This window comes from Thermobia domestica, chromosome 7 (genome assembly GCF_964235325.1).
Source record: "Thermobia domestica chromosome 7, izTheDome1.hap1.1, whole genome shotgun sequence".
Lineage (NCBI taxonomy): Eukaryota > Metazoa > Arthropoda > Insecta > Zygentoma > Lepismatidae > Thermobia > Thermobia domestica.
The window spans coordinates 298,361,321-298,433,409 of record NC_137460.1 but is presented as its reverse complement, the minus strand read 5'-3'; the positions used below and the strand labels follow the sequence as shown (position 1 = coordinate 298,433,409).

The 72,089-nt window shown below is 36.9% G+C and overlaps 1 protein-coding gene across 6 annotated transcripts; it reads left to right on the top strand.

Moving 5' to 3' along the window:
- Positions 1–37,263: 37,263 nt before the first annotated feature.
- Positions 37,264–64,830, top strand: LOC145691093 (uncharacterized). Of its 6 annotated transcripts, XM_081766773.1 has the most exons (5): positions 37,426–37,741; positions 45,685–46,433; positions 47,802–48,120; positions 56,693–57,339; positions 62,913–64,830. In XM_081766773.1, exons 4-5 carry the CDS (start codon positions 56,747–56,749, stop codon positions 64,129–64,131), a joined length of 1,812 nt encoding a protein of 603 aa, XP_081622899.1. In that variant the 5' UTR covers positions 37,426–37,741; positions 45,685–46,433; positions 47,802–48,120; positions 56,693–56,746; the 3' UTR covers positions 64,132–64,830. The 6 variants fall into 6 exon arrangements, with proteins under 6 accessions (XP_081622898.1, XP_081622899.1, XP_081622894.1 ...); XM_081766772.1 differs by lacking the exons at positions 37,426–37,741; positions 47,802–48,120 and adding an exon at positions 37,264–37,318; XM_081766768.1 differs by lacking the exon at positions 47,802–48,120 and having other exon boundaries at positions 37,427–37,741.
- Positions 64,831–72,089: the final 7,259 nt, after the last annotated feature.

Below are 72,089 nucleotides of genomic sequence, written 5' to 3'. Positions count from 1 at the left end.
ACTGCAGTGTTATTTTTATACCACCGTGACATTCATAAAAATCACAGAAGTACCACAGACATGATTATTCAATTACAATATCATATATCAATACTGAAAAATAAAAAAACGGTTTAAATTTTTTTAAAAAACAGAGGATTAAAACCCAAAAATGCCTCGGATTCAAACCTATTCAAGCCATCAGGCTTTGGGGCCGCTACGTTTCGACGACCCCGTTTCGGCGCCAGCTCAGTTCGGCGAAAATTTTATGTACAAGGGCACACATCCCATTTAATAATTATTTAAGTATTATTTAAGTAAAACGAAAATTTTGTAAATAATAATAATCTCTTTTAATAAAAGATAAATAAATTTAAAATAATTCGAAAATCCTCTGTAGAGAACAGTAGCTGACTGGCGAGAATCAGTCAATAGCGATATAGATGCGAGCCATGCAACTGTATATTGAAGGGCATGTATGTATGAACTGGAAACGCCTTAACTGGTAGAGTTTGTTGGAATAGACACTTCAAATTGGGTCGTTGACGACAAGCTTGGACACATTCCTGGGGTGTCCAGGTTTGTCGCGGTAGATCCCTACAAGCCTGGACACATCTAATTTTGGGTGGTTGACGACAAGGTTGGATGACGACAAACCTGGACACATTCCTGGGATGTCCAAGCTTGTCGTGGTCGATCCCGACCAGCCTGGACACATCTCATTTTGGGTCGCTGACGACAAGGTTGGCTAACGACAAGCCTGAACACATTCCTGAAGGTATCCAGGCTTGTTGGGATCGACCCCGAGATGCTTTGACATATCTCATTTTGGGTCGCTGATGACAAGGTTGGCCAACGACAAGCCTGGGCACAAAAAGTGTCCAGGCTTGTCGTCGACCAACCTTGTCGTCGTCCAACCTTGGCGTGGTCCCTTGTTGCCATACAACTACGCAAGTACCTCCCTCGAGCAGCTATTTCAGAAATCGTTCATACGAAGAATGGCATCATCTTAAAAACTCCGGATCCAACTCTGCTTCCTACAATAAAAAACAAAGTGCCTATTGACACTTTTGGTCCAAATGCGAAAATTCAGTCGCTCAATTCCTCTACATGTAAGCAGCCTCCACCTCCGAAACGATTATCATTGCTATCTGTCGTTATTCGGGGAGTTGACCCATCTTATACAGACGAAGAAGTCCAAGAGGAGCTCAAGCTCGAGGGCCACACCATTACGAAAGTAATATGCATTCGAAATGATAACGGGCCTACCTATATGATCCGTGTGCTCATAAACCATCAAGACACCATTGATGAGTTACTAGCATCAGGTGCATACATTTACAACCACAAGCTTAGAGTAGAACCATCACGAACACCAGTACCTATGCCAGTCCGCTGTGAACGTTGCTAGGTCTGCAATTCCCATCATACGTCCGATTGTAAAAGTTCAAGTAAATGTGGCTACTGTGCTGGTCCACATGACACCCGGACTTAACAACTTGCAATTGCCACCAAAATGCGCCACTTGTAACGAACAACATCCGGCCTACAGCTACAAGTGTAAGGCAAAGCCAGACTCTATTCAGGATCATCCCGAGCTCGTTGTTCCTTTGCGACCGCCGGCACCAGCTCAAACCAATCCACATCCGATAGACGCTCCAGTATCATTAGACCAGCTATTGACGTTTCTAACGCCAGCTTTCCAAAACATCCATCCCTTCATTAGGCCTCATATCTTACAACAAATCATTCCTGCAGCAAGAACCACTTTTTATGTTAATTTTACCGCAACATATTCCGTGAATACCGTCCATTTTCATAAATCCCATGCTAGTTCACTCGTTTAACGTCATGGCTCTAACTTTTCTCTTTCTGAACATCCGATCACTACCAAAACACAAAGTTTTATTTGAACAGCTTCTTCTTGAGGAACGTGTTACATGTTTCTTACTCAATGAAACCTTTCTAACAAACTCTCGTACTTGCCGTTTACCACGCTATACCATGTTACATTCTCCGAATCCCGTACCTGCACTTCGAGCGAATGGGGGAGTAGCCATAGGAATTTCCCCCCACATTCCTTATCGCCAGCATCAGTATACAGCAACAGCTCTTCCCCAACATCTCCTTGCCACAGTTTATTTCAAAAATATTGTCATCACCTTAGCAACTGTATATATCAGACCAAATCATCCTTTGCCTCAGCAGTTCGTTCAATATATTTCCAATACTTTCAATAGATACACCATTATGGCCGATTTCAATATGCACAGCCGCAGCAATGATGACCGGACAAATTTCATTAACTTCACAACGACCCACACTACAGGGATAATTCTAGATCTTCCACAAGCTACACGCCCAATTTCAAACACCAAACCTGACAGTCATTGCATCCTCAAATCTTGTTTCTCATTGCGCTATAGAAATTCTTGACCTTCTTGGTAGTGATCGTGCACCCATCAAGCTTGTCTACTCACAACGACCCAAACTACAGGGATAATTCTAGATCTTCCACAAGCTACACGCCCAATCTCAAACACCAAACCTGACATAGTCATTGCATCCTCAAATCTTGTTTCTCATTGCGCTATAGAAATTCTTGATCTTCTTGGTAGTGATCATGCACCCATCAAGCTTGTATACAAACCATGCTCAGCTACACCACGTTCCTCTTTACCAGTTCGAGTCAGCTTGCGTTATGATAAAGCTAAATGGGATCAATATCGTTCGCATATTTCAGATCTTACCAGTGATCTAACAGAACCCGCCACAAGTGACGATTTATACCAGACAGTCGATCGCATTACATCCGCAATTCAAGAAGCCAGCAACACAATCCGTTCCATATCAGCCTAAACTTCCGCCACAATATCTCTCCATGATCAAACGTTGCCGTCAGTTCTATCGAGACTATCTCCACACTCGCAACCCAGAAGCACTCCGACATCACAAACAACTACAACGTACAGTGCACAATTACATCAAAGCTTATAAGCTCCGGTGCTGGGTGAAGACATGCAATACTCTGTCTGAAGCATCGCATCCTACTAAATTCTGGGCTCGCTTCAATGCACTGTGTGGCAAATTCTCTACTACACCCTATCCCATTTTATTGGGTGACACACCTGTTAGTACCGATAGCGATAAGGCGAATGCTTTTGCAGATCACCTCCAAGAAATTTTCACACCGCCAATCGAGAATGCACCTCATCCCGCAGACAGACTCAATATTTCATCACCACAACTGCAACCACATACTACTCATATTTTACCCCCTAATATTGCTTGTCCGCCCCAATCACCACTCACGAAATATCTCAAGTTCTCCATAATAAAAGAAATACTGCACCTGGCCTAGATAACGTGACGTATCGACACATCAAGGAATGTCCTTTCTCACTATTACTTCTTCTTGCGAATATCTATACATTCATATTGCGCACTGGCTTCTTTCCTTTAGCTTGGAAAACATCAAAGACGCTAATGTTTCCTAAACCACATAAACCTCCTCAGAATGTTGCATCCTATAGGCCTATTCAACTCACTTCCACATTCAGTAAGATCTTGGAACGTATCCTGGTTAAACGACTACCACATTTTCATCTCAGATCACGGCCTACTTCCAATCACACAAGCAGGTTTTCGACCAGCTTTCTCTATCAATGATCAACTACTTCGACTTACAACCCTCATTACTCAGCACTATAATTCAACCAATCCTTCTTCCTTAGTATTATTTGATTTGGAGAAAGCATTCGATAAAGTCTGACACCATGGGCTCATATACAAACTTCTGCAATTTCAGCTTCCTATCTCCTACAGTCGTCTTATTTACCATTTCATTACAAATCGTATCACCTATATCTCAGTACGAGGCAGTTTGTCACATCCTATCTTTCTGTTCTCTGGAGTACCACAAGGGTCAGCCCTGTCTCGTTTACTTTACCTGCTGTATGTAGCTGATATGCCCCGACTGCCAGATAAGGTCCATCTTTTCCAATATGCGGATGACACGGTGCTTCTAGCACTTGGAACAACTATCCAGCAGCTTAACATTGTCTTACAAACAGCTATCGATCGCTTTTACACCTGGTGCGTTCAGTGGCGGCTTACTATTAACGCAGCCAAAACACAAGCAATCGTATTCTTACCACCTAGAAGAACTTCCAAAGTCCGCCAAAACCCACGCAATCTCTCTCTGTATGTTGATGGGGTGCCTATTCAAATCAGTAACACTGTCACATATCTGGGAATTACCTATGATCACCATCTTACTTGGTCGCAACACCTGAAAAGCATTACCATTAAAGCTTATAATAGACTCAATCTCCTGAAACGATTGACTGGTACCACCTGGGGCCTTAAAGCACACACCATCCTAAATACCTACAAGGTTTTCTTACGACCTGTCCTTACATACGGATTTACTACTTGGATAGCTGCCCCAACTAAGTTCTACAATAAACTTTTAATTCTAGAACGTCATGCTTTCCCTACAGCGTTCCGCATTAAGCTGCCTAGTCCTACACAGGATCTATACCGCAAAATCACTTTTCCGACTTTACAATATTACCTTGAAAAGCTGCGGCTAACATTCATCACCAAACGCTTCGAAACACGACATCCTTTACTACAGGATACAATGCGATATTTAGCACTTCACCCAACACCTCACCGTTATTATCATCCTCCACTTTCCCTTCTCTTCACACTATATCACTACACTCTACCACAGTTAGATCCCGCCTTACTTATCATCACAGATTACGTCATTCATGAACATCTTCCTCTCATTCATCCATCATTTCCAGCACAGTGATTATCATTATTTACTAACATGGGCCTCATTCGTCTTCATCATTGCCTAGAGCAGCCCCTAGGCTGAAGATAACCTCATTTGTCTAATTAACATCTCCCATGTGTTGTCCTGTCAATGCACCTCACCACATCTCTCACGCTCATAGCTATACTTGTACAGATCATGAATGCTATACGTAAGCACTGCTATCATTTTGTTATAATTTATTTGTTTAAAATATACCGTATTCTTTTTTCCTTTGTGTTTATACCTGCACCTAATGTTAGGGATTAATATTCCTAAAGTCTCCACCCTCAAAATTACTTATTTATGTAAATGTTGCTGCTAATAAAGATTAAAATCACTTAGCCCATCCAACATACTCATTCCATTGTTAACCGCCAATCTCGTTCCTAAAAGAGGGTGTAGCCCTCTGAAAGGCAGCTAGTCCTTCAGGCTAGCCTGTTTAATAAAAAAACTTCTACAGCACATCCATCCCCGGATGGAAATGGAATTCTTAAAGAAATTTGTTAAATATTTGTATTTTAACCATGTATTGGTATAAAGGGGGAGCAGGGGAATTCGGTGTACAGAAAATTCGGTCTACGGAAAACTCGGTGTGGGTAATATTAGGTGTAAAGAAAGATTCGTTGTAGTAGACCGTAGGATTTATTAAAACTCAACTTTGAGGATAAATATGCGTATTAGATTTAAGTTCAAACCTTGTGTAGAACGTACTTTTACTGTCTACTATAACAAATTTTTAAAATTTGTGATCGTGAAATAATTTGAATTCTAGATTTCGACTGATTTTAACATTTTATGGCCCTTACATGACAAGAAATTTGTTTTTCGATGTCCGTTCATGTGATTTAGCGAAGCGACCATCGCTACCAATCGACATTTAATTTAAAACTTAAGTTTTTATGCTGTTTTGGAGCTTGTCTCCTAGAATTTTCTACCTCCCCGCTTTCCAAAAAATGTAGGTTACTGGACGGGTAAAGTTGAAAATTGTAGATTTTTCAAAAATGTTCTGACGATTTTAAATCTAAATTCTTCAAAAACGACATAGTTTATTTATGTTACTCAAAGGTGTAAAAATAAATGCCTCACCCACAGTATCTACGCTTGATTAGAGCAGAAGTCATTAAGGAGTCAATAGGGTTGCAGTACTTGTTAACCTTAACTTGTACAATCCGCGGCAAAAAACCTGCAACATGAGGATGTAAGTTTATGGTGAAACTATGCCTAATAGCACAGGGAATGAACATAACGTCTAAGTGGAACGAATTACGCCAGGATAAACCTCGGCCTCCTCCCGTGCACACTTATTTTGGAGCAAAAGACTTCGTCATCTCACAATAAACTTATATGTTCATGTTGCAGGTTTTTTTGCCGCGAATTGTACCTAAAGTGTCTGATTGGAGGAGAAGTCAACTATTTGTACAACTATTATCTGATAAATCATCCTACTTTATATTGCCCTTTCCACTAAGAGATTTTCGATCAATATATTTTTGCATCTTACATGTGTATATACAAAGTGATTCTTTCAAAACTCATGGATTTGATTTGGCTCTAGAATTTCTAACTCAAGTCCGATTTTCATGCGGTTTGTTGCAGATCATCAATGAAGGATGGGAGATTTATGGGACTATGTTTACTGGCTTAAATTCATCCGGGGTAATATCAAGCAGGCCGCAAGAAATACAGCAAATATTCCTCATTGTACATTACAGTTCGAATGAGATATTGGATATTTGAAGCGAAATTGAAGAATACAAATTAAAAGTTAGTAAGAATACAAATTAAGTGTTAGTGGTAACACACAGAAATCACATGTTGAATAGGTGGTTTCTAGCTACAAACGACACAGAGATTTCTTGGGTGACTTAAAGTGTCGGTAACTGACATCTTCCACAACATCCGCCAGCGGGGTCCGATGCTTCCCTGTCTTACTCAGAAGCGGTCCTATTTCCTTTAATTTATTCACTAACGACCATATTATGTTCCTGCCTGGCGCAGAACATGAGGCAAAGTTGCATGTAAATGCTCTTCACAGATCCCGTTCTCCAAAAACTTTTTAACGATAAAATCACGTTGCTCCAAAGAGTACATTATTTAACTGTGTCCTGATCATATTGATACAGTAGCACAGCATAATTCTCAATACAACTGCCCAGTTTCCTGTTTCTTATTGACCGTCGCGAGGTTGCCATTTAACGAAGAAACTCAAATCTCTACACCGCACCTCACCCAATTCCAATTCGATACAGTGGCGAATATTTGCTGTTTTCCTAGAGGCGTGGCCGATAATACTCCAAATGAATTTAAACGAGTAAACATAGTTCCATAAATCTCCCAACATTCCTTGATTATTTGCCACAAATCGCATGAAAATCGGACTTCAGTTAGAAATTCTAGACCTAAATGAAATCCGTGAGTTTTAAAAGAATCACCTTGTATGATGTTCTATGATGTACTATAGCAAAGGTGTTTTTAGTTGTTCCTATAACTATTCTCTGAACTTACAGTTGTAGTTGTTTTATTTCTGACAAAATCTTTCAGCTTCATTGTGTGATGAAAAGTAGTTTATAGTAAACCCCGCAAAAGACATGCAAGAGGGATTGGACTCAAGGCAAAAAAATAAATTGTTATTACTTCTTGAAATAGGCAATAACATTTTATTTCTTACATTTTATGGTTTTCGTTTTCACAATATGAAATGTCGTAAATTATCGTAAGTGGTAATATTCAATATGTATTACACCGAATCTACCTTACCTAAATTTCCCCACACCGAGTTTTCCGTACACCGAATTTTCTGTGCACCGAATTTTCTTACACCGAATTTTCCTAGACCCAGTATAAAGGTCTCAGCTCTTAAGTGCCAATACGTTGTTGCCAAAATTGAGAGTAGATGATGAAAGGCGGCATGAAGAGAAATTTTTGGGGGCAATCCGCCGTGGTTTGCGGTAGATCCGATTACATCTTGCACATCGGGAAATACGTGGGGGGTTTCAGTAGCAGGGTATCGGCTAAAGGCGGGGGAGCAGCGGAATTATGGCGTATACCCCGCCGGTGCGACAAAGGCGTAATTAGTGTAATCGAGCAGGTGGTCCGCCAGCGGCTCGCCATTCGCACGTCGATGGGCCTACGGTGGCCAGCTGGCGGAATGCTTAATGGGTATATATTGAACAGCTATGTAACATTACAACCTTTTAACCCTTACAGGGCTGAGATTTTGTACGCCTACGGTATATTTTCGCATGGAACGTATTTTCCAGTCCCCAAAACCCCGTTCCCTTTCCAATACCTATTTAACAGTGCATATATTCTAGCACATATGTAACATAGCACAGGTATATTTGTTCTCTTTCAAGACAGTCAAATTTAGGGCTCAAAGTCCTATTTGGCAACAAGTGTCAGATATGGGACCCTCAAATTCGTGCTCGGCGTATGACATCGATATTAATTTGATGGTGCCAAATTCGAATTCTGAAAAGTCGTGACGGGAAGTGCGGTTTTATGGGTCAAGATGACCTTGTAGCGACTCGGCAGTTTCTGATACATGATCAGCGCACTGAGTATATAAAAAACGACTTTTCCAGATTTTCAAAATTTAGAAGTCAAAGGCCTATTTCGCAACGAGTTTCCGCAGCTCTCGCTCTCTCTCTCTCTCTATCAATGTCTCGCACAGCACACTCTTGGCTTACGGAGCACTTGGTGGCGCATGCGCAGTAAAATTACACGCATGAGTAAACTGTTCCGATTCATGTTCCATTTCCGGTTCCGACTACTGTTCCCACTCAAGTTCCAGCACTAGTTCCGGTTATGTATACACAACACAGGAGCCCCAGCAGACTAGAACATAGAAGAACGAGAATGACATTGGCGGCGGTGTTTTTGCATTATTATTATTATTATTATTATTATTATTATTATTATTTATTTATTTATTTATTTATTTATTTATTTATTTCTTATTTAAAATGGCGGAGTTAAGGCATTACCTTTTCTTCCACTCAACCATTTACATTTTTCTTTACAGTCGGATCTCTTTATTTTTTTTTACGACGAGAATAAAACTGACATACAGTTAGGCACGTTAAAGAGTTACCGACATACATAACAATGCAGAAAATAAAACATGAAAAATGAAAATGAAACTTATTACATATAAAATAAACACTAAAACAAACAAGAGACGTGCTTAAGACATGTTAAACCATACAAAGAGAAACAAATACGTCAATCTTGTTTATATATAACATAAAATACATTCCTATGATTCACTATCTATAGATAAAATGATGCACCTACTTAAGTGATTGTCTATAATGTATACATTCATACACATGTATCAGAAGGGAATAGAAAAGAAAATGAGAAGAAATAGAAAGGGAGAGAAGAAAAAAACGACTGCATGGTAACGCCAGGAATAGTTTCGTGTGTATCATTTTTTTTTCATTCTTACTGAAGACCTACATTAGAAAGACATTCTTTAAGCCGACGTTTAGAAGTCAACACTGAACCAGAGTTTCTGATGCTTTCAGGGGTGTCATTCCAAGCTTTGATGGCAAATAATGTGAAAGATTTGGAAAATAAATTAGATTTGTGCGTTTGAACGGCGAGTGTTGTATTTCCTTTAGAACGGGTATTTAGTGGGTGAGTATCGCCGAGAAATTTAAATTTAGAGGATAGATAAGTAGGTTTCTTACTATTAATTATTTTATATAAAAGTGTTAGAGAATGAATGCGGCGGCGGGTATTTAGATTGCACCAGCCTAGTTTCTGATAACAATGGGAGATGTGGTCGAAGTGCTTTTTATTAAATATGAATCGAACGCAGGCATTCTGAATGCGCTGCAAACGCTTTGCCAGATCTTCGGTTAAATCAACATATGCTGCATCACAATAATCTAAATGAGAGATTACCAATGACTGAACTAGGGACGATTTAATGAATTCCGGAAAAAGGTTTTTTAAGCGCTGAAGAGAATGAAGGGAGCCGTAAGCTTTCTTGCATACTCTATTAATATGGTCTGTCCAATTTAGGAATTTATCGATCTGGAGTCCTAGGCTATTGACGCTATCGCTTACAGGAATGGCTGCATAGTTTACAAGAACATTCGGTAGGCTTGTAATATTGATTGTGGAGAGTAGTTTACGAGAACCAAGCATGATATATTTTGATTTGGTTGGGTTTACTTGCAGTCCATTTTTACTTGCCCATGTGCAGATACTTTCAATGTCACTGTTTAAGTGATCAATCGCGGTGGTTGAATTTAGGGGATTAGTGGTTAAATAGCATTGTATATCATCTGCGTATAAGTGATATTTACAATGGGTGATGTGCTCAGGTAAATCGTTGATGTATAAGGAAAACAGAAGAGGTCCTAGGACGCTGCCCTGCGGGACTCCACATGGAACAAGTTTCGTATTGGTATATTATTAGTGACAACTTTTTTTTTTCTATTTGATAAATAGGAGCTAAACCAAGATAAAGTTGACTGGGAAAAGTTGTAGAAGGAAGACAGTTTGGCAATCAGTATGTCATGGTCTATAGTTTGGAAAGCTTTAGAAAAATCTAGTAGGGATAACAATGTAACTTGGCGTTCATCCATAGCGGCACGAATATCATCAGTGATATTTACTAGAGCAGTGCAAGTGCTATGCTGAGATCTGAAACCTGACTGAAACGGATTTAAGATGTTATTTTTCTCGAGGAACTTAGTTAATTGGTCATGTATTATATGCTCTAATGCTTTGGAGAGTGCAGGGAGTATACTAATAGGGCGAAGATCTTCTGCTTTTGTTGGATTTTTAGTTTTGGGCAATGGGCGAACGTGAGAAAGTTTCCAAATTGATGGAAATTCTCCGGTTGTGATGGAACTATTAAAAATATGCACAATGACATCTACAATGAACGGTAATATTTTTTTAATAAGAATGATTGGCAAGTCGTCAGCTCCTGAAGCAGGTGATTTGATTTTGTTTATTGCCTTCATGACTTCCGGAGCAGTGACGAGGTGAAGGTTAAATATATTTTTTACAGGGCTCGTTTTTTTAATATTCTTCAAAGTATTGATTTTATCTGGTGTGATATCTGGTGTATAGCATAGCTGCTCATTTATGGTGTCTATGTAAAGTTCTGGAAGTTTATCGATTTTGGCTTTGACACCAATACCAAGGAACTTCAGTTTTTGCCATAGCTCTCGTGGTTGGGTCGTATGGCTCAGGAGACTTCTAGCAAATTCGATTTTCGCCTTACGAACTTCTTGATTACAACGGTTTCGTAATTTTCTATATTCTTCCTGCATTAATGAGATGTTTGATTTTTGTTTTAAAGCCGCTCTGCAACGTCTGTGGGCAGAGTCTCGAAGAGCCATGAGCGCGAGTATATCATCGTTAATCCAAGGATTGGGGGGTCTACGCACTCTTTTCCTTCTCAAAGGGGCATGCTTATTATATAATTGCTGCACAAAACTATTAAAAAGTGTTACTTTTTGATCCAGAGTTGGAGCACAGTAAACCAAGTACCACGGCACGAGATTTGTGTCTTCGTACAAAGCATTGTCATTTATTTGTTTTAGGTTCCTTTTATGTACTACTCGCGGAACGTATTTTGGACATTTTATGTTATAAGTTAGATAAAGAAGGTCATGTCGGCTTATACCTGGCACGGATACTTGACCTACATTTGTTACTTTACAAGTATCAGAGACTATTATGTGGTCAATTAACGATTCGATCAGTATAGAAGACTATGACCTATTTTCATTCTGTAAATAACATAGTACTCGTTCACTCTGTGTGTTTGGTGGACTGCTACCAGCTGGTCAAAACATTAATACAAAACTCTGAAGCTAGTCCTCCTGTTACGGGACAACGGTCGTAAGCCTCACGTGAAAACAATATTGCATCTGCTTACTCCCTGGACATATCACCTCCTCCATTCCTTGGAATTGCCAGTTTAAATACCATCTTTGCAATGGAATACATGGTCTTCCAGAACGATGTAAACTTTATAAAAAGACTACCGGTATAACCTATTGACTTTACACAAGAAAGGTATAACACCAACCCGTAGTGAGCATTATGAACTCTTCTTGAACATAGCAGAAATTATACTCAGTCTAGAAATGCAGAAATTACACAGACTACAAAGGCTATTGCATATTTCTCAGCACATATTCCTCTAGAAAGGCTGTGACTTTGGCGGCTGCGTTGACCCTAAATAACATACAATATCTAGCCGTATTACTCGTTTTTGGTGTGGAAAAAGACTGTGCCACACTTATTTATTAAAACTAACAACATTATAAGAGTGGTTACTCAGCTCTCTCTCACACACACATGGTTTACAGAGCACTTAGTGACATATGTGCCGTTTCGATTCCTGTGCCAGTTCCGGTTCCGATTGAACACAGGAGCAGACTATGAACATATTTCACATAGCGAAAATGAGACAAATACCAAAGGCTGCTAGTACTGTTTTTTTAAACCCTTCGTAACATAACAGAGCTAATGAAAGAGAACGACTTGTTTTTAAACCTCTCCGCAAGACTATAACTAATTTTTAAAGCCCCTATGTAACACAGGAAAAACAGAACTTCAAAATTGCATTTCAGCATACACGCACACACTCACACTCGCATGGTTTACGGAACACTTCGGGCCGTATGTGCAGTTCCAATTTCGGTTCCAGTGCCAGTTCCGGCTCCGGTTATACATGAGGAGACTGCGAACATATTTAACATAACAAAAATTATAACAGACAATTAATAAAAGCTTATGTCTATATAACAGACTATTACTAAAAACTATTACGTCCCAACAACCTTACATGTAGAGATTTTTATAAGACTATTGCATATTTTTGCAATTCCTATTTAAGGTGGATCACTACCCGGAAGTCAGTATAAGCATTAGTTCTTTGCCTTAACCAACGCGTAAAGAAATGAGACATATTATAAGTATTACACTATAAATATAAGGAATTATATGTGTATATATAAAGAAGAATCCAACTCTAAGTAAAAGATCGAAAAGCCAAAGGAAGCAAAGAGAAAGGGAGAATAAATTGAAGAAACAGCTAAGCGCTTTTCAATTTTTAACTGTTTGTTTCCACATAATACAAAGATAGTTTATTTTGACGATCATTTTGAACGTTAAATATGTAGCCTAATATGTGTTCTTTCTTTTTCCTCTTCTTTCCTTTCTTTTTTTCTTTATTTTTGCTGAAAATTAATTTGCTTAGGTAAAAATATTATATCTTATTGAGAATAATCTATATATGTTTTTGAGCTTTCATACATACACGAATAGTTGCCTGAACGTGTTAGTGGAAAATAGTAATTAATTCCACTTACTAGGGAAGGTCGTGGGTATTACTCTGACTTCATATTGATACTATGCTCAGTCGACTCCTTTTTACATATGAAACAATTAGGCAACCGGAGAAATCCTCGATCGTAAGCTTGTTCAAATTATGGGCGTTAAAATTTCAAAATTGAACAGATTTTGGAAAAAGTTTGAAGAAACCATTTTTTGAAATACACGCTTCATTTTTGGTACTGGAGTGTTTTCTTGGATACTCGACGGAATGGTGAGGTCAAAACGTACGTATTTTGCAAGATAAGGGAACTTATTGGAGAAGGGCTGAAGGGTAATGGCGTCTTATAACTTACAAATTGCATCCTATTTGGCACATCGGATAAATAGGCTAATAAAATTTATTTGAAACCAACTGTATTATCATTCAAATGTCACGTTCTGTGTGGCCATCTAAACATTAAACAATGACATGTGTCTCCGAAACGCTTTGCCGCGGAACTAAGTTCAACGCGACACTCAACCCAGCCGGCCTCTGTGAATTGTGGAAAAAATAAAATATTTCAGTTTAACATCCGATGATTAAACCCTTTAGGCTAAGGAAGACGATGATTAAGGCAAGTTAATGATGATGGAAGAATTGATGGAATGAGAAGAAAGGAGGAAACTGGAGTACACCGAGTAAACCCATGGACATGATTGTATCCATTGTGAAAGACGATGTTTCAATATTTCATCGCTAGCCATTTTTTAAAATCTTCAACGGATTTTAATGGCGATTGTTTGAAAATAGTGGCCAAACTTCATACAATATTTTACGGTATTTCGCGAGAAATGTGACAAAAAAAAAAAAAAAAAAAAAAATCGGCTAGAGATGATGTATGCAAACAGCGGTTTTCTCGAGAATAAAAGTCACCTGGTTCACAACTTTGAGCGCACATTCTCGCTAACCATTTTTTCTTAAATTTTTCGGTCTATTTTCTCGTTGAATATCTTCAAATATTTCCTGGAGTTTGACCAATATTTCCCCATAATCGACATTCCAATTGCTGAAAACTAAGCACATGGCTAGCGATGATGTATTAGAACACCATATTCTACGATGCATAAGCATAGGCCGACAGGATTCGGAGTACCGTGGCAGGGCAAGCCTGTCTGGCGCTGCTCGAGCTGTTTGGACCTAGCTACAGAATGGCAACAGCCTGCCCAGTAGTCAGTCCAAAATTGCAGGGGAGCGGTAGAAGTTAGAGGGGCCGATCCAACCATATAGTTCATCACATATTAATACTTATTGTTCATTTGCAAGCTTATCGTGAACATTTTAGGGGAGCAGTAAAAATTTAGGGGGATCCCGGCCTTCTAGACCCCCCGGGGATACCGGCCTGGAAAGAACACAACAATATAGATCATTACAAGTTAAATTATGAATATCACGTCGTTCTTCATTGAATTTTGCACGCCAGGCAAAGCGTTTCCAAGACAAATGTGATTGTTCAATTTGAAGGTGGCCTCACAGGAAAGTGATATTTGAATAACAATATAGTCGAATAGGGGTATAAAAATACATTTTATTAGCCTATTGGCCTCAGGGGTAAAAGTGAAGGAGAATACGGGGACGTCCCCCCACCTCGAAAAAAATTAAGGCGTCTCCCTAGTTCCGAAAAAACTACAGTACCCTATACTGGGTATAGATAGGCAGGGGAATGGCCTGGCATCATCCCGCTACCTACCGTTCCCCCACCTTTTCAAATCCACTTTTACCACTGGTTGGCCCAATGGCATGCCAAATGGGAGGCAATTTGCATGGTGTAAGACGCCATTACCCTTCACACCATTCCAAATAATTGCCCTTATCTTGCAAAATGCATACGTTTTGATCTTACTACTGTGTTGGGTATCCAGGAGAACTCCCTGATATCAAAACTGAAGTGTCTATCTCAAGACATGGTACTTCAAACTTTCTGCAAAATCTGTTCAATTTTGAACTTTTAACGCTTATAATTCGAACACAGTTGGGATCGAGGATTTCTCCGGTTGCCTAATTGTTTCATATGTAAAAAGGCGTCGACTGAGCATAATATCGAAACGAAGTCAGAGTAATATCCCGCAACCTTCTCTAGTTAGTATTTAAAAATTCATAAAACCGTAAAGCTTGGATTTTTTTATTACTTTTTTTTTCCCTATAATATAATGAAAAGAAAGTATTCAGACCCTATTGCTTCACTTGAGAAACGCAACCAGTCATGTAGAAATGCAAATCCTTTTTCTACTCCAGAGCTGCAGTGACTCCGTGGTAGAGCACTGACATCTTGTATGCGGGGTCATTGGTTCGATCCCAGCTTAGCCAGGTGAGCTTTTTGGTGGACACTCACCATGTGTGTGTGTGTGTGAATTTTCTCAGAGTTTCTCTTTGTGCTCCTACTTTATCATTCTACCATTTAATTCATTCTTATCATCACTGTCTCGTTTGCTTATATGGCATAACCGAGAGACATGAATGTTTTTTTTTTCTGTAACGTCCTATCATTGTGCTTCGAAGGAAAGATAGAAGGTGATGATGACAACGAATGAAATGGTTGAATGAAAGAAAGGGAGGGACCCGGGGGAAACTCAACTTATGGTTTGTCCACCACAAAGCTCACTTGGCGCGAGCTGGCATCCAGCCTGCCTGACCCACTAGAAGTGAGTGATCTATGTCCAGCTCTTATTGAACCAATATTCTGACGAATATTGTCCGTGAATTCCGAATTGTAAGTGATACGTTTACCGCTTGCGGTTTCAACATAAGAATAAGGAGCGGAGATGGAACCCATGCTTGGGACGCTGAATCTATATCAACAAATAATTTCTTGTTATCTCTTACCGTTTTGCTCTATGTAAATTGAAAGTGTGATAAGGTGCAATGCAGAGTGACTGGATGAAGTAGCTACAATCAATGGCATAAGTCACTGTTCAATCTGTAGCATTATCCCCGTTCAGATTTCGGAATGTGTGTGTCAGGATATTATCACGCCAGTTGATAGACGAACTGAAGCAGCGATGTGTTGATGTGTCACGAGATTTTGCCACGCCGTAAACGAGAAGGTAGTGACTTTCAGAAGAGATTCGTTACTGGATATGAAACATGGGTGCACTATTACATTCCGGTAGTAAGAAAGCGAGCATGCAATGGCAGTATCCATTATCGGACACAACCATCTACAGGGAAGTTAGTACTTTTTTCTGGGACCAAAAAGGTGACATTTTGGAGCGTTACAACATAGGAAACGCATAGTCAATAATATCTTGGATTCCGATCTCCAAAAAGGTCCTAAACTTACTATACGAAGTAACACGGACTTCTGAAAACAAATTTCCTCTATAACATAACAATGCTCGGCCTCATACTACTGCCTGTGCAATGGCTGCGATCATTGAAAATCTTCATTTCATCCTCCTTTCGTACCGAATCTCGCCTCAGTGGTGAAAAGCACTAAATATAAAGAAGTTGCAATCTGATGAAGAGGTACAACGAATGGTGTATGACTAATTGCGTATCCAATCAAAAAAAAAAAAAATCTTTAGAGGCATTGGGACAATTGTAAGTAATGGGAAACTTATATTGAGCTTAGAGTGGATTGTGTAGAAAAATGAAATTCATTTGTTCCATACTCACTCAATATTTTCCCTTTTTTAAGTTTTAAAGTTTTTTTGACACCTCGTAACACTAGAAAATTGTTGTTTCCGTAAGTACCGGATATGGAAGTGGAGATACAATTTTAACAACCGGTTCCAAGAACCTGAGAAATTTTAATAACCGGTTCGGGAGAACTAGGTGAATGACACCATTGAGTAAAGCAATAGACCCGTATGCTCTATCAACGATCAGGCCATGAGCGTCCGCAGCGGAGGCAAGGGGACAATCGCTTTACCCTGCATTTTCGAAACACTTTTACCCAGAAACACATGAAGGAACATTATATTTGGTTACACCTACTAGAATATTTAATATAGACCTATTTAATGTAGTCCACAAATGCCTCAATATGCCTCAATAATAACTGTTTTGCATCACGCGTTATGCGCATCAATGTGTGTCGGGCTTTTGCCCCTTCCCCGACCTTGGAAAAATCCTGCGGGTGTTTCTGGATAAAAGTGTTTTTATTCGGAACTGTTATTATCTTCAGGTGTGTATAGTATCAAGTATGAACCAGTACTAAAAGATAGTGTGAAATTGTTTTGAATATATGCCACTATAAACAAGAATTACAGAATTCATACTTGAGCTTATTATTGTTGAAGATCATGTGATATATGAAGTACAGCAACCAAGGTGCAAAAGCAAGACTTGCAAAACACTTGGAAAAATGAAGCAGGTTAAATATACTAGCTAGTAGATTTTAATAAAATTAGCTGTAAATAGCATGGTAGATAAATCACTTCTGGCGCACGAGATCGCTGGTTCGATCCCACTTTTCGCCAGGAAGATTTTCTGTAGGACCCATAGTGTGCGTGGATTTTCTCGGTGTTTTCCGACTTCCTTCAGTCCACCATTTCGATAATCATCATCACTGCTCCTTTTAGATTTGGATTATAATCTTGGAATATTAAGCTAGAAAATTTGAAATAGCGCCTTCGGCACCCCAACACCCGTGCTAATCGCGTAGTTTACTCGCTGCAGGAACTTATGCAGAGTCATTCTGACGCGTGATTACTAAAGAGTTCGACTAACGTATGTTTCCTGCAGTAGTCAGGCCTTTAGTATGACTCTAATCATACGTCAAAACGACTCTGCATAAAGCCCTATCTCAGATTTCTCATTCCACCTGGATTGTGGAACAAACCTGTCTATGTAAGTAAGAAACGTAGTAAAAGTTGGTGATAGTTTATATTTAACGAAGCCATGTTTGGTCCAGAAAACGCTGGAATTTTAGCCATAATGATTACCATCCCGGTAGCCACTTCAAAATTGTAGGGGGGCCCTGCTGAAGTTAGAGGGAGCTCGATCCAACAATATTATAGTTCATCACCATATTATAGTTCATTTGCAAGCCTGAAAATTTTAGGGGGGCAGCCAAAATTTAGGGGGTCCCACGCGTAGACCCCCTGGATACAAGCCTGATGATTATGCCATCTAAAGTAAAGTTACACTAAGGCATTCAATTTACAAAATATATGCATTGGGGAAGACAACTTACAAAATACCTGCACGGGAATACAACTGACAAAATACCACGCTTTAAGGAACTAAGTCTATTTTGTTGAAAAGATCGGATTTGTGTAATAGTTTTGTATTTGTATGCTTATTCTTAATTTGCACCTTTGAGACATCTAGTTATGGATAAACGTATATCTTTGTAATTTGTAGAGAAAATTTTACCATAAAAGTATATTTCGTTACCCCTAAATGCAGTTTGAGTCGAATTTTGCCCAGATAACGCTGGAATGTTAGCCATGATATTTAAGCCCCTAAAATAAAGCTGCTCCAAGTATTGCAACTTCGCCTATAAAATAACATTTTTGAACCTACTAAGAATCTGTTTTGTCCTATCTACCTAGGTAATGATTTTGTATTTGTACACGTATCCTTCATCTGCACCGTAGAGGCATCTAATTATAAATAAATGTATAACGTTTAACTGCCGTTTTGTAAGAAACTATTACCATAGAAATGATATAATTTTCCCCTAAATGCAAATTGAGTTGCCCTTTCACCAGAAAACAATGGAATTTTAGCCATGACATATTAAATATCTAAAGTAGAGATAATTAAGTTCTACACCAAGGATTACAACTACGCTTATAAAACACCATGTTTGTGCGTACTGAGAGTCTGTTTTGTCCAAAAGATGAAATTTATATAATGATTTTGTATTAGTATAGGCATTCTTAACATGCACCGTAAAGACATCTAGTTTGAGAAATATGAATAACGTTTCATGAGTTAAAAAATCACTTTTGATCAAAGAATATAATTAATTCATATTTTAAAGCAGGCTGTATTGAGTAAAATGGAAATAAAAGCTCTCATTTCTCTTTGTTGTAAATTATGTATAAAATGCGATCGTGTCTAAACACTTTTCTATCCGTAACTCATGTGGCAACATCGCATGTATCGCAATGTGCTCTGCCATCTAGTGAGAAAGTTTTACCCTAAAGCTGACTAGCGATCCAGCTTAACATACCAGAAATTACATAACCTTGGCCGCAAACTTTTTCCAGTTAGAGGCGGGTTTTCTTCTGCAACAGGAGAACTGCAATTTGTGCTGTGTTGTAGATCTTTTTGTACTCTGTACGCAAAGACACAGGACACTCATAATTCCGATGCAATCAATTTTGTAGAGCTCAACAATATGATTTGACTCTTATGCGTAGTTTTTGAGGTACTGCGCGGAGCATACCCTCATTCTGCCGTTTAAGACTATTGTATTTTGGGACTACTGCAGCGTCCCCAACGAAGTACTACTATGAGCAAAATAAATGACGCGTCTCTTTATTTTGAAGTTTTCTCAAAATATCTCTGTTTTCTTTATATGTTCGAAATTTTGGAAGGTTTTCCCAGCAGGAAACGTTAATAACAAACTCGTTTTTAATAATTGTGTTAGATATTAGCTTAAATAAATTAGAAGCGAAAAACATTAAATCAATCGAAATTACGGGAATTACCAACTCTGCTAAAGTGGGATATTTTCACGAACGCGAGGGAATTCTGCAGTTCAACACGAAGCAGCGACATCTATGTCATTGAGAGAAATGTGGATTAAATCTACAAACGAAACTTTTAACGAAACATTTCTAATATGTCTTATCACGTGCCAGTGGCGTAGCACACTTTTGCGGCCCCCCCCGCAAAGTATAGAGAAGGGGCCCCACTTGTAAAGCCGACACAAGTAAGGTGGAAGTTCTACTTCTTTAAAACTTTATTCATCGCAAGCCTTCGGGGCCCCTATACATCGGGGCCCCCCCGCACTGCGGGGGTTGCGGGGGCAGCTGCTACGCCACTGTCACGTGCATTATCTGCAAACTCGAAATATATAAATCTATACTAAGCATTAACGTATAGATAGAGCATATAGTGAAAAATGCCTATTGAAAAGGACGAATTGGTAGCACGATCGTAATGAAAAATCATCTTTACCGTAGAACGTCTTCATCTTGCGTAAGAAAACAAATAGCTCACTTAGTTAAAGTAACGAGTCTGTATGCCGGAGGTAGCTGGTTCGAACCCCACAGAGGTGCAACTGTCACTTTTATTATTATGGTAATTTTATTTATTTTTTATGTGGGAAAGAATCAAATTGTAACATATGTGTAAAACTCATGACGATACCAAAAAAAATTGTTATCGCACTTGCATTAGTAACCCCAATTTTTTTTTTTTTTTTTTTTTTTGCAAACAGTTTTGTAATTATTTTCCCCGTGCTCACTGCTCACAATATGCTCGCTGGTGCATAATGAATCCCAGCAAACGCTAATTCTAATTTGGAGATTTTTATAAAGTTTCACAATGTTTATCATTAAATAGTCTTCTATCTACTTTTTTACACTTTGATACCAGATTTCCCTATTAAATGTTTAATTTTCCGTAGATGTTTCATTACGGAAAAGTTTTACAGTGTATTTGTCTTGAATTGAAATTGTTTTGAATTTACCGCATGAGGTAAGTAGCCCGGAAGAGGAGAACTGAAGTAACTGATATTCTACGTAAAAGAAACCAATTTTAGATTGATGACGCTTCTTACCCTCAGCACATAATCTTTACGTTAGAGAGTCAGAGAGAAAAATCCTTTTTTCCTCCCCTTTGTCTACTCGTCTTAAAGCTCTACATGTAATGATTGGTGTCACATAATTTCGTCTCTCCAAAGACATTCATGTAATAATAATAATAATAATAATAATAATAATAATAATAATAATAATAATAATAATAATAATAATAATAATAATAATAATAATAATAATAATAATAATAATAATTATTATTATTATTATTATTATTATTATTATTATTATTATTACAGTGAAACCTGTCTATGTTGGCCACCATCGGTTCAATCGAAAAGTGGCCAACTTATACAGGTGGCCAACTTACAGAAAGCAAGTGCGATTGGTGTATTTTAAGAATAGGATTTATAGTATTACTTGATTGTAAAATTTAGTAAGCTAAAGCTTCCCACTGATGAAAGGAGCCGACATAGCTAATGGTTTTACCAAAACAGACAGGGTAAATAAATACGTACAACCATTTCCTGAATTCCTGTACGTGCTTTTTCTTATTCACATCATCCTTCACCACCCTTTTATGAGGGTAGTGTTCTGGCCATTGGCCTCCAAGAACAAATCGTGCGAATCTATGCTTCTTTATGTAAAGTCACAAATACAGAACATCTGCCTCTCATATGGGAATTCGAAAGAGTTAAGAAAAATAACAAAACTGTATTTTTCGTGGCCAAGATACGCAGGTAAATTTATCATTATCATCATAGGGTAAACATTGCTTCAGTGTGGCCAACTTCCAAGATAGACAGGTGGTCAACTTATAGAGTAGTAAGTAACGAATGTCTTATGGGAAAATGCAGGTTCAAGACGAACTAGGCCAAGATAAGCAGGTGGCCAACTTAGAGAGTTGGCCAAGTTGACAGGTTTCACTGTATTATTATTATTGTTATTATTCCTGAATATGCCACCCTTACATACTGTAGTAATCTTAGACATCTTAGTTAAAAGTGCTTTTTTTAGTAATAATTTGAGCAACCACGTAACAAAATGTAAACTGTAGGAGGGGCACAACGTTTTATTTTGCCCCTCTATTTTCATCACACTCCCAAAAGAAAGTATTTAATTTCTGACAAGCAGGGCAGACAAAATGAATAAGAAATATATTTAGAGCATCCTTTCCTCCGTGAGTGGAATATCATGCAGCATTTTTTATTCTACCGAAGATGACTCTAGGCGGTTATGATTAGGTAACAAAAGAAATACGTAATATATTTATAGCGCCCTTTGGCTGTAATATTACCGCTTCTTTATTTGTTCGAAGGCGCCCTACACAACCAAGGGTGACAAAAGAATAGGAAAAGTGTCTAAAGATTATAAAACACTTTATATTTTGTCAGAAGCATGGCAGTGTATGCACAGCATTGCTTTCGTTAACAAGTGTTTCACCCTTGAGCCGCTTATAAAATTAGCCACAATAAATTTTTGCCGATCGTTGCTCTAGAGGGATTTGTCCAGGATGGTTTGGTGTCGGGCTAATAACGATGAGTATGTTTATTTACAACACCGTTAAAGAAATATCAAACTTTCTGAAAGGAACTTACTTAGGAAATATCAGATCCTCCTTATACTTAGCCAGAGCCCATTCTGAAATATTGCAACTGGTGTTCTGGGTGAAGGTCCTATGGGACTATTAGAAAAATATATATTCCCGTTTCCACGCTGATGGTGGAATTTCTGAAACAGTTATTGAATTACGTTCCAAACATTGGCGTAAATAGCGTCCCCACAACCCTGTGGCGTGGGGTCCGCACAAGCTGCAAAGCCAAAAAATATATAGAAAGTACGCAGGGACGGATCAGGCCAAATTTTCACCTTGGCAAAGTGACTTTATGGCGCCCTCCCCCTAGTATTTACATTTTGTCCTAGTGTTTTTAATAGTTCAAACCCATTTTTCAAAAAGACATTCATTACCTAGGAAAACTTCACAAAGAATATGGCCTGCTATAAACAATACGAACACCGTCCCCCGAGCTTGGCCTAGTGGCTAGCACGCCTAATACCATTTACACACCTAATACACAGTTAACCATTTGTGTGTGTGTGTGAGAGAGAGAGAGAGAGAGAGAGAGAGAGAGAGAGAGAGAGAGAGAGAGAGAGCTAAAATGCAATTTTAAAGTTTTACTTCCCATAGTTATTCCAAATAAGCTAAATGGTTTATCTACCGCAGCTGTAAACGAACCACTGAACCATTGCAGCTGTTTTACGGGATGACGAAGTGTTCGTAAAAAGCAACTCGTTACGTAGTCTGCTCCTGTGTTCAATCGGAATCGGAAGTGGCACAGAAATCGAAACTGTATATATACACCACGAAGTGCTCTGTAAACCATGTGTGTGTGTGAGAGTGAGCTGAATAATCACAGTTAGTATGGTGCTAGTTTTAATAAATAAGTGTGGCATAGTCTTTCTTCATACCAAAACCTAGTAATACGGCTAGACATTAAATATTATGTAGGGACAACGCAGCCGCCAGCGTCACGGCCTTGCCAGAGAAATATGTGTTGAGAAATATGCAATAGCCTTTTTAGTCTGTGTAATTTCTGCATTTCTAGACTGAGTGTAATTTCTGCTATGTTCAAGAAGAGTTCATAGCCCTCTCTAGTGGTTGCTATTATGCCTTTCTTGTGTAAAGTTAACAATAGGTCATAGTCCTTTTATAACGGTTACATCGTTCTGGAAGGCCATGTATTCCATTGTAAAGATGGTATTTGAACTGGCGATTCCAAGGAATGGAAGAGGTGAAATGTCCAGGGAATAAGCAGATGCAATATTGTTTCCACGTGAGGCTTACGACCGTTGTCCCGTAACAGGAGGACTAGCTTCAGAGTTTTGTATTAATGTTTTGACCAGCTGGTAGCAGTCCACCAAACACACAGATTGAACGAGTACTATGTTATTTAGAGAATGAAAATAGGTCATAGTCTTCTATAATGATGCTGCAAAAACACCGCTGCCAATGTCATTCTCGTTCTTCTATGTTCGTGTTCCGCTGGTGCTCCTGTGTTGTGTATACAGAACCGGAGCTAGTACTGGAACTTAAGTCGGAATAGTAGTCGGAACCGGAAATGGAACATGAACCGAAACATTTTACTGATGCGTGTAACTTTTACTGCGCATGCGTCACCAAGTGCTCCGTAAATCAAGAGTGTGCTTTGCGAGAGAGAGAGAGAGAGAGCGAAAGGTGCTGACACTCGTTGCCAAATATGCCTTTGACTTTTAAATATTGAAAATTTTGAAAAATAATTTCTTATGTAACTAACGAATATGAAACTGCCGAGTCGCTGGCAGATTATATTGACTCATAAAACCGCACTTCCGGTCACGATTTTTGAGAATTGGAATTAGACACCACCAAATTAATATAGATTACATATACGCCAAGCAGGAATTTGAGGGCCCCACATCTGTCACTCGTTGCCAAATAGGACTTTAGGCCCTAAATTTTGACTCTCTTGAAAGGGAACAAATACACCTCTGCCATGTTACATATGTGCTAGAAAATGTTCTGTTAAATAGGGATTGGAAAAGGAAACGAGGTTTTGGGGGCTGGAAAATACGGTCCATGCGAAAATATACCGTAACCTTCTAAATCTCAGCACGTAAGGGTTAGAAGTTGTAATTTTACATAGGGGTTCAAAAGTTTTTAGTTCTCCTTTATTAGCCCTTCTATGAAGAAGTGCTCCGTAAACAATATATATATATATATGTCTGTGTGTGTGTGTTCTAATCTCTGCTTCACTAATTTCGTTGTAAAAGGGGGCAGACTTTGTATGTTATTTACGAAAATGAAGAAACGACGCCACTTCTTCATTTCTGCCATTGGTTATAGCTTTTCTAGACTGGGAGTTGGAATATGTGTTGCGTAGCCTTTCTTGTGTAATCTTAAAAAAGTCTGCTATAATCTTAGTCAGCTGATTCTTCTTTTGTGTTGTGTATTCGGAACAGGAACCTGCACAGGAACCGGAGTTGGAACAGTTTGCGCATGCGCCACCAAGTGTTTCTTAAACCTAGTGTGTGTGTGTCTGTGTGTGACAGAGAAGGGGATTCCCCAAAGGAACGTAGGGAGTCCCGGATAATCTGCCAAATGAAAGTTGGTCTAAATGGATATGAATTGATAGGGTTTCTACCAGCTAACAATAATATGTTTGTATTAAGTCGATATCTTGAACAAATACAAAATTTCGGACACCTTCGTGCCTGTTGTGTGTGGTTGCATAATCGCCAGGTGCGGATGCTGGCCAACAGTGACGTTCTGAGTATTAAGTGTAGCGAATTTGTACTCAAATGCTCTAGAAAGACATCTGGTATCGGTAGAGCACAACATATGAAGGAGGGTGATTCTCATGTGTGGAAACACGTAACAAAAAATGCCTAGAAATGCACTTATTCTGTAAACGTGAGTTCAAAGCGTCGGAAATGTAAGGATTATTGTCAAGAACATGAAAGCCATTGCCAATTCACCAATAATATTCCCTAAAACCGATGCAATATGAGGATACCAATAAGGATGCAACAACTGAGGTCAAGTTGAAATTGTGCAAAGGGACTCAGTAAGAAACTGGGTAAACTAACTGAATGTCACTAGTGGGATCGCATGACCGATATTGAAATGTGGCCAATGTGTGTTGATATCAACATGTAGCTAATTGACAAATGTCAACATATCCCACTACTGCTGGGACACCGTCACACGTGTGAAAAATAGGAAAATAACTACTCGGGTCTTGAATCTGAGACCGTGGGCTCCCAGTAGGATTGGAAACTGCGAGCACGCGAGCGAAAGCGAGTGCTCTAGCCCTGATTCTATAGGGAGCCTCACTGTCTTATGTTCATAGTCTTATGTTGTCCCTTTGTAGTCTGTGGTCATAATCTTCAATGTTGTAGTCTGCTGCTGGTGGTGGTATATTTAATCGGGATACGGATGCACGCGAGACGAGACGAGACGAGAAATGAAAAAGTCTCGTCTCGTCTCGCAGCCTCAAATGTTGGTCTCGTCTCGCGTCTCGTCTCGCAAATGTGACGTCTCGTCTCGCGTCCCTCATAAAATTTTGAGTCTCATCTCGCGTCTCGCGCGAAACTTTCTCGCATGGTCTTGCAGTCTCGAATATATTCTGGGTCAAAATTTTGCAATGTGTTATTCTATGTCTGTTAATGAATGATGATGTGATATTCGATCCGAAGGCAGGTATTTGACCTAAAAGTCCCTTGGCAAGGTGGTTTGCCATTGCTTTCCATGGGATGAATGTTCATAAGATCCTAAGGAAATGGAACCTAGAGCTCAACATGGTATCCGAACTTGTGTCCCCTCCGCTCCAAATTAAAAGAAAAGTTCTGCTGGAATTTGATTGCTGGAACATTAATTTTCGTCAAATTAATAGCATAATTTACAGCAAAACCAAGAAAAATTGTTGCTGGATCCAACATTGTTTTCCAGCTTAGAGGTCTTCAGCAATATTTGGCTCTTCTAAAATATCGTCGCAACTATCAACATTTACAGGTTTTGGTCGTTTCCTGGAAGGGTGATTTTCCATTATAAAGATGTTTTTATACCACCAAAAGCGCTTGTAGACAAGAAAAGAACTCCTCACTACACAATACGACCCAATTCTTTTGGTTCGTTCGCGCTTGTAGCAATGTTGCATTATCGCATTTTATCAACTTTCGCTTTCAACTTATATCGGGTTTTGCAAAATAAGTTATAACTCTTGGGAGGTGTCTCCTGCCACTAAGACAAGAAATAAAGTTCTCTTGAACTTCCGGTTATCGGACATAGTTTCGGATCTACAAGGTGCCGAAAGCGTTGGAAAATGACTTTCGGACGCCAATAGTTCGGAAATTATCCAATGTAAAGAGGGCGGGTAAAAATTCACTGAAGAAGTCACACCTGCTGTATTGAATTTTGCATGTTTCACAATCCTACCATGCACGCACAAGGGATTTCCCAAAGGAACGTAGTTAGTCCCGGATAATCTGCCAAATGAAAATTGGTCTAAATGGATATGAATTGATAGGGTTTCTACCAGCTAACAAATATATGTTTGTATTAAGTCGATATCTAGAACAAATACAAAATTTCGGACACCTTCGTGCCTGTTGTGTGTGGTTGCATAATCACCAGGTACGGATGCTGGCCAACAGTGACGTTCTGAGTATTAAGTGTAGCGAATTTGTACTCAAATGCTCTAGAAAGACATCTGGTGTCGGTAGAGCACAACATATGAAGGAGGGTGATTCTCATGTGTGGAAACACGTAACGAAAAATGCCTAGAAATGCGCTTATTCTGTAAACGTGAGTTCAAAGCGTCGGAAATGTAAGGATTAGCGTCAAGAACATGAAAGCCATTGCCAATTCACCAATAATATTCCCTAAAACCGATGCAATATGAGGATACCAATAAAGATGCAACAACTGAGGTCAAGTTGAAATTGTGCAAAGGGACTCAGTAAGAAACTGGGTAAACTAACTGAATGTCAGTAGTGGGATCGCATGACCGATATTGAAATGTGGCCAATGTGTGTTGATATCGACATGTAGCTAATTGATATCCCACTACTGCTGGGACACTGTCACACATGTGAAAAATAGGAAAATAACTACTCGGATCTTGAATCTGAGGCCGTGGGCTCCCAGTAGGATTGGAAACTGCGACCACGCGAGCGAAAGCGAGCGCTCTAGCCCTGGTTCTGCAGGTAGCCTCACTTTCTCTGTATTCATTTCTTTCAGGAATAATCACTTTGTTTGGCAAGCGCTCTTGTACAGTCTCCCGACATGATTGTGTGTTTCATTTTGTTATTTCTACTGCACAGTTGTAAACAATCAGAGCTTTAAGATGTTTCTTCCTATTTCTCATGTAGTTTTATTTTCCATATGTATGATGTTCCAGCTGTAGTGTAGTTGATTAATTTTTGTCTTTGTCTTGGCATGTGCACTGTGTGTAAGATACGAATTTCTGGAGGTATTTTCCTATATTTCGAGTACGCCTTTGTCCCAGAAAACGTGGGATATGATACAAGTTTGTTATTTTCAGGCTCTATCAGAATTTGAACCATGGATTAAGAGATTTCTTTTCATGCGTCGACTGTGGGACAATGTCCGAAACAAAGAGGAACATTGATACAATCGTGTTCTAATTACGTTCTAACAAAAAGTTCACCAGATGTAATAGTTAATTGTACAACGTTATTTTCGTAGTTTTCGCACGTGAAACGGTGTTTCTGCAGTAGTGGGACATGTTGACATTTGTTTATTAGCTACATGTTGATATCAACACGCACACTGGCCACATTACAATATCGATCATGCGATCCCACTAGTATCATTCCTTTAGTTTACCCTGTTTCTTTCTGAGTCTCCTTGCACAATTTTAACTTGACCTCAGTTGTTGCATCCTTATTTGTATACAACCGTGTACACCATATTGCATCAGATTGATGGAATATTATTGGTGAATTTTCAATGGCTTTCATATTCTTGACGCTAATCCTTACATTTCCGACACTTTGAACTCACGTTTACAGAATAAGTGCATTTCTGGGCATTTTTCGTTACGTTTTTCCACACATGTGAATCACCCTCCTTCATCTGTTGTGCTCTACTGACACTCCAGATGTCTTTGTAGAGCATTTGAGTACAAATTCGCTACACCTAATACTCAGAACGTCACTGTTGGCCAGCATCCGTACCTGGTGATTATGCAACCACACAGAACGGGCTTGAAGGTGTCCGAAATTTTGTATTTGTTCCAGATATTGACTTAATACAAACTAATTATTGTTACCTGGTAGAAACCCTATCAATTCATATCCATTAGGCCAATTTTCATTTGGCAGATTATCCGCGACTCCCTACATTCCTTTGAGGAATCCCTTGCGCGTGCATGGTAGGATTGTGAAACATGCAAAATTCAATACAGCAGGTATGACTTCTTCAGTGAATTTTTTACCCGCCCTCTTTACGTTGGATAATTTCCGAACTATTGGCGTCCGAAAGTCATTTCCCCACGCTTTCGGCACCTTGTAGATCCGAAACTATGTCCGATTGCCGAAAGTTCAAGATAACTTTTAGTCTTGTCTTAGTGGCAGGAGTCACCTCCCAAGAGTTGTAACACTTATTTTGCATACCCGATATAGTGTTGCCAGATCTAGAAAATGAAATTACTGACAGATATATGACCATTCGTACCATCTCCCACCAATCCTATAGGGCAATCCTACCAAACCAGTGTTTGAATTAAACTCCCGAACTAGAAGGGGATGTTTTGATAAATATATACAAAAAAATTCTTATTCCATGTAAAAATATCTTGTTATTTCTGCGAGCCAAGCCGGGGATGAACTTTGACGAGAGAGGATTTCCCCGCCATCCCCCAACATTAATCGCCAGTACACTCTGTAAAGAAAAAATAGCGACACCTCAATTCTCAAGGTAACTTACACAGAAAACCATAGTTGCAGCCGGCTAGAAGAGGAATAGAAGGAAATTATGAGTGTGATAATTTATTTCCATTATCTGTGACACCTATGGTGTACAATTGCGCTTACTAATTATTTATGTATCAGTAATATTCTCTCTAGATTGCACCTGAGAGCGTCTCGTAAGTTATTGGGGTGAGAATTCTGCATTGCATTTGTGATGTGTAAGCCCAGGTAATTAGCATTTTGTGATTGTTCTATGCTTTGTAGTTGTTTGAACAGTGTCAAGTGGCAATATTGTTGTTGTACAGTATTGTTTTTGTATGAAATTGTTGCTACATGTGAACTGTAAACAAGTATGATTGGTAAGAAATATGACTTGTCGTCACGTGAACAAGACATACTTCTTGCTTTGCACAGCTAAGTTACATCTCTAAGGGAGATGGCTGGAATACTCTGAATTTACCATTCGACGGCAGAAAGAGTAATTCACAAGCAAAAATAGTATCCTTAGTCAACAGTGTAATAGAAAAAAGAAAGCATCACCCAGAGCTGATCGCCAAATAAAATCAATGGCACTGCAGAATTAAGGAATGACTTCCCCCAAAATCGTTTTGATCTTGGGTCTGCAGTCAGTCGTACGACTGTATTGTCTTAACTGTATGAGGAGGATATTACGAAGAAGAAACCGCCTGGAAAGTCGAAACTAACAAAAACACTGAAGACTTCAACACGTACGTTTGTGAGGCGATATGCTACTTGGACTTATGACAACTGGAAGCATGTTCTTTTCTCCGTTGAAAAAGGTTTAGAATAGTTGGAAACGATGGTAGTGTGAAGTTGTGGATACGAATGAGCGAGAAACTTGATACGGATTTTGTTTAAGAGATGCAAATATTCAGTTACTGAGTGATGGTATTGGCTTGCTTCACTGTCAAAGACGTCAGAACAATGGATATATGTGAAGAGTCATTTGATGTACAAAAATGTCTTCAAATTCTGGTACGTAAAATTCTTCAAACAGCTAAAGATAACTTTCCTGAAGAAGATATGGACTACTTCATTTTCCAGGACGTAAATGCTTCATGTCAATGAATGAAAATCATTAATACGTGGTGCAAGAATATGACTATTCAAAGACTCATGTGGCCTCCAAACTCACTTGACATGAATCCAATTGTAAAGTTTGGGTCGATATGAGCAGAAGACTCAATAGACAACTATCTCGGATAGAATGGAACTCACGTAACAGATAATCCGGGAGTGATTCCATGAAATCAAGGTTGCATTTTGCAATAACCTTGTCACCAAAAGGCCTCGACGATTCCCCTGCAAGTCCTAAAAGCCCATGGTCCACGTATGAAATCTAGTTTGATGTATTGTACATCTCAATGTTCGTACACAATATGTCTTACTCTTAAAAAATTACGTTTTTTGTTTTGTGCTATTATTATTGATTTTTCATACTTTTATGTATAATTCTTCCCACAGCCGTTTTTGCTGAAAACATACATAGCTACTAATATATGCATATAAATTCATTATATGCATATAAAAAACCTGAAACTGCGGCGCAAGTATTAAGAATGAACTGCTCATTAAAAATATACATTGTGATATTATCAGTAATTCATGTAAAAACTCATATTGGTTAATGTATGTTGTGAAAACTATATCCGAGCGAGTGTCGCTATTTTTTCTTTACAGAGTGTAGTAATGTGAAAAAGACAGAAACAACAGAAATATCACATTTCGCAGCAATAGGGAGTGTTATTCGCTTTTTAGACCAAAAACAGAAGTTCATGTATTCGTGCGCGCCCGCGTGTATGTGTTTGTGTTGCAAAATAAAGTCCTAAATCGATGCTGTAATAAATTTCCAATTTACAAAGCTTTTCTTTTTTAGAAATTAAAGAAGGCTTTAGTTCTGAAAATCAACCTCGAATAATAATAAATTTCATAAAATGTGTATTGCCCCAATCACTTTTTTGTTCCTGGAGGCATTAACGCTCAACTTAGAAAACTCTATTAATGTAAAATCACTAAATATACAATCAAATGTAATTCATAAATGTTGCGAGACTGCGAGAAGTCTCGCGAGACTTCTCGTGCGAGACTTAACCGAGTATCGTCTAGCGTCTCGTCTCGCATGGATAGGTCTCGTCTCTCGTCTCGCAAATGCGAGAGGAGACAAGACTTCTCACGTCTCGCGTTCATCCCTAAATCGGGAACGGAAGTGGGAGTTGGAACTAATTTTTCTGCTCATGCGTGTAATTTCTACTAAATTGAAAATTTAATTTTACTGCGCATGAGCAACCAAGTTTGTGTGTGTGCGCGCGTTGTGTGTGTTTTGTGTGTAAAACCAGACTTATACTATATTACCAAATGCTGTTTTTTAAAAAAAAATCTCTGCTCTTCTATGTTGCCATAAACCTTTTCTACATCAAAAAAGTGCTCGTAAAAGAGACCGAGTACATCCCTGATGTTATAATGGTTGAAAAATTACTACCGGCAGTGTCATGGTCGTTCTACTATGTTCATAGTCTTGCTGTTGAGTGTAATTCGAATTCGCATGCGTGGTCCGGTGGTGTTCATGCTTGTGTAATCTCTGCAATAGGTCATAGTCGTAAAAGGTTAGTTGTTGCGCAGGGTTGTTTTGTTATTAAAACTTGTTTTAAACAATTGATTTTGTTTAAAATAAATTTTATATAAGTTTCAAATATTTTGTTTTAAACACGTGTATTTTTATCTTGTTTTAAACAAATGTTTATTTTTATTTTATTTATTTTTGTAAAAAAAATCTGCCAGAGAAAGAAAATCACAAAAAAAAAAAAATGATCCCGTTCAGAAGGCTATTTTCTTCCCATACAGTTGTTACACTTGTTACAATTACCAAATTCAGCCCTTTTTGTCATTCATACACTTTTTGTTGGTACCACGCTGGCATTTGCAGCCCCTTTCGTAAAAAACAGTTGGTACAATTCTATTCAGTTCAGCACCATGTAACATATGCTTGTCACATTTTCAAAAGTGTCAGTAAGACTTTCCTACATCTCATGATTGATTGATTTGTTCTTCGTTTTATATATTTTTTGATATGATGGCCATAATACCGTTTTGGTTTATTGGTCACTTTGAAATAGAGGCGCGTTTGATTTCCTTACAATACATACCGAAGATGATAACTGTTCCCCTTTTAATTTGCGGCCTCTATTATACTTCCTACGTGCGAGAAAAGTTTCATCTACTTCCACAATTTTACGCTGTCTTCCTTTTTGGATGTTTTTAAAAAGTAATTTTTAAAAGGAGCAATTTCTTGATTTGAACACTTGGAGAAAGTGGGCGGAGTGTTCTAGAACTTTACTTCTTTTAGTTTCGTGTTATAGAGTTATGTAATTATTACACTGTGATTAAATAATGAATTCAGCCCTTTTGTTTTCATTTGGCAGGGGTGCCCACAAGGGGGGCTATGACGCAAACTGCGTCATTGAAATATTTGGGGGGGGTTAAAATCTATATAAATATGTTTGAGGGGGTGTAAAAATTAACCGAAAAGATTTTTTTTTCATGGAAGAACACCTACGGATAGACAATTAAGGGGGGATGCGTCATGGATATGAGGGGGGTGGGCACCACTGTATTTGGTACTATTTTTCAGCCCATTCCAGAGCTAGGACTGTGGCAACACTGTTTCCGTGTGAATGTTTTGATTTCTCGTCGCTACAGCTGGTCGATGTGGTGATCCACAATTTATTCCATCTCTTTTTTCCTTTGCTTTTATCATCTATTGTATTGTTTAAATGCTTATCAGTTAACTTGAGAGAAAGTGTTGTAGTCGAAGGTTGGACTACTTGTAGAAATGATATAAAGCAATAAATAAAAGAATTATCATTGTATTTGTATTGTATTCAAAAAACAAAGGGCTCTTTACTAAATTGCAGTTCTGAAATTAAAATATTGCAGGCATTCGTTAATAATTACAGTACATGTTGGTTCTCAGTCTTCGTACAACTTGGAATCGTTTAACATGAGTTTTACTGGAAGAAAAAAGGACTTCATTACGAGTAAACCGAAGAAACTAATTTTAGACGTTTCGAACAAACTTGGATTGCAGGATAAATTTGGCACCAACTTAGGGTCTTTTAAAAATATTTTTAGACATGGGTCGTTCAGAGCACAAGGATCCAAGTCCATTTTCAAAAAGGTTCATTTTTGCTCAGCAATCATAGTATCTTCATAGCGAAGAGTCCGAAATAAATTAACCAAAAGCCACGTAAAAAGGTGTCGTGTGGGCTGCAGTTTCATAGGACAACCGCTAGACAAGGGCGTTTCTAGAACGGAGGAACAGGAGGGTTAATTTCTCCCTCCGTACTCATAAATTTAAGATATTGTGTACGCTGCAGCGTGGGAAAGATTAATAATTGAAGCTCCAAATGTCATAGTCAATGATGCATAATTACATTAAATAAATGCAGGGTGTGTCAAAAAGAATACAGCGACGGAAAACGTCATATATTCGCAACCACGAATCCGAAAAGAAAGAAAAAACTACGTAACAGGGCGCAATCTAGATCTTTTATAAGATTACCGCTAAAGAGGGGCGTCCGTTTCGAGGTCATCTTCCCTCCCAATGCCTACACTGAATTTCATTCTTTGGGACAGTAATGTAGATTTAGAAACCTTTTGGTGAGCAAAGTCCATCAGAACAAAATTGAAGTCCTTACACCGAATAAATACAGAGTTTGATCAGTTAAAATCCATTTCCATTGGCCGCAAGGAGCTATAGGCTTATTTCTCTTTTGTATTGTTTTTATTTCTGAACCAAGAATTCCAAAGGTGGCTCTACTTTCGAGTTTCGGGTCTGCTTGAAATTCTGGAATTTGTGCCTAAGCAACTTACCAGTTTTGATCATCTACGCTGAGAAAAATCCGTTCTCCGGACAGCCGTATATTGTACAAATATACGGAATCCTCTTGCTTACTACAGAAATCAGTACGAAGCATACGTTATCCATATGCTACATACGCACTGTCCTTAGATGTTACATCATGCCGATGTAGGATGTCTGACATTTAATAATTTTCCGCATATCACATGCACATACTTATGTTACATTCCTCAGCTATATGTTAAAATACGTCCGTTTATATGTGAGTTTCTGACCGCCTATATTGTTCCATATGGAAAGTACTTATCAGGGGTGGATCTAGGGGGGCGATTGGGGGCGATTGCCCCTCCAGAAGAGGAAACTTTATTATTTTATGTATATAAATTAAAACCCATCAAAAAATTTGGAGCCCTTAAAAGTAACAGTATGACAACCCACCGCCCCCCAGAAGTCGGTCCTGGATCCGCCCCTGGTACGTATAGATGAACACTTATACAGAAAGAATTATAAAATATTCGTTTTCAGTTATACGTCTGCTGTGCGTTAATCCAAAAACTAAGGGAATTATCCATGTAACCTACCTTTTTAAGTACGCCACCTACATTTTTTTTTCCCATTGTAAATTTCCTCCGTATTTATTCGGTGTAAGGACTTCAAACTTGTTCTGTTGGACTTTGCTTATCAAAAAGTTTCTAAATCTGCCTTACTGCCCCCAAACTCTGAAATTCAGAGTGGGGGTAGGCACGGTTGCCCTCTTACCCCCACTGACGCCCCTGTCTAGGGCCATCATATGAAACTAGCCCACGCTCTTTCACGTGATTTTAGTTTCATTTATTTCGTGCTCTTGACTGCTAAGATATTACGTTTTGAAATAGCGTTCATTTGCTGAGCAAAACTAAACACTATTGAAAATACACTTGGGTGCATTGTGCTCTGAATGTCCCAAAATTGTTTCTCTTCAATACAATTATTGATTTAAACAACAACCAATACACAGGCTAGCAGAAAAACTCTAAAGTTAGCATAACATGAAGTGTGCTTGAAACATCACTTTTCGAAAATTTATTATTTTAAAACAATTCTATTAGCATCAGTATTCCGAAATACTAATCAAATTTTTGCAACGAAAATATCACCCAGCTCCAGGTGATCAATTGAGTAAAAATTATGTACATGTGTGCAAAATTCCAATAATAATACAATTATTTGAGCCAAATACCATAAAAAAGTCATATTAAATCCAATGGTCATTCGAAAGTCACTTTGCAAACCATTGGTGTTACTTTGCGAAATATATTAGTAGCATTAGTCCCAAAATTTGTGAACGTAAAATGTATGTGCAAATTGATACTTCTACTACGTTCGAACCACATTTTCAAATTTAGTAATTCACTGGTAGTTTCTGCCACGGGCTGGACATTCAAGTTGATGTTTAATATCTTTAATGATATTATAAACAATTGTTACCCTGTAAAGATTTTTTCAACTCCAGCTTGTAGAAAAAAAATCTTGAACAGCTCGAAGTTACTACAGCCCAACATGCACAATTAGCGATGTGCAGTGGGAATATCCCCCGTAAAAAGGAAAATAAAAAAATGGGAATATTCCCGGGTTTTTCCTGGCATAAAAATTCCCGGAAGAAATTTATTTCCATTTCTTTATTTTATCTTCCAAATTATAAGAACCCTATAACTAATTACTTTATTTTCATTTATTATGATTTACCTCTAGGCTGTAAATAATTTGGAGGTTAAAAAAAATCGTTGACTGTACTTTGTGTAGCTAATCATTTGATTTATTAGTTCCATTTCCATTTGCACTAAAATGTAGCAAAGTACTAATTTACAAATTATAAAAAGGAACTAATTTGTAAAGTACTGTAGAAATTATGTAGAAATAGAGATAAAGTACAATTAATACACCTCGAACCATCGTTAGTAATAAATTTCGGTCTGACTCCTCTCTCTGACTCGGACTTCTCTTATATATGAATTACCGCATGCAATTTCGAGAAAAAAGTAGGAAGAAAGGTCCTGTGTGGCAATGTTACGTGCTAAATTATAGAGATAAGTCAGTATCTTGTAAATTTTGTAAACATAAATATGTATGCGCAAATGTTGATAAATTGGTGAGACATGTATCTTCTGGCAGTTACTCAATCTAATTTTTTTATAACATTTAAAAATTTCATATGTTTATAATATCAGTAGTAGAGTGAAGTTATGAAAATCCACTTACCGTACTTATAAATTTAAACTGTTTAGCGGTGTAAAAATATGTGGAGTTACTATACCATTTTTTCCACGTATTTACTTTCATAGAACATATTTAAGTGAATGCACATTTATACGTACTCTCTAGACATAATAAAATGTTAATAAAATAACATAATAACGTTCAGAATATACATGTTTAAGGAATCCTCTGGAGACAACTGTAATTATATAGTGTGATAGGAAACGAACTTAACTTTGAAATCATAATATAGAACGTAATTTTCTTAGTAATTGTACATAAATTCCCAGAAAAAATCCATTTTGGGAATCTTCGCGGGAATATTCCCGAAGAATATCTTCCTGGGAATTTACCTATCACTATGCACAATATAACGTAAAATGTGGTCGACAACAAGAATAAAATATTTCGTCCCAGCTGACATGTTACAAGTTCACAATTCAGACTTAAAATTTTACGTGAATTCTAAGTATAAATAACTTTTCTTTGTGAGAAAATAAATTTCGTTATATTTACTTCATATATATGTAAAAATCTATTGGTTATGACAGTTTTTGGAGATTTGGGTTCAGGCTCACTTTCGTGTGGAATGGCCAGCAAGTCCTCAGCGAATAAAATTCAACATTTAAGATTTTGCTATAACTCACTTATCCTACGCACAAGAAGGAGTTTTAAAATCTGCAATGTGGGTTGTGGGTTACCAGTTCAAAATCTAACTTTTTTTGCAAAAAAAAAAAAAAAAAAAAAAGATTAATTCTGAAGGCCATCTAGCCTATTCTCTTCAGAGGTTGGTGGCAACACTGGCTACGGCTAGCGTTGACTGCAACGAAATTTGCCGTGGGAGTTCGATCAATGTATATAGAGTATTAGCTGTGCTAGTGAGTGTCTCGTGGCTGGCGATGCTCCGTGAGGAAGTAGGTTAAGTGGCCCTTTGATACACCTACACTACACTTACACTTTCTGTTCCATTTACACGTGCATACATTCCCTTATTTTTACACTCTTTCTATTTCTCCTTTCTTTTTTTCATTTCATACTTCCCACTTCCCTCTACTTTTTGCCCTGTTCACCTTGGCTTTTCGTCCTCTTTCCCTGTCTGGACTTCTTTCCCGATTTTGACTTTTTCCTTATTTTGACTTTTTTCCCCGACTTGTGTCCTTTTCCCAATTGTGTCCTGTATTTTATTCTTTTTTGCTTTTGAATCATAAATCCTCTGTTTGAGGTACACATTTGACCATTTTGCAATAGTAGCACATATGACTAGTGAGCCGGTGCACCTACCTATTTGACCGATAATGGTCTACGTCAAGACAAGACAAGTTTATTTTGGAATGCTTGTAAGCGTTTTATTAATTTTGGAAATTTTAAACTATTTTTTTTATTAGTAATAAAATACACATTTTAAAGTAATATACTGGAAGAACAAGGACAAAGCACAATACCTTATGTTTTAATTAATGAATAATCGTATCGTGCTTTCATAAGCTGAGGCATCATGCAATACGATACGAAATAGAAGTGAAGAAAACTAAGTTTTATATTTTTTATGAGTGGTGCTAATTATAACGTTACTTGTACTTTTTAGGTTCACTCAAGCAGATGGTTCTACAAATAGAATATGATACGTAAAATACAAGGTGAAACTTTTCTTGGATATAGTATACAACATTTCCTCATCATTTCCCGAGGACTCACGAAGTTCAGTCTTTTACGGATTATTCATTGAGGATCTAGGAACTTGAAAATGGGGTAACAAAGCGACTTTCATTTACTTATCGACTGAAACTTGTACATGACATACCACCATTTCTGTACGTGGTGCAAGAGTTTGAACTATCCTCGAGTACGGTGCACTTTATGTGCGCCTCTGTAGTGCCCTTGTACTTTATATTTCACTATGTGTGTGTGGGGGGGGGGGAAGGTGTACTTAAACGCATATTGCATGTCTTGTGCTCGTGGATAGTTGCATTACGTACAAACGTGATGGTATTTCATGTAGAAGTTGTAATGGAACGCATAAGAAACGCAGATCACGGTGTACTCATACTGCATATTCCAGTGTGAGTACAACATGATCTGGGTTTCTCATGTGTTCTATTACCCCTTGTACATGACATACCACCATTTCTGTAGGTGGTGCAAGAGTAAGAACTATCCTCGAGTACGGAACACGTTGAGGAGCTGTTGTATACTATTACCCTTTTTTTTTTTTTTTTTTTAAAGGAATTCGAGTGTGAATATAAGTAAGTACTGTCGTGCACAGCATGAGCGTACTGAAATTAATTATGAGCGATATTGATTGTATTATAAGTGTGTGATCTTAAACTCGTGCAGTTCTACTCCTCGTGCACGTGAACGTATACTTCTAGTGGACCACTGGAAATATTTGAAAAACTATATTTCTATCTCATTTTCTCCTAAAACTTTGCGCTGGGCGACATGAAAGTATCTCAATTGGCATAGATAAAACTCAGAGAGGCCTCCAGAAGTATAGATACGGCATCCGTATGTACGGCAGAAGAACTACAGTGCAAAAAGAGAAACCACGTGTGCTAGGTTGCCAGTAAAAAGCATGGATGCTATTTAATCGTCTCAGAACCGGGCGAAGCTAGCGGGCCCGCACGGCAGCGAGGAAACGCGTCCGAAATGAGCAGGCGCGCCTGTGATGGTAAGTACACACACAAGCGAGAAATTGGCTATACTAGTTTCAGTAGCACTTGGTCATCGTTTCTCATTAGTAACGCTCCCCACTTGTAAATATAAAATACTGCTTCTGTACATTGTGCAGAAATACACAGCCAGTGGAACGTAACATCTAATAGAGTCATCTTTCATATGCACTCATTTATTTTATCCATGGTAAAGTACTTGTAATTATTTTACAGTAGTAACCCTACACTTTTAAACCAGAAACGCAACTGTATTACTTTTGGCAGAAATGTTTTTTTTTTTAACCTGCAGAAATGTGTTCCTTATAAGTATGTCTTTTCATACAAAGTAATCGATTTTACATGTAAATCTTCCAAAATGTGGTTCGCCAAAACTGCATCAGCACCCTCGTTTATGCTTATATCCACCACTGCCAATGCACGTGCTCCGTTCGGACTCGCTCTCTCCGTACGAATCTGGCGCTCGTGCCCTGGCTTGCTTCGGTAGCATTCGTGATTTTTAGTGGTACTGAGTACAAATTGGTTCGTGTTTTACACTGTGATTTTTATGCTTTAATTCCACACTGTATTTATATTGAGCCTTTCTGAAGTCAATCTCCAAGTAATGTTATAACTCCTTATTATAGTTCTAAGACAAATACAAAGCTCTAACCTGACCTGAAAATGTAAGAAATATGTCAAAATTTGGTAGAACCGTCTGCTCGAGTAATGCCCATTTTTTAAGTGTGTGAAAGAGTACTACCAGCATCTATCTGTTTATGAAAACATCTATAGATTTGCTGCTCCTTCTGTAAGAGAAATGCAGAAGTTAATATGCAGCTTTGTCTAGATTCTTGCAGCTAAAATTTGTAGTAGCAAACTTGATAACCAGTACCTGATTTCAGGACTCATGCAAGAGCTCCCTCCTCGTTGTGGATAGCATAAATGTCTTTGACGCGGGTGACCTGCGTTCGATTCTCTGCCGGAGCTATGTGGTTCGGATTCCACTTTAAGTGGAAGGTGCACGTCTCATAAAATTCGCTGGTAAATCCTGAACTAAAATAAATTCAAAAAGTATTCACCGAAACTAAATCCATGATAGATTAAGACATGCATTCTGTTAAGCTCTGCGTTTCAGCCTGATAATAATTTATGATTATATTAGGTTAGTCCAAGTTTTGAGTGGTTTCGTTTACTTACCTCAGTATGTTGCTTTGGGTCAGCAGTGTTCATCGGAATTTAACTCTACATTAATAAATAAATAAATAAAAAAAGAATTGAAAATATGTAAGTAAGGTAAATTTCAATTATATGGAAAGCGGGTAAGAAGTTTAGTCGGAGAAATCTATTTTTGCTCTAATTACCCTCAACTATGACGAAGCGTTCCAATCCGTCAGCCTTCGTAGACCCAATATAGTTAAAATTCTGTTTCATTGTGGTAATCGCTTGGACAGGGAGATTTATTGATTATAAATGAATTAATTTAAACATTATACCAATCGAATTAGACAAAGAAAGGGGGGGGGGGGCTAAAGCCGAAAAAAATCATAAGCTGAAATTTTGTACATACCTCTGGGAAGCTATATATAACAACATTGTAAATGTACGGAAATACCCGGTGATGTGTTTGGCCGCCATATTGTAAAATGGCCGAGAAAGTGTGTTCTATCAAAGTAGTGACTGATTGTCACTTTCATAGCTATAACTCACATTGTATTTTCACTGTTGGTGTTATTTTTGTTTCATTCGAATAACAAAGGACTATTCTTACAGATCACGTATTACACTTACCAGTTTACTTCATATGCAGGAAGTACCGCAGGGATTTCCTTTTCAAACCCCCAGAATTTCCTTTCTTCCAAATAGTTTTCTTATATATTAGCCCAGAAAAAAACATAAGCTGAAATTTTGCACATACCTTCCAGAACGTGTATCTAATCACATACTAAAATCCTGAAGTATCTGATGACGGGTTTGGACGCCATGTTGAGAAATGGTCGCCGATAATAGCTATAACTCACGTAGTATTTGCATTACTTATATTATTTTCACATTGTTCGAATAAAAAAGGGCTACGTTTACAGACAACTAGTTACACTTACCAGTTTACTCGATTCGCGGGAAGTAACGGAGAGGTTTCTTTTTAAATATCACCAGAATTTCCCTTCTGAATAGTAGTTTTCTTATACATTAACCCAGAAAAAATCTTAACAAGGTGAAATTTAGCACATATCTTTCAGAAGGTGTGTTTATCTACATACTTAAAGTCCTGAAGTATCCGGTAACGGGTTTGGCCGGCATAGTGAAAAATGTCCTCCAAATAGTGGTTTTTAAAGGTAGTTAATGTTCTCACTTTAATAGCTGTAACTCACATTGTATTTGCACTATTGATGTAATTTTTAGTTCATTCGAGTAACAAAGGACTACGATTACAGACATCAGTGTACTACACACATGAGTTAAGTTACGGAGTTTTTTTTTTTTTTAAATACCTAAAATTTCGTCAGATTACTTTTTCTTAATTAGTTGTCCTTTGATAGTAGCGATTAATCTTACATTTAATACAAAATATAACATCCAAACTTCATTCAAATCATAGTGATAGAATCATAATAAATAAAACCTTTTTAAGTACTGCTCCTTGACTACGCATAGAGCGAATAAGGCATTCTGTCAAGCTACACTCCCCAACTGTTTCGTTTACTTTTTCAACGCTAGTTGTCAGATCTCCAGAGAAGTTCTTTGTGAATCTTAAAAGCAAATCTAGATGTACTGGAATACTTTCTAATCATCTCACGGCTGCTGGCACCAGTGTTCCTCAAGCTCCTGGAAATGCACATACCTAGATTTGTGTACTGCAATAGAACTCTCTCTCAAGCAGCCACATCCAGTATCAATCATTGCGAAAGATACTGATCTGCTTGTACTTCTGGCCTCAATAGCAAGTGAGAAAATATAAAAGTAACCAAAATAGTTCTGTCGCTTTTTCACCCACCACATTCGAAGATCAATATGTCACCTACAGACGTACCTGGAAGATAAAAAATAGTCCCCATCTGCACTGACGACCTTCTGCCAACGTTATAAGAGGCAATGGATTCCATCGGTTGGACAGAACTTGGTGGGTCGGGAAGGGAAGAAAGTATCAAGTATATTTTGCACCTCTACTTGGGATTGGAACTGGCGTCCGCTAAGATGATTGTCCAACGAATGGAACAATTGATAATCGGTCGGTGGATTGTTCAGGGAGTATGGTGATTGCAATAGTTTCCCCTCTGAAGCGCAGAATGGTGTACTGCGTCATCATAGCCATGTCGGACTTCGCGTTGTCCTGTAGCAGGAGGACACCTTTGCGATTCAAAGTACTGGCTCCAGAATTTTGAGTTTTTCCTGAACATGGCTCAACTGCTAACACTACACTCTTGCATTGATGCTCTGACCAGATGGTAAAAGTTCCCGATGCACGATGTCGCGAGCAGTCCACCAAACACACAGGACTTTTGGTGCAGTGTTGGCTTCGACTCTTGGCGTTTGTGCCGAATGTTTCTCCATTCACACTGAAATGTAGTCCCAGTTCCTCACATATCTGGCCACTATTCACCTCACATCCTGCCTGAAGTTCATTTTGTACATGTGTACGTATTCCGGCACGTGGTGCGTTTTCGAGTGTTTCCAAGCCTAGGGAGTCTTTAGATGATGTAACATATCTTCCGCCCCGCTGCAGCGACATTTGACCCCAGTTTCAACTCTTAACAGCACACACGCCCTTATGACGTTCTGCGGATGTCTCTTGTTCACGGTGAAACTGAACTCCAACAACCAGGTAGTGTGTTGGATATACCCACACCAACAACTGACCTTCGCCTTATCTCCATTCGCATTCTACTCACGGTGTGATCGCCAAATGAACACTGACCTCCACAGAAGGCAACAGGACTTTCTTGGTTACTTTTATATTTCCTCACTTGCTAATGAGCCATAAGTACAAGCAGATCAATATCTTCCCCAATAATTGATACTGGATGTCGCTGTTTGAGATTTCTATTGTTGTACGCAAATATGGGTATGTGCATCTCCAGAGGATTGAAGAACACTGGTGCCAGCAGCCGTGAGATGATTAGGAAGTATTCCAATAAATCTAAATTTGCTTTCCAGATTCACAAAGAATTTTCTCTCGAGATGTGACATCTAGCGTTGAAGAAGTAAACAACAGTTGAGGAATGTAGCTTGAGAGAATGCCTTATTCGCTCTATGCGTAGTCAAGGAGCAGTACATAACGAAGTTTTGTTATTATGATTCAATCACTATGATTTGAATGAAACTTGGATGTTACATTGTGTGTACTATTGTGTATTTAATGTAAGTTTAATTGTTACTCTCAGAGAACGAGATTGTTAACTAATTAAGAAAAAGGAATCTGAAGAAGAAAAGTTTAGGGATTTTTTAAAAAATCCTTTATAACTTCTCTCATGTGTGTAGTAGACTCGTAAGTTTCTGTGATCGTAGTCCTTTGATATTGGAATGAACTAAAAGTATCATCAATAGTGCAAACACAATGAAAGTTATGGCTATTAAGGTGAGAACCTCTTATTACTTTTGAAAACCACTATTTGGTGGCCATTTTCCAATATGGCAACGAAACCTGTTTCCAGATATTTCAGGTATGTTAAAAAATTTCACCTTGTTATAATTTTTTCTGGGTTAATGTATATAGTAAACTGGTAAGTGTGATGCATGGTGTGTAAGCGTAGTCATCTGTTATTTGAAAGAAGTAAAATAACATAAATAGTTGAAATATAACGTGAGTTATAGCTATTAAAGTGAGAACAAGTGACAGCTTTTAAATAAACCACGGTTTGGCGGCCATTTCGGAATATGGAGGGCAAACCCGTCATCGGATATTTCTGGACTTTCAGTATGTTGTTTTAAACAACTTCGAAAAGGTATGTACAATATTTCAGCTTAAGATTTTTTTTCGAGTTAATGTATTAACTGACTGGACTTTATTAAAACCTACTTGCAATGTTGACTTTGAGCTTCATCTGCATTATTATTTTACTCGTAGTAATGAATGAAGTGTAATTTTCAAGCCGTGTTTTAAGTGGTATCTTAATCTACAACTGTTACTTTACGAGCAATAAATGATTGAACATGTAAAAGTTGCCCCGCGTAGTGCAGACGCTAACCTTCTCGCCTTCGGTGCGAGCGGTCCCGGGTTTAATGCCCCCGTTAGGGCACATTTTCCAAAAAGTGTAAGAAGCTTTTTCAGACTAGCCAATCTGAATGAGGTTTTCTTGGGTTTTTCTCATTCACATCAGGCAAATACCGGGGTGGTACCTCACTTTTGCGTCCCAGGCCACTTCATTCATTCCCTTTCCTAATAGAAGTATGATCGCCGAGGGAGGTCGTCTCTCATAGATAACGGCCAATATGGCCATAGATGCTGAATGCCCAGAAATCTAAATCCTAAATACTAGTACATGTAGAGGAAGGCATTTAGGAATACAAATATACGACCTAAAGTGTCGAGCTGCGTATGTGGTAGAGTACGTGTTGTGGTACACAAGGTGGTGTAGAAGTGTATAGAGTAGGTGCATAAATTCTATAAATTAAGTGATTAGAAACTAAAGGTCACGAAAAGACAAAAAATGGAAATTTAAATGAGAAATACGTAACATCAAAGTGGCTCAAAAAGTAGTAATAATAGCACAAACAAAATATATATATATAATCGTGTAGACTATTTTAATCTCAGGAATAGAAATGGGAATATTATCACGAAAGTCCACATTATTCCTAAGAACCTGACTAAAATTTTCAGGAAGTCATATACTTCCTCTGAAATCAGAGTGTTATGGATATTCAAAAAGAAAATGGCGAGAATTGGTGAAACAATACAGTTTATCCAAAAAGGCGTTTAAGACTACACATTGAATAAATAATGGTATATGCTAGTATCCGATGCACGAGCGAGTCAGGAATACTTCATCTCGGTAATTCTGACATTCCTACGTCTGCCAATTGTCCAAAAGGCGTTTTACTGAGTGAAACTTATATTATTTAGTTTGCTTGCCACCTGATTGCCTATGTAAGCCCTTCCGTTGGAAGAATAGGCAATGAGATTGAAGCACAGGAGAAAGTGCTCCATTACAACATCTCCCAATACGGAATTCTTGGGTACTGTGTCGGAACACCTGATTTACTAGCCTGCAGCAGACCGACGAAAAAGCTGTGTTGTAGGTCATGGTACCCTACTAGAGTGTATTGTACTATGTTGTGCTTACTAAAGTCGTTCTAGAGGTCTGTAACAATGCTGTCCGAGTCAGTGGAGGTAAGCACACAACGTAGCAAAACTCAAGTGACTAGTTGAGGGTAATGTTAACTACTGTTAGCTCAAAAGTAAATACCGAAACCAGGCGATGCAGACTAAAGTTGCTGTTCGATGCTCTAAAAGTTATTAATTACCTTTACAGAAAGAGAAACGTACAGTTGTAACAGAACAATGATGATAGAAAAAAAAAATCATTGGCATAACTTTTTATACTTACCTAGACCAGTTTGTAATCTGTTGCGATAAATATAAGTATACCGTTCATAATTTATATACATTTTAATATCCATGTATTTTTCAGGTAATTCGTCACGTCTAACGATGCCCTTTCACTGGTATGGCCTACTCAAGACAACATATATGAGAGATTATATATATTATTTCAACAGATATATGAGGGATTATATATACACCAAGAAGTACCACTACCTAAAAGAAGTTAATGCTACCCGGGTTCGATTCCGGGCGGGAGCTCATGTGGTTCGGACTCCACTTTAATCAGTGGGTCTACTCTCGTATAGCCTAGCTGCTGAACGGGATGTTAAGCAATCAATCAATCAAAAGTTAATGGTGGAAAAGTACCATCTAAAGAATATTATGTTACTTTTTACTTCATCAGATTTTAGGATTCTTATTTCTTCCAGTTTTTTCTCCGAAAAGAAGAAATATGATATCTTTACAAGCCAAACTTCTCAACAGCTGTATTTAATTAATGATCCTTATTGTGTATATGTACAGGTTCAAGCACAATTTAATGATAATTTTTTTTTTTCTAAAGAGCTATCTACCACTGAATACTATCAAAATTAAAAACAAATATTTTAAAACCAGATACCAACAAATACTGTCAAGTTGATACAAATTCTCCTTCGTTGTCATCTCCTTGAGATGAAAATGTTAATTCTCTCGTATCGATTGTTGACTTTGAACAAGAAGAAATTGGATACAAAGACGATGAATTGTATGGTGATGCTACAGACTTCTTAAGTATATCAATGAAGGACAGTGCTGAAGAATATACATTATCAGTTATGCTCAAAGAAACGAAAGGTTTGTAAGCTAATTCTTTTTAACCTCGATAATTATATATCGTTTCTGCGCCACTAAATTACATTTACAAATATTTTTTAAACTGATTGAGCTTTTATGAAAGTTTTGTATTTAATTTAGTTACTTTTTCCTTATCTACTTAAATGATATTAGCGTTAAGAAAAACGTATCTTCTCATCCATGCTTTTCCTTGCATTACAACTTGCCTGGTTCTAGAAATAAAGGTTCATTGTAACGAAATGATTTCTACAGCGTCTGTTTGGAACTATAAATGTTGTAGTTAATTAAATATTCATCTTAATGTTCTTAAAAAAATCTTATCAGGAAATAGATAATTTCGTCCGAAGTTGTAGGACACTTTGCGGGCTTTACTCAAAACTGACGGTAACTTTTGTGGAAAAACAAATTAATATAGTTAACCTTAGTTGAATATACGGAGCGTTCAACAAGGATTTCTATAGATCGATTTTATGTTAAATTTCAAACTAGGAAGTTAACAGACCCGAAAATATCCTAGAAATAATGTAATAATCAACTGACGTACTATTACAAAGATTTAAATTCAAAACTTAAAAAAAAAAAAAAAAAAATATATTATAAATATAAATTCTCAACTTTCAACGAATATTAATAACACATTCAATATTAAGATCATTCGGACAATAATATACGAAATTACCAATAACACTAATAATATTCCAATCCAACGAAGGACAACAGCAATTGAATACACAATTGAATTTTGAATTTAATGCACGAATCTTATTAGTTTAAATTGAATTTCATTTCCAAAAGTTTGATTAATTGATCAACTGGAAATACTAAGTTTAATGCTTCAATAAAGCAATCGCGCTTTGCAGAAATGAAACCATCAAATGCTAAATAGATGGGATTCAATATGAATTAACAATACATTAATCTGTGTTAATCTACGAGTCAAAATCACGAATGTTTAGTGACAAAACTAACAACTAGCAGAATTGATCAAACACTATTGCACCTATTCAAACGGGACCAACTACGAAAGTAAGTCACAAAACTATGAACAGCTTTACGAAACAAATTTAATAATTAATTCAAAAGTAATCCAATTATCTAATTACTGAATTTCAGTCGGTCTCTTGCATACGCTACTGACTTTACTGGCGAACTCTTATTAATAACCATTTAGCTACCAAAAGCCCAATACTGCCGATCAGTGAAGAATCTAGATGTATTGTTTTCGAAAATTCTGCTTCTAAAGGTGTAAAATGATTTTTTTTTTCAATATTTAGATTTTCGGTATTATATTTATTAAGTCATATTCTTCCAACAAGAAGAGCGAACACTTCAGCTGGTTCTGTTATAAATGTTCTTCATTTTTTGCAGCTGTGACATGACACGCCGGCCCATCAGTACTTTTGAACCAGTTGTTTTGGCGTATTTTGCGTTTCGCTTAAACAAGCAGTGTGACTGAGCGCTCCACTTGGTAACTTTCTAAACTCTAATTTCGCTGTCTAAACTTGACTGGCTGCATTGATATATAGTATGGCAGGCAGCTACGAGACGAAAAGGTGGAACAGTCGTCCCAAATTTTGCAATAATACTTGAGTTATGTGCCTTCGTCCATCTGCAGGAACTTTATGATAGTTTAAGCAAATTGTAGTAGTGATTTACTCACTAACGTTTTTTTTTGTCAACATCAAAGGTAAGAGGTTAATAAAATTAGAACTGGTGTGCATGCATCCAGCCTGTTCGTAGCATGAGGTTGCATATAAAGATTTTTTGAAAGTAATGGGATATTAGTACCTAAGACGGCGTTCGGCATATCGATATTATTAACTTGCATTATATTCAGTTATAGTGAATCGTACATTTTATTAAATATTCTGCAGAGTTACGTTACAGGCAAAGAAAAAGTAAGCTTTATTGTTCGTGAAAAACGGTTTAGACAAAAGTATATTTTATTATGCGTTTGTTCAAGTCACACGATTACTGGTAACAGTCAAAAATCAAATAAAGAGCTGTCAAATGTTAAATCTTACTTGCCAACAAAATATAAAAAGCTCTTAACATCTCATAATAGTTTGGCAATGTAGACTTTCAAGTGAATACGTACATCTGCATCTTGAAAATACGCGTAACGTGAAATATTAGAAATTATGAGTATAATATTGGCAAATTAAGTAAGTCAGAGTTACCATATATCAACGGTATTACTAGCTATTTATCCATTAAGTGATTGTATTTAATGCGCTTACTTCAAAATCACATAACTATAATACAGTGATGTCACTCGAATTTAAATATAAAAATCTATAAAGCATTCACGTATTGTAATACTATTTTCCTACTGTTATATTATATAATCGTGTTAGGTTAGGATTCGTCAAGTACAACACCAACTCAAATAAAAGTCAAGAACGTAAATGAAAATAAATGTGAATCAGAGTTGAATTACATTTTTGCAATTCTAAATCAGTATTGTTCGTAGGAACGTAATCGCAGTTTAGTGAAATTTGATACGATAGAAATATACTTTTCTAATATAAGAGATAGAATTGCGTTCGACATCCAAGAAAGAAGATAGATTAAATAAAATGAAAATAAGAAATTAACTAAAATAAAAAAAAGCCTATAGGCAAAAAAATCTTTCTAGATATTTGAGATAACAATATGTAAGCTATTGGAGTGTGGACTCTCCTTTATCCTGCAAAGACTATTTTTATTGCAGTAGTGAAACATTATTGCATGTGTCATTTTTGTTGTGTATTATATTTTTCGTATGTTTTGTTGTTTTATGTATCTCGTTTCTTGAATACTTGTCAATCTCAGTTAAAAGGTGAATTGATTGTTTTGTGTTGAGCGGTAACACTAACTAAAGTCAGTGACATTCTCAAATCATTATTGAAGTGACTTTGTGTCAAAACATCGTTTCTTTGTAGTGAGCGTTACCAGTCGTGTATATCAATACAATTCTGTGGTATATTGTGGTGTTATAGAAACACATAGTGCATAAATATATATAGAGTCTTTAGTAGCATGTTTACTCAAGCAATACATTGACGCATAGATTTGTTAAATGAATACTGAAAGCTCTGAGTCGAGGTTGCGTGCGACATTCCAGTGGACAGTCAACGCTTCGTCTGACAATGTCCTATGTGTCAGCAGTGTGGATAATTAAATTGAAGGATTGAATGATAAGTTGACGTTTACAATCCAAAAGTGTTCTAGTATTGGATACGCTTGGTTTTCGAAGCGTGTGCTCCTGCTACCGAGATTCCTGTTAACAGAAGTTTGTTAAAAACGTATTCTAATTTATAACCACTAGTAACTTCCGCCATTACATAATTGGGATCCTGTAGCAGGGCCAAGAAGTTGTTTCGAGGTGCCGCACTCCCATTCACCCTTTCCTAATGGTTGCACACCTTAAGTTATATAACGGACGAAGAGGAATTTCTACAATCCATAAACTGAGAAACTAAACTTCAGCCACTCATCAACTATGACTACTACGTGATATTCATATTCCTCTCAATGAAACACCTAACGTCAATGAACTCCACCATCTCACATTTTATCGAAACTTCTCATAGACTAAATCAGATTTCAGACTACTAAAGAAAATTACAATAGAAAATATTCAATAGTTATTCCGCCTGACTAGATAAGTAGTAAAATGATTCTATTTTCTCTCTCAACTATTTCGAGCTTTAAGTTAATGGAAATTTAAACCAGTGCTTCGTCTTAATCCCTTCGCACATTTTAGAAATAACTATACTTTACAACGAAAACAATTATGAACCTAGATTACATTCTACATATAGATTTTCCAGTATTTTTTCAATTCTCAAATCATAAAAACAAGAAATTTGTAAGCAAAATACACGACCTAGCACATTAAAAATTAAAAGTAATAGCATGAGTGTATTATATCGCGAACTATCTTTGATAATTAATAATTCTAACCTCTCATTTCAAATAAGCCTCCCAAGTCCATTCAATGCAAAGTAATAAAATTTACTCATGAGCCATAAAGCAATAGACAAACTTCTGAGTCTGAACTAAGAGGATTTAACTTTGTTTTCACCTAATTAAAGCGACTTCAGGAGCTTGCCACCTTACACGTTGGGGACGCCTGAAGGATTGCACTTGGTTCCGCGACTACACTGAGCTTAAATATTCCTCCCTATATGTTACATTAGCGTCGTTGCACTAAAAACAATCCAAATAACCTTACATGTGTATAGGTTGTCAGTTTAAATTCTGTTCCTACGTACGATTCTTATGTATGTTCTTGGCGAGGGCCTTGTACACGTGACCAAATGGCCTCTTTGGATGATATAGCCTGTACGTTTTACTTTTCAGTTTTTGAATAATATTTATGCCAATGTATGAACTCTTACGCTAATATAAATACACCTCATACAGATGTACTAGTTTACGATGTATCACACTTACGTCTGTAGTTGGATAAGGACTACACAGAATTAAGTTGAAAGTTAACCGCGCGCATTGGTACTAGAGAAGAAAGTACGTGAGTAAGGCCTACTATGTGAATACCATTCTGTACACATTCATTTCACGACCATTCTGTACACGTTCTTATACTTCCATTTTCGTATGTAGTTTAGTTTCACTATGTACTAACCTCATTAAGTTTTCCTTCCACTGCATTTAGTTCCTTAATAAAGGAGAAACACTAAATCACATGCACATCCAGTTGAGGACTTAGAGACCTGTTACAATTTCTTCTTATTTATGTAGAATATAGAAGATATTTTCTTTCCTCTGTAACTGTCTTTGCTACACCAAGTTTATACACATGCAATACAAAGCAGAAGAACTTAGTAGTTTCATTAAAATTTTCATGGTTACGAAGACAATACATAAATAAACTCAAAAGTACACAGTTTGTGATCTTCTAAGTCACTGTAAATGTAATGAAAGCCGCACTTGAAACTTTATTAAATTAGTATACTTGAAATTAATGTTGTCATTTTATTAAATTCTGCAAAATTGATATAAATAAAAGCAAAAAACATGCATTGTGACAGTCATTTCTTTGTGCAAATTACTTCAAACGATAACCATACTATCTCCTTTCAGGATATTAAGTCTTTAAAAGTTGAGTTCAATATTAGTGAACTTCTCACTTAGAATATGCTAGTAAATTAGGAAAAAGCGAACTTCCGAAATTATGTTGACTTTAGAAGTACTATTATTAGATTACTCCTCGTACGAAATCAATAGCTTTCCATTTAGGCATGCAGTGATTTGCTTGCGAAGGGTAGAAAACGGAACAATACTCTAATGTAAAGTTCATGTTTCTCCGCTGATTCTACCGCATTAATATTTCGTATATGTGGTGTGACATGATAGTGACGGACATCATAAAGCATGCCTTTTCATCTAACTGATTTGCTTGCGAAGGGTAGAAAACGGAACAATACTCTAATGTAAAGTTCAGGTTTCTCCGCTGATTCTACTGCATTAATATTTCGTATGTGTGTTGTGACATGATAGTGACGGACATCATAAGACATGCCTTTTCATCTAACTGATTTGCTTGCGAAGGGTAGAAAACGGAACAATACTCTAATGTAAAGTTCAGGTTTCTCCGCTGATTCTACCGCATTAATATTTCGTATATGGTGCCTTCCATTTCAATTCAGGCAGAGCATGTACCATCACCATCTCAGATATTGTTGGAACTTTTTCTATAGCAACTAGACATGTTTTTAAGAGACCCATATTTTTTTGTTTTGTCGAAAAAAATTTTCCCGCCAAGTAATGGGCCATCAAAGGCGGGGAGTACAATTTATGAATTGTAGAGGACATGGAAAATGGTCAATTTCGGAGCCTCACCATTCGGCTATAGAGACAGATAGAGTTATATTTCTTGTTGTGGTATGTACATAGGGATATAAATAAACTATATTTTATTATAGTTTGGTTTGTGCATGCGTATCTTTTTGTACATAAATTAACAAATGAACGTCAATTTATCTGAAAAGTCGAAGTTTGCGAATTTTTTTCGAGCACTTTCGGTTCGAATTTTAAAATTCTGTTTTCACGGTTGGTAAGACCTAGTTACCCACTTTCCGAAAAAAAAATTGTATCGCTTGTGTGGTCAACCGTTTTGTCGCAAAAAATTCGAGAAATTGTAAAATTTTCAAAAATCGCCATTTTTGGGCGTCATTTTCTCGAAAACACCATTTTTTAAAATTCTGAAATTTTGTCAGATGGCTCAACTTTACCTGAATAATAAACACACCAAATATCATTCTCGACCAATGCTTCATGGATTAACTGCAGCCTTTTAAAGTTAGCGAAGTTTCGCTAATTTTGATGTCACAGTTAGCAACACTGGGAACAATAAAAGTGCAATGATTTGATGATGTTTGTGGTTGATATTCATTAAATGAAGAATAAAAGGTTTTCTTGGCTGTTTTTTTTATTATTTTGAACAAAGAGGCTCTCTGAAATAGTAAAATGAGCCTCCCTCTACTCCTCTTAAACTGAAGTAATCTGAGGTGGAAATTACGATTACGAAACACACAAATTTTAAGTTTACTTGAAATGGCCATCCAATGAATTCTGATGATCTATAAAAGGCATAAACTATTACCTCAGTATGATTTGGAATGCTCCAAACAAAGTCTCAATTAAGTGCGATGTCATTACAGTGTTCGAAAAATGACAAAGTTAAAAAAAATCGAAACGTTTTCTTACGCGTTCCAAAGAAATTTACTGAATTTTTAAACAGAACAATCCCAGCATAAAAATGGATCACTCGGAATTTTATAGTGTTCGACTAAAGTGTGTCAGTCCGCAACCTGAGAGGGAAGTGTGTGTGTATTGTGCAAATTTTAAGTTAGCTGCTACTGCGTTGCTACAAATCAAAGGTGCAACCTGTATTGAAGCTGTCATGAGTGACCTTTTTGATCCGTAGAAAATGACAGCTGTCTTCTTCAAGAAAGTGGTGAATGTCCTGGAGTGGAAGAAATAAGTGTGGTGTCTTTAATTATTGATCCTGATGAAAATGAAAGTGGTTACGTATGCCATATGGGAGAATAATGATCTCGTTAAAAAAAAAAAAACTGTGCCACTTTCTGTTTTCGTATCGTACATTGCCGGTTTAACTGTAAGAATTGTAATCCATGACTACATCAAGAAAATCCAAAGAGAATCAATTGCTTCTGAAAACCACCGTATAAAATTTCAAGTTACAAATTCTATTTTACTTCATGTGGACTTCGTTGAAAACTGGACTGTTATTCTGTAAAGTGAAATTCATTTCATGTGGACTTCGTTGAAAACTGGACTGTTATTCTGCAAAGTGAAATTCAGAGTTATCACCGAAATATGAAACAATTGACAGTTTTGTTGTTATAAACGACGATAAAACACACGATTCGGCTCATGTACTCATAGACAAGATTCTAAACATACTCGAAGAAAAGCGAAAATATATTTTATAGAAAAAGGTTTGAATACGTGAAAATAGGTGTCTACAATTTCCCAAACCGTGTCAGTGATTTCTGATGGTGCTGCATCCCACTTTAAAAGTCGCTTTCAGATGTTCGAGATGCTTGCAGACAGGACCGATAAAGCAGTGTTTTTGCAGTGAAACCGGCCATGCAAGGGTCTCTGCGACGGTAGTTGGGAAGGGGGGGGGGGCAAGAATGTGGCAACGGGCCATAGCCTTAGGCTAAAACAAATACACAGTATTAAAAGCGCAGAAGATAAAAATGAAATGAAATCTAAGTTTTACGTTCCACGGTTATGCCGGTTAGGCTAAAGGAGACGGTGATTATGAGAAATGAATGAAATGGTGGAATGCAGAACGGCAGGAGCTGGGATTGAACCAGGGACCCCAAGCACCGGAAGTGAACGCTCTACCACTGAGCCACCGCGTCCCCACTAAAACCGCAGGAGAATTCGTGAGTATAGTGCAAGTACAAACTCCGGGTATTACTCTCGTTTTGTTACCTGGAACTGAATTCAACGACTTCCGGAACAAAAAGGGAAAGTATGCGACCGGTAACTGGTGTTCAACGAAGTTATCTTTGGCTTTCGGAAAATTGCGAAGTTTTTATGGCAGTAACGGGTCACGGTGAACTAACTTCATACTTCCCCCAAAATCGAACTTTTGCAATTCAAAGTGTAGATTTAAGAAATCTGCAAAAAGGAACTTTTGTTATATACATATATGTATGATAACCAGTGGTGCGTAGCAGAAATATTATGAATAAATCATGAACTACATGAAGTTTAAGTGCTGTTTATGCTTCCACATGAACCTTCAGCAGGGTACAGGTTTCCAGAAGAGCATAAGAGAAGTGAAAAGAGTAAGTGTTTGTGTCTATCGACAATGTGCTACGCAGGGGCGGATCCAGGACGGACTTCTGGGGGGGATTGTAATACTGCTACTTAGAGCTACTTTTAAGAGCTCCAAACACTGGGATGGGTTTTATTTATATATATATAAGAAAGTTTCTTCTTCTGGGGAGGGGGCGGCAATCGTCCCCCTAGATCTACTCCTGGATGAGTTATGAGTAAACCAACATCTATTGGAGCATCTGCACGGTTACATGCTGTTAGCAAAGAAGACAACGAACAAGCAAATGATTGGTCCATGTAATATATATATATATATATATATATATATATATATATATATATACATAAACTGTTTCCGAAGACCATTTTAAGTAAGTGAACTTGAAATTTGTGTGTTTCGTAATCGTAATTTCCACCTCAGATTACTTCAGTTTAAGAGGAGTAGAGGGAGGCTCATTTTACTATTTCAGAGAGCCATTTTAATCAAAATAATAATAAAAAAAAACAGCCAAGAAAATCATTTATTCTTCATTTAATGAATGTGAACCACAAACATCATCAAATCATTGCACTTTCATTGTTCCCAGTGTTGCTAACTGTGACATCAAAATTAGCGAAACTTTGCTAACTTTAAAAGGCTGCAGTTAATCCATGAAGCATTGGTCGAGAATGATATTTGGTGTGTTTATTATTCAGGTAAAGTTGAGCCATCTGACAAAATTTCAGATTTTTAAAAAATGTTGTTTTCGAGAAAATGGCGCCCAAAAATGGCGATTTTTGAAAATTTTACAATTTCTCGAATTTTTTGCGACAAAACGGTTGACCACAGAAGCGATACAAATTTTTTTTTCGCAAAGCGGGTAACTAGGTCTTGCCAACCGTGAAAAGAGAATTTTAAAATTCGAACCGGAAGTGCTCGTAAAAAATTCGCAAACTTCGACTTTTCAGATAAATTGACGTTCATTTGTTAATTTATGTACCGAAAGATACGCATGCGCAAACCAAACTATAATAAAATATAGTTTATTTATAACCCTATGTACATACCACAAGAATTATAACTCTATCTGTCTCCATAGCCGAATGGTGAGGCTCCGAAATTGACCATTTTCCATGTCTTCTACAATTCATAAATTGTACTCCCCGTCTTTGATGGCCCATTACTTGGCGGGAAAATTTTTTTCGACAAAACAAAAAAATATGGGTCTCTTAAAAACATGTCTAGTTGCTATAAAAAAAGTTTCAACAATATCTCAGATGGTGTGGTGATGGTACAATTTTATATTTTTTTTTTGCCTGAGTTGAAATGGAAGGCACCATATCTGTTGTGACATGATAGTGACGGACATCATAAGGCATGCCTTTTCATCTAACACTTTTGGATGTGGCTTTTAGTACAGATAAGTGTTTAGCTTTGCATGGATATAACCTTGTATATATTTTTCATTCTCCTTACCTATCTTGAAGAATATTTAGCCTGGCTCCCATTCTCGAAATTTTCATTGTAAGTTCATACGAGAGTTTATTTTTCCTTAATTGAACTCTAAAATATGTGAACAATGGCGTAGGAGTAATATATTAGCGCAAACTTTGATTTCCAGTCATGACTAATGTGCGCAATAAGGCAAAAATCTTGAATACTTTCCAACTTTTATATACTTCTGATGTTAACTTGTTGGTATATTAATATAATTTTGTTCATGTCTAGAAATTACTTTTTCCAAATTTCAAGTGGGTATTGCCATTGTTTTCGATATGACTATAACGTATATTGTTTCATGTACCTTAGTATAATGTAATCAATAACTAAGTTTTTAATCAACCGGAAAAGAAGGTAAGGACAGAAAATAGTTATAAGCCACAAAAGAAAAATATTTTCGAGAGAGAAATTGTGCAATCTCTGATACTTAATGTGAAAACCGTATATTTTGCAGATTGATTGACACCAGTACTCTATTATAAACAATTCTCAACATACGTCTATTGTCATGGATAATAAGGAAGTAGATGGAACAATGTCTGATGTGGAAATGGTGACTATATCTTGTGTTCCAAAAATTGAATCATTTTGTCTGGATGATTTAGATTATAATTCCGATTCGTCTCAATCTGGTTACAATGTTTCTTCGTTTTATGTTGAGGATATTCGCATTGCTTCAGATAATGATGATGATGAAACCCCTAAGCAACATTGTATTCCAGAGATTAATACACTAAAAACAGTTGATTTAGCAGTCCCATCCTGTGCAAGAGAGCTTGTCAAACAAGAAGAATCAAGCAGCGTAATAAGTGATTTGGACATTAAAGAGGAAACAATTGTCGTGTCTGAAGCTCTAGATAACACGGATTTAACGGTAGTGCTCTCTGCCCCAGAGGAAAATGAAATCAAACTGGAAAATGACAGTGTACAATTAGAGCAAACTGATTTATTCAATGCATTTCAACCAATGACTGAGACTTCCATCCCAGTAGATGTGCAAGTCAAGATTGAATGTAGTGGAAGTAGTACAACTTTTGATCCAAACATATCCAATTTGAACAATGGATACTTGAGGACGGTATCACCCGATGTATCAGTAAGGTATGTTTGAATAGATTTTTTTAAATGCATATTTTGGTCATGGTAGTTTTAAACCTGGTAATAAGATGAAGACATGCTTACCAAGTATTTTATATTAAGATTGGTAGTGTTTGCAATACTGTATAAACTTTCCATCTGCAACGTCCGTTACGATGAAGGCTCCAGAACTCATTCCTATCATTGTGATCTCCATGGAGCGGCTATTTGCTGGAGTTCTGGCTTTTGTGACGTTGAATATAGGTGTTGAACGGCGTGGTTTTGAACCATCATGTTCTGCCATATGTTAAAGCAAGAAAAAGATATGCACAATTTTTTTTAGTTTTTCAATGTGAAAGATAAAAATTGTGCCTTTGTGAGAATTTGTTTTAATTACGGCTACAAAATATTTTTGTTATTGTATTGCATAATCAGTTGCAAGCAACAATGATATAAATTTCTCAAATATTTGTCATTTTAAGAAATATAAAGTCTTTACAAATAGTCTTTATCATCTTCGGAACGATTTTAGGTTTCAAACTCTTCAAAATAGCATTAAGATCTGTGCATTTACTGAAAACAGTCTAAACTGTGATTTGATGTGTTGATTATTTATTAAGCTTTTTCGAAGCTATGTCTTGATAAATGTCGAATTTTTAGTCCTTTGCAACTTGTTTTATAGTTATTCAAAGTCTACCGTATCAGATTGATAATAGTCAGTACTAAATTATTTTCGTATCATTTATATAGAGGGTCGACTATTTACCTTCAAACGCTTTTCTTACTTTTAAAATAATATCTGCAAAACACTGAAATTTCGTACAGTGGAAACACCAGGAGTCGATAATCGTTAATGTGCCCTCTATTGGCACAAGAATGATAATGTTGCCAACCCTATATAATCTTCTTTTGTTTTCAAACGCCACTATGTGAGATTGTTGTGTATCTTAAATTTACAAACTTACAATACTACTCTTATTCAGTGTTGTAACCGAAGGCGCTTTAGTACCACAAACATTAATAACATAATTTTGGAGCATACTACATCAATGACGAAGTAAGTGAGACTCATTGCTAATGAACAGTATTGTTCAAGGAAACTTGCTCACCGCGTTTTATTTAGTAAATTTTCCATTCTTACCCAAAGGCGGAATTAAATAAATATATACTTTCTTTCTCAAAGTAAGATCGTTGTTTAAATTCGAAGTACCTGAAATTCCTACCTACGGTTTTCAGAATATGAGGTTATAAAACAATGTCTGTGGTCAATATCTTATTAACAAAATTGAATACTTAAAATGCTTGAGACTTTTATACTATCACCATGAGATGGTGTATTTCTGATAAGAGAAATTAACGTTACGTGGGATTGAACATATAAAGATTTTGAGTAGATTTTGCCTCTACTCTTTGACAGTTATCACATCAAATCATGTAAATGGTTTCCAGTAAACGTGAATATGTTATTCTGAGCAATCCGATATCCCAAACCTATCCCCAATTTGATTAACGTTAAAAAAATTGTGAGAAACTGCTTAAAAGTGTGGACTTGATAGAACTGGTTGTTATTATGTTTACCAAAACTACCGCTGTAGTGTTACATGTAAAGAAGAGAGCAAAATTTTCCAACAATTTCCTAGATGTACGTCATTTAAGCACTGTAAAATCTCTGTACACATTTGTTAAACGTCCTAAACTGTTTCAAATAGCAAATTGTTGTAATTGAGATTATGGAAACATGATTTGTGGTCTTTAAAATCATCTAATAATCGGGTGTGATACTTACCTTCTCAGTTTCCTTTAAATGTGTTAAATTTATATGTCTTTGTGTCTATTACTTGTTATTACAAACTATTTGTATGGCTTTAGTATCGATACTAAAATCCTTTCGATCTACAATGCCACCACGTCTTACTTATGTTATTACTGTTCTAAAAGCCTTTGAAATTTACCTATGTTTGGATTTTTTTTTTCTTTTGTAGGGTCCTCAGTTATTGATATGGAATAATAAGCGTGGTATTGTGAGTTTTAATCCTTAGTATCTGAATGTAGCACTTTCGGTTCTTGAACAGCAAAAACTTTAGCGTTTTACACATATTTAATAGTTACATAAAATATTCGTTGATACTAGAAACCTACTGGAAATTTGTATGGATATTAGAAATACTGGAAGTAGTGTAAAGCTTGAGAAGTTAAAAATTCCTTTTCAGACCTTTAAGATTGCTGCCCTATAATGTAGGTACAGATGCTGATAGCGCTAACTTGGTAATCACTGAAAAAACTAGCTACTTCGAGAAAGAAAATGGATAGTATTTACAACATAATAAAATGAATAGTTATTATTGTAAGTATTTTTAATTAGAACATTTGTATAATATTATCTTTTAATTTATATGGAGTTTGTACTTATGTAATATCTGTCAAATGTCAAGACAGTTGCAGATATTAATTTGTAAGCATGAACCTTAGCATAATACTCTTTGATATTTGTAGTTAATTAATCTTTTACATAATAGAGTCTCTGTGTCAAATATAATTCGAATCTAAAGCAAATGTTGTGTATATGTAGGTAACGAAAAGTTTGGCTCTGAGGATCAATGAAGAGCAGCACACACACAAAAATCAATGTACATTATTACAAGCATTCTCTGAGATATAATATACAGAAAACTCTTCTCGTCATATTTTTCTTTCTTCGAATTGAACATACTAGTTTCTGTACACTTTGTTCTGTATGTAATACTGAAGATGACTTCCTCAACATATTTTACGGGCTGTTAAATAACACATAGTCGTATTTTGCACTTACTTTTTCTCCCCATAGTAGTATACTTTTTCTTAACAAAATACTGGAAATATTCATTCAGTTTCAGTAAACACCATGCTACAACTGTGATTTTAGTTACATTGCGCAACCTGTATCTACATTCGCATTGTAATATTTAACGTACCACATCTTCTAGTCTATAGAAGAGAATGGTTTGTAAAATTATGTATTTTGAAGAATTGAAAATGTGGGAACAATCGAGAGAACTCCTTGAAAGTCATGGAGACAATGGTGCACCAAAAACTCACATCGTAAGGTTGAATCATGGATCCCTCACTGAGTAACCAATGCTTTTTGTCTTTTGCCTATATACATATAAATAAATAAATAAATAAATATATATAAATATACTGTATAGTGCCTTCTATAAGCAATTTTTCATTTATTGAAGAGCTCTGCGCATAAAAGCATCAAATGTGGCTATAATTTTAAACGGTAGAATTGTGCTTTAATCTCGAATGCAACTTTTCAGTGGAGTAATCCATCAGTTTCCTAGTGCAAACTTTAAAGGTACAAAGAGTGAGGAAAGCGTATCAAATATTGCATCATAAAGCAAAGATAGGGACAAAGCGTAGTGTAAATTTAAAAAGTGCCTCGGAACTGTACCAAGATGTCTTAAAAATTCACTGTGCTATTTTGCTTTAGCTTTTATAGATGTTCCAATTGTTTTAAGAATTTAAGTTTTTTTTTTTTTTTGGCGGATAAACCAGATACTGTACAAGTGGAATTTCAAGAAAGCCAGAGAAAGGGTTTGTCATACAGATTTCAAGCGCAGTGTTGCATATTGTTAACAATTGATAAATACAATTACATGTCTTCGGAAACTTAAAAATGTATCGAGACAATAGAAGAGCGGAAATTAGAATTTGAAATAATATTAGTTCCGTATAATATCATGATATATGTTGTAGGTTCCATTTCTCTCGAGCATTGCCAAGACCAGCTTGCACCAAAGTATGACAGATAGAACTTTAAGGCCTGGAAGTCTGCAGTGTTATTTATTTTAGATTCTCTAGAGTAAATAAGTAAAAGATTTGTATCAGTTTTAAAGTAGTTGCTATGAAAAGAAAGTTTGTTTGGGCCACTCCAAGGAGAAGGAGAAGACAAGAGCAAGTTTGCCGTTTTAACTCTTAGTTCCACCATGTTGAAAGAGGCGACAGATATCGTATCCTTGGGTAACCCAAAGAATCGAGGAGTTAATATTACAGCTTCGCCGGATTGAATAGCACTTTAGGTTGAAGATTTAGAGCAGTTGACGGTGTTTTCGAAAGTTCAAGAGGTGCGAATCCATGGAATGTGAGGCACATCCAAGAAATATGTACTAAAATTTACTAAGATAGCACAGTTGAAATGCGCGATGCGTTTATTCAGGTGTAGAGAAAGAGTTCATAACCGTATCATACCTGTAATTTTATTAGGTCAGTGATGGGAGAACTGTCAGCACTTTTCCTCCGAGTTCGATCTACGCGTAATAACTAAGTTTCTACACGTTGAGAAGCAATCAGCGTCAGTGTTTGATGTCATGGGCGAAGGTATGGTCAGAAGATAGTGGTGACAATTCACAACAGACCGCGTCAATCTGCAGAAGAACACCGTGGGTTCGAACCGTTTATGGTTACATATTAATTGATGGAAAGTACGGAGGAATCAATTCCTCAAAACCAGCGTCTTAAAATATCCCAACTCTCATGGTAGATTCCGCAGATCTCCTTTCCTCCTGCTGCGTTAGATCATCATCCAGATATTGTAGTTTTACCAGTTAGGAGAAGAATGTGTTCCGAAACAAGTGACAGTGGAACACATGAAAAATTACCCTTACCTTCATTTTGACCTCCATCCTGCATTACTAACAGGAAGTACACATGTTCCTCGAACGAATCGTCACCAGGAACGAAATATAAGTGTCGTACGTGACCTACTGCCACAGCTCCAACCTATGCTCAAGTTCCACCTGTTCGACCTGAAGCAGTATCTTGTCGGACGTTTCTACAGCGTATGGTTATGACACCTTGGTTCCGACCTTCGGTGACAGAATTCTTTGACACATACAGAAGCTAATGCCGCGTTACTACAGTGTTTCAACAAGGATGATACATATGTTGAAGTACATTTTATATCAATAACCACAATAATAAACAATTTTTTTCTTACATAAGTCAGTCATTTTACATTCTAGCGGAACTTAGATTCTGGATGTGCCTTGTGCACACCTGTATGATTCAAAATTACAAATGATCGTTGGTGTTCTAATGTATTTTTCGATTTACGTGGAAGCAATTAGAAACACCTCATTGAGTCTTGTTAGTTCTCGTCTTTGTGTTGACCTCTTAGGAGCGATGGTTGAGAAAGCACTTGAAATGTTTATATGCATTAAACTTAATACGTACTGTACGTGTGGGACAGATAAATCTGTAGTTTGAGTCATTCCACAATTCGAGATAGAACTCACTCAATTAATAATGACCAGAAGCACACCCTATCGCGTATGCAGAAGCTATCACCCCTTAAGATGAAACTATGAATAAGTCCGTGTCATTGAGTCTAGCCGCTGGCACCCGATCGCTGTGCCGAGAGGAGTGCAATACTATTTAAAAGCTACGAAACAAATTAGTATGTTTTTGTTTGTTTGTTATATTAAAATTAGTAGTAAATAACATAAATGCTTTTAGAATGTATCGTACCTTACAGGATGGAATAAATAAAAGAAGTGTTGCAGTAACCAAAATGTTAAAAACTGGTATATTAATGTATGTATTTATATTTTTTTCAGCGACTTCGGTGTGGACAGCAACAAATGGAAGAACACATGCTTTAGAAGGAGGGATGACAAGCCAAGTCAAAATAAAAACTACGAAATAGCACGGGAATGTGAATCATTTACCGATAAAAATGTCGACAATTACTTCAAGTGTGACCACTGTGCAAAAATTTTTAAACGAAAGTCTGCTCTTTCTACACATATGAAAACTCATTACACAACAATATGGCCTAAGCGTAATAATAAGCCACATACGAAACGTGAATACAAAAGAGTCAATGTATCAACCGTAACTTATACATGCGATGAGTGTAATGAAGAATTTAAAAACAAAGGTGGTTTTATTTCACATATGAAAATGCACACAAGGGAGAAGGATCTAGGACCGTACAAGTGCTCACATTGCTCTAAAACATACACTTTCAAAGAAAATCTGTCAAGACATCTGAAAGAGATCCGCGGGGAAATAAGATTCTCATGTACTCTTTGTGGAAAGGGTTTTTATCAAAGGTATGTTCTCAAAAAACATATAAAAACTCATACAAGTGAAGTCCATATAGATAAACGTTGCGAAGTATGTGGTGTAAGATTTACGCGAAGATTCAATTACGAAGCTCATCTTGCTACTCATTCGGGTAAGCATCGATTCAAATGTGGCGAATGTGGAAAAGGCTTTGCATTCAAACCACCTCTATCAAAGCATATACAAGCTCACGCAGTGGACAGGACTCTTAGATGTGCTCACTGTGGAGCTACTTATTTTTCCAGATGGGAATTCAGGAAACACATGTTAAAGCATAATCGTGAAGCTGAAAATCAATGTATAATTTGTGGTAGCATGTTTCGAGATAGAACGTTGCTTTCAATGCACATAAAAACCCATGTAAGGCCACATTCTTTCAAATGTACAGTATGTTCAAAGGCGTTTCAACGAAAAAACTACTTGGAAAGGCATATGGTAGTACATACAGGCGAAAAGCCTTTTAAGTGCAGTGCATGTGCGTATGTGGCTGCGAGAAATTACGAGCTTAAACACCATTACGAACTTGTGCATAATAAAAAGAGAAACTTTCACTGTGCAGACTGTGGCCGATCATTCCAAGGAAAGGCAGGACTTGTGTATCACATATTGTATTACACAGAGAGACATCCACATCAGTGCCACATATGTTTGTATACAAACGAACGTATTCATGAGTTACAATTGCACATGAAAGAGCACAAAACATAAGCTTTGTTACTTCCCTTGTCATTCGTATCTATGTGTACCTTTCATTTTCTTACTAGTTATGTCAAATGGAACATGTAACACCGCCTCAGTGATGTAAACATACATAATTTCATTCGATTGTATATATTCAGGGTGTTTCAAAACAACTTCGGCATTGTTTGGGGGTGATTCCTGATACCAAGGTAAGAAAATGTTACAGACCAACTTGGATGGACAAATGCTTTCTTTCGGTGTTATAAGCTGCCGGAAACATGAAGAAATGAATTTTAAAGGTCCATAGCTCCAAAGCTATGGGACCTACCGTAGTAGAAACTAATACATGCGCTTTTCAAAAATGCATGTTTCAGAATTGTAAAATAAGCAACGATTTTTATAGAGGCAGTTTGGCTACGTGCATATAATTTGAAGTACTCCCCAACTACCTCTATAAAAATTTGCCACAGGATTTTGAAATTTGTATATTTGAATTGAGCACATACTTCCTAAGTGACTCTTGACCCGACTACAGTAGATCTCATAGTATTGGAGCTATTGACCTTTAAACGTCATTATTTCATGTTTCGTCAGCCCATAGCTCCGAAAGGAAGCATTTGTGCACCCAGCTTGATCTATATTTTTCGTCTTATCTTGGTGTCAGGAATCACCTGACAAAGATTGTCGGTGTTGTTTTGAAACACCTTTATATATATATATATATATATATATATATATATATATATATATATATATACATAGTATTTGTGTGTTTGTATGTATGTATGTATATGGACGTCTGGAAGAAGGATCATGCCCGTTCCTGCATTTCCAATTACTAAGAATTTCAATCTAGTTATCGGGCATGAGCAATGTTTTCGAAATTTTGAGCTTTAAAATTTCCTTATGTTTTTAACTTGATTTTGAATAATAAGTTACGTGATATTAGGTGGTATGTCGGGATTATTGAGGTTCTTCGATTGGACAGAACGATAATTATAAAATAAAGAATAGGGCTAGTTAAGCTTAGGGGGCAGAGTTAGTGTTGTAAAAAAACGGTTTTTTTCTGTGAAGTTTTTTTCAATAAAAAACGTCGTTCTTTTTCATGTTTTTTTTTCAAATGTCTGTTTTTTTTCTGGCAGCTATTATTTATTGATGTATGTTAAAGATTATTGAAATAATCAATAGAACTTGAGTCGAAGCCCTCGTAACTTACAAATCGTTTGTTTCCTTGTACATATACGAGCAAAATCGTGTGATTATTCCTTTCGGACCCAGATCATTTTTGGCGTTTTCCTACTTTGTCAGTTAGTGACGTATTCCTCAAAAACCATTTACCCTATTGATATAGTTAAGACGTTGTTTTTTAGAAAAGGAATGTGGCTATTTTTTGGTGTACGTTACATTGCAGTGTTGCGAGCGGGTGGGAAATTACTGAGGGAAATGTAGGGGTGAAAATTTACAAAAAACCCTAACCGAAATTCAAGATTTTTTGCATCTAGCACCACTGTTGCCATATGGGTCTAAGTCACCTAAAAAGATTCTTTGGTGCGTTGACAAGGTAGAGTGAAAACCTGAAGTCGCTGGCTTCCATTCAAAGAGAGAAAGAAAAAAATTTGTTTCCATACACATGAAATTTTGACACTTTTTACGCCTCAAAAGCAAAAACCAACAGATATGCCGACGCTACAGCTTCTCTAATTATCCTAATTGAAACTTTTTATGGTGTGTTCTGTAGGGTAAAGAGAAGGCTTTCAGTTAGTGGTACATTTGTTCCAACGTAGCGAGCAAGAGGGAAATAATAGAGGAGAAAGGGAAATTTGCCGAATTTTTTACTTAAAATCGGGAATTAATTGTTTTGGCTGGAAACATTGCCATAAAACATACGTAAACTATCTGAAAGTAAACCTTGGTGCCCTAAGAATTTATCTTACAAGTATCATTGCGACATCTAACAAAGTAAACATAAAATTTAAAAAAAAAATCTCATTCTAACTCAGAAATGCACAATTTTCTTACCATTTACAGAACATGGTTTATTATAAGCCACAACTGTACTTCCCCTAATTATTCTACCGAAACTTTTTATGGTGCGCTGTATCGGCTAAGGACGAGGCTTCCAGACAGTGGTACGTTTGTTCGAATGTAGCCAACAAGAGGGAAATAATAGAGACAAAAAGGGAATTTTTCCAAAATTTCCTCCTAAAATCGGAAATTAAAATTTTCTGTAGCTGGCAACAGTGCTAGCAGACACACACAAACTATCTTAAAAGAAGCTTTGGTATCCCTATTATATACCCTACAAGTATTGTGACGATATCTAATAAAGTAAGCAGATCATTAAAAAATATTTCAGTCTACGTAAAAAAATCAATTATCTTTCCACTTAGAGAACAAGGTCTACTGTAAACCTCAACTGTACTTCCCCTAACTATCGTATTGAAACTTTCTATAGTGCGTTGTGAAGGGCAAAGACAAGACTTTCAGATACTGGTACTTTTGTTCCTATGTAGTCAACAAGAGGGATATAATAGACAAAACACGTAATTTTCCCCTAACATCTTGAATTAAAATTTTCCGTAGCTGGCAACACTGCTACCAGACAGACGAAAACTATCTTAAAATAATCACTGATACATTACTCATGTATCCTACAAGTATCATGGCGATATTTAAGAAACAATGCTTTTAATTACCAAAAATATATTTCGATAAACAGAAAAGTAGGGGAAAACAAGAGTTAGAACCTAAATCCGAATTTTTTGTGCGTCCCCTAGTTACTCCACTGTAACGATATGTACCCGAGTTTGTTCAGTAAGAACAAGTGTTTGACTGGCGTAAGTTGACTTGCATTGGGACGTATAGGTAGGTTTATAACAAAAATTTCGAGTTTTTTGCCCAAATTTAAGGAGATTTTAATTTCCGTAGTTGGCAACACTGCGCGCAAGCCCATCCAATTGATGTCAACAATTAGGTATCCATCCGACGTATCTACCTGACAAGTCTTAAGGAGGTCTCTCTACAACGAATGAAGCTACAGGGGAAAAGTAATAAAGAAAATTCGAAAATTCTTGAATTTTTGACGGGTGAAATTTGAGAAGGAAATTCGACACACAGAAGAAGAAGAAACTAAAATGATAAACTATGGATTAACCATATTTGGCAAAAAAAATATATATACCGATATCTTAATTAGTGACCATACAGGAGCGTATTAAAAAAGTGACACACGCGTATGTGTCACTTTGGCCATGTGGGTCCGAAAGGGTTACGAGTGTACATTTAATTACATTTTTTTGACTACTAACTTGTGTTGTTGTAGTAATTATAGTCTTGACTAATAATAATATCGTTGTTGTAAACAATCATAATCTCTCCTTTTTACATCTTAGTTCCAATACTGATGCTGAGAAATGCAGGGTGTTTCAAAATGAATATCGGGGAATTAAGTCTTCGTAGTACTTATTACATTTTACGCACAATTATAAACAATACATCAAATAAAAGAACACCTCAAACAGGTTTCGCTTCAAGTGTTTGATGTGAGCTTCATTCGTCACATGGCACACATTGAGTCAATAGGCGAGAAAGGCCCATAAACTTTCCGCCATATGGCACAAAACATTCAATTCATACAGACGGTTGCACTGTAACTACAGATTCAGTCTTTGCAAAATTAAAACACACAAAGCTTTCTAGTCTCTAGTCTTCATCTTTGCTACTTGCTCTTTCTAACGGCAGACAGAGGAAACAATGCATGGCATGCGTGTGTTCAAAACTGTTTGAGTTATTCTTTCATTTGATAATGCTTATAATTGTAAGTTAATTGTAATAGATACTACAAAGTTTCAAAACCCTAATATTCATTTTGAAACACCCTGCATTACTTCAAATTATGTCATTCTATATTCATGTCTTGTATGTACACTCATGTCCAAAATTATTGTTCCATGTCTATAAATATGTTGTTCTAGGAATATAATTTGATAACGAATCCGCCTGGTATTTCTTATAATGTTAGTGTGTGTATAATCGGCAAAGACATGTATGTGGAAAATGTCATGTCAAAACAGCAGTAAATAAGAACAATAAAACGAAAATGAAACTTTCTTGTCCATTTAGCAACATTTTCTTTTACACTTTCTCATTTTCGTATTTATAATTTTTTCCTTTGAAATTTACCATAAATATACATTTTCAGATTATACACACCGCATCAGTATTAAAAGTACCCTGCAAAATCATTATCAAATTATATTCTTACAAGAAGACAGTTATAGATATGCGACAATCATTTTGGACATGAGTGTGCATATCATCAGGCCTGCCCTAGGCAATTTGTCGCCCGCGCAATGATGTAATTTGCCGCCTCCCTCTTTCTCCAGAAAGAACAAATCTTAAAAGTCACGATTTTAAGTATGCTACTCCAGCATGAACAACGAAAGGGAAGGAAACTACACCCGCACTCAGAAAGGCTTATATACTTACTACAAATACAATATTGTTGTGTCTGTATTTTTCTTTAAATATTTATCTATTATGTTAGTGAAAGATAAAGCAAATACATCTGAAAGATGGTAATCCATTTTATAGAATTCAATATCAAGTTTCAATCTCAACATATCAGTTTGCAATTATAGTGCAACTAGCTCTTTTACCTTTATTTCTTGATTTTCCTTCTACATCTGTTATTTATTTATTATTTTAAAAAGTTTTTCCACCTTCAATGATAACGATCCTATTTGCGACAAAGACAAGAGAAGCTCTGCTAACTAACCAAAGGGGGCAGGCATTCGAGAATTGAGTTCCTGTATTTGACAACAATCAAGCAGTTTATTCTGGGATTTATTTTACCATTTGCTTTAGCACTGATCATGAGACTTAAACTAATGAGACCTAAACATAATTTATGAATGTAGTATTCAAATAGAAGGTCAGCTTAGTGAATTTAGCTACCATGATCATGAAGTCTGTCTCCAACAAGAAATATTTATTTTAAATAAAATACTTATGACAGATATTGCAGCCCCGTGGAAATGCACGTGTTGCACATGTGATAGAGCCAGCAATGCATATCATATATCAAGTCGACAAATTATTTATATATGCTATTCAGAAAAATATTAGTAGGCAAATTAGTTTTAGTTTTTACCTTTAGACAAGTTATTTGCGTTTTATACTGTTCGTTATATTATTTTCGTACTTATTAAAGGCCTACTTTCACGAAAAAAAATGTTTATTTCTACTTTTATTTCTTCGTAGATATTGGTGAAACAATACAGAAACCCGGATTCTTAGTAGGTACACTACTCATATAAATTGTAAAATATTTGTACCGCATCAGTTTCTAGTGTTTAATTTATGTTGCATTTTATGGTAATTACACCTACATAAAAATACTTCAGACTTAAATGACGTAAGATACATTACAAATGACTATTTGAAAAAAAAAAACGAAATTTAGAAAAAAAACGAGAGGCAATGTTTTTTTTTCTAAAAAAAAACGTACATTTCTGAAAAAAAGGAACGGTTTTTTTTCTATCTACAACACTAGGCAGAGTGGCCACTGAGGCCCACAACTTAAATGATCTATTTATTTAATTTGTTTGTATATAGAAAAATTATCATACAGATTAAAAATAGCAACCGAGTACGGTGTAGTATTTATGCAAAGATGGTTTCTAATCTCATTTCTGTGGTGGTAGGGTAAAGTGAGGTGGAGTGCGGAAGAGTGGGGAATATTTCAGCATTTCACTAAATTCAGGCTCCAACCTCTTGTGCTTTCTACCCGTGTTATCCTTGGAATGACGAAGTCCTTTGATAGATTGTCAAAGTTACAAGCTAGACAATGTGAGGACTCTTCATTAGTCACTACAGGAGATGTTACCAGAGGAGCAGTGTTGCCAACTCACTTTAAGTTACAATTTTTCTAATAGCACAACGTCAAGTTTTTGCACCTGTGGAATGTATACTTAAAACGTGAGGAAACAAGCTACAACTTGTCTGTCATTATTGCAAACTATCGCCATTAGAGCATCGCGAATATTACAAGGTATAATTCCATCCACCCTTGAAATCTGAAACGGCGAGAGATTTTAAATTCACTTTCCGCAAAAGATAGATAGGATGAGAGGTTAAATTAGGTTGGTCTCAATGTCTTAGACCCCACTACCTTCAATGTCAGAATCACTTAATACTTCTTGAATTTTTTTCCCAATTGAACTTTCGCGAAAGACAATGTTCCAGTGCTGCTGCAGATCCTCACATTCAGTCACAGAATACCATACTGAGAACTTCCTATCAAATATGTGTGTTCAATCGGTGTTGCAGGCTGCTGTTTTAAATTCTATGATTAAAAACATTTGATAACACTAGTGTTGCAGGAACGTAGTTCTTTGCCATTACTGGATTCTCTCTCTCTCTCTCTCTCTCTCTCTCTCTCTCTCTCTCTCTCTCTCTATATATATATATATATATATATATATATATATATATATATATATATATATATATATATATATATATATATATATATAGACTGTCTTACAGTCTGTAACAAAATAACTGTACCACCTCATGCAACGCAAGAAATATTGTGTTTTTGACGATTCACAGGAAATCCTGCTATCCATATTAAACATTACATCTATGCATGGTCTTAGTTAGTATGTGTGTTAATAAGTTACAAACTAATTGTTCACATAATGTCATAATTTATATCTGTATGACACAAATAATCTCGATATGCTGCTTTTGAATATTAATATATTGCAAAATATGGCATCACAATAATGATTATTATGAGTATCTGTACAAATGAAAGACCTAATGAATGTTAAGGAAGGAAAAAAATGTATTCCTACAATCTTCTCTGAGAATTTAGTATGCCATTCTTTAGCCGCCTTGGGGCCACGGTGGCTCAGTGGTAGAGCGTTCACCTCTGGTGCTTGGGGTCCCGGGTTCGACCCCAGCCCCACCATGTGAAGTTTGTGGTGGACAGACACCGTGTGCGTGGGTTTTCTCGGGGTTATCCCGTTTCCTCCCACTTTCTTCATTCCACCATTTCATTCATTACTCATCATCACCGTCTACTTTAGCCTAACCGGCATAACCGTGGGACGTAAAACTCAAAGATTTCATTTCATTTTCTTTAGCCGCCTTTAGTGCTGCCAATCTCTGTGGCATGCTTTACATCAGTGATTGGGACACATCAACCTCTATTCTGTGGTACCATCCGACAACAATGGCTTCGATGAGCTCTGTCCTGGTTCTTAAAAGATTTTCCCTGAAGTTGATGCTACAAATTCTCAATGGGTTTCACATCAGAGGAATTTGGTGGCCACCACAACAGGTTAATGCCTGTTTCAGAACATCACGTATTAATTACTCGTGCTCTTTGACAGGGAGCGTTATCGTTGAGTTGATTTGATTTTCAGTTTAACATCCCGTTCAGTTACGAGGCTATTTGAGACGTACTGATTAACGTGGAATCCGAATCCCAAGAGCTCCAGCCGGGTCTCCCAGGCCAAAGGCGCGTGCTGGGGAGCGCTATCGTCTCGGAAGATGAAATACTCTAAATTTTCACATTAAAAGTAATTTCTACCAGCTGACATTAAACTTATTGATAGTACTGTGATGTATTGTTCAGCAGAAAGAGTTTCAGCACAAATTTCCAGTCTACTCACACGTTATCTAGGTGAAACAACCCCATACTGTAACATTTACATTGAAGTTTTATGTTGCCAAAACGAGATTGCTTCTTGTTCCTCACCCTTTCTCATCCACAACCTGATACCACTATCATTTCCAGTCAACCAAGATATCTTTTAGCCAGAAAATGTGACGTGTTTTCATTGGTCCCCGTACGTACTGTACAAAACAAACAAAGAAATGTTTCCTCACTTTGATGTGCTTTTCTGAAAGAAGGCTTTTTCCGTGACCTCTTCTTGTAAATTCATTCTCTCTTTAGCGCCCTGGTAATGGTC

Excerpts from the sequence above, each read along its gene's own strand:
- LOC145691093 (XM_081766772.1), top strand. The coding sequence starts at position 56,747 with ATGGATAATAAGGAAGTAGATGGAACAATGTCTGATGTGGAAATGGTG. Across the intron at positions 57,340-62,912 it reads TCACCCGATGTATCAGTAAG|CGACTTCGGTGTGGACAGCA; the intron begins GTATGTTTGAAT and ends TATTTTTTTCAG.